Raw genomic sequence first — 72,089 nt, 5'->3', positions numbered from 1 at the left:
CCGCTACTATAGATGGGGCTGTTAAACTTTTTTCTAATGCCCACCTGCTCCCAGGACCACGCTCCCTCACAAATACTATGGTCACCCTATGGCTCTATTCTACACTCTTACTCTCTACAACATGCACTAGTCACCTCCACACTTAAAAAGCCCTCATTTGATCCACCAATTGTAACAACTTATGTTCCATCTCTTGCTCCCTTTTTCTTCCAAACTCCTTGACTGCCTTGTCTACAACCAACTGATCTACTACCTCACTGACAATAACCTTCTAAATCATCTTCAGTCTACATTTTATCCTCAACACTCCACAGTAACTGATCTCCGAAAACTCACAATGTACTCACAACTTAAATCGATGATCACTATTCTGTACTTCTACTCTTGGATCTCCCTGCTACCTTTGACATGGCCTCCTCTCCATGACTGTATTCCCCATTGGTTCTCATACTACCTATCCCACCGCATAGTGTCACTTACTATTCTACCTCCTCCTCTTCTCTTCCTTTTTTCATTAGGGTCCCCCAAGGGACCCTAATGGACCTCTCCTATTCTTGATCTATACCTTGCCAGGTCAGCTGATAGCCTTCTATACCTTTCAATGCTATTTCTACGCTGATGACCCCCAAATCTATTGCTCTACCCTCACTCCATCAGTCTCCTTACACATCACTAATTTACTAACAGACATATCAGTCTGGAAATACACCACTTCCTCAAAATCAATCGATCTAAAACAGAGCTTATTGCCTCCCCTATGTACCCCTTCCCCTGACTTCTCTGTCAGGATTGATGGCACAACTATCAACCCATCCTCACATGCCAAAGTGCTGGATGTAATCCTGGACTCTGAACTCTCCTTTCAGCCCCATATTCAATCACAGTCCAGTGCCTGCCACCTCTACCTCTTCAACATCTCCAAAATACTCCCCTTCCAAACCAATTAAAACCACAAAGCTTCTAATTCACTCCTTGGTTAACTTTTCCCTCGACTGCTGCTACATTTTCCCTATCAGAATACCTTTACATAGGCTTTCCCCTCTTTAGTCCATCTTAAGTGCAGCTGCTAGATTTATCCATATTACCAACCGTTCAGCATCTGCTACCCCTCTTCCAATACTTCCACTGGATTCTGATCACCCAACAAACTAAATTCAAGATACTAACAGCTACAAAGCCATCCAAACTCTGTTGCCAGTTACATCACTAACCTAGTCTCAAAATACCCCCCACTAAATCATTCTCTCTGTTCCTCCCAAGACCTCCTGCTCTCTAGCACACTAGCACACATTATCCCCTCCCATACTTGCCTCCATGTCTTCTCCTAAGCTTCTCCCATCCTCTGGAACTCCTTTCCCCATCCTGCCTCCACACTGTACTTTTATTTTATCATCATCATCATCATCCCCCACAGTTATTTCCTATTGTATCACTTGACCCTCCCTTTCTGATTATAATCTCTAATGAGCAGGGACCTCTGATTTCTCCTGTATTGAATTATATTGTAACGGTACTGTCTGCCTTCGTGTTGTAACTCCCCCCCCCCTCCCATTTAAACTGTTGGCACTAAATAAGTCATGTATAATAATAAATAGGGATTAGCTTAGAGTCGAATGTAAGATCCCTATAAAAGAGCTGTCAAACTCAAAACAGGTCATAGCTCAGGAAGCGTCCGGAGAAGCAAGAGGTTCTTTTTTTTTTTTTTTCTATTTTTCGGGCGTGCAGGACATTATTTTTTTTATTTTTTAATAAAGGACTTTTCCAAAACTGGCTTTTGTCTTTATTTTCTTAAACTTTTTTGGTGAATGGGTAGGGTTACAATGTACCCGATATCCATTCACATTGGGAAGCCGGGATCTGGGGGCCCACTTGTTAAAGGGGGCTTCCAGATTTTGATAAGCCTCCCCCCGCAGACCCCCCACAACCACAGCCCACAGTTGTCGGGAAGAGACCCCTATCCCCATCAACATAGGGGCAAGGTGCTTTGGGGTGGGGGGGCAGAGCTAAGTACGCATTGTTGAATTCGATATTAGTATCATGCAACAAAATGCAAACGATAAGTCGTACGATTGTCTGAACGTGTGTACGAGGCATTAGACCCTTCTCACTAATGAACAGCTGGGATTAGTTGCTGGAAGGCGCTGATTACAACCATTATTAAAAACTATATCCCCTTCTGCCACCAAACTTCATGCCTATTATTATCCTCCCCATCCACTGTGCTCTAACAGTCTGCTGCCCTCTGTGTCCTATGATCAGCCTGCTGGCTCCTGTGTGATCCCCAATCCACCTACTGCTCCCTCCATATGTAGTATAAGAGAGGGATTGTAGAGAAGGGAAGACTGCCAGTGCCCAGCCAAAGCAATTTCTGTTTGGTGTTATTGAGTGCAGCTATGCCCAATCTCTTCCTCTATCTCAAAAGATGATTATCTAATGTCTGTTCAGGTCCCTGAAATTTCACCTAAATTCCTCCTCTGGTAATAAATATATAAATTAAAAAAAAAAAATGAAAAGAAAAAAACAGGAAAAAGTACATCTTGCGAACGCACATTCGTTGCGCCAAGCCACAAAACAATGTAACTTATTACCATGCACTGTGGTGCAATGCATTTTTTAAAAAAAAGTTACTTGCACATTTTTGTTGCAAATTCTGTGCATTGACGAGTTCATATGCTGCAGTGAATTGCTGCATAACATTGTAGGTTTTGATTTTTTTCCTTTGTTAAAGCTTTTTATTACATTCATTCAATGTGCATGGCAGCACAATGTGATGAATTGTGGTGCAATTTAACTTTTTCTGGATAAATTTATCCCAATGCAGCCCACATATAGCATTGTGGATATGGTGTTATAACAAGGCACAGGCGTGAAGCCAAACTCCTGATTTTTAAGTAAGTTGCTTATTTACAGTTTTGCACACCTTTAAATTTCAATGTTTCACAAAAAGGCACACTTTTACAACTAGGAGTTAGGTTTTATAAACATTGGTGCAATTATCACAGGACCTACAAACTAAGTAGCACTATCTCTTTATTCTAGTTCTAAATTTTTTGAAACTGTATGGTTTGGGAAGTCTTTTACAAACTTTGAAAGCTGTAAGTAAAAAAAGATACACAACTAAAACTAAAAAAAAATTGCAAAAATGTTCTGACTACCTGAGATCAATAATGGTGAGCAGGTCTTGACAGGGAAAGTTTGAAGACAATATTCAGAAAGTACTGATTGACAACCATTATCTGGTCTAAGGCTGTTAGTGGTGAATCCTAAGGTATTATGGTCATGGCCTTATTTATGCAATTAAATCACTGTATATACCCTGCCACTTTGTATACATTCCAGATAAAAGCTTGAGAGCTGTTACTTGAGTCTAGTTAGTGATAAAATCAGATGTGTCAAGCAATCAGTGGGTTTTTTTCCTTTGACAAGTCAGTGAGAATCGTTCATCATGATTGATGAGGATCTGCATTGCCAGATGACATCATTAATGATGGATTTATACTATTGGACATTTTTGGGGGTTTCCTTTGTAAATCAAAAACTTGTCAAAAAAAGTCTTAAATGTCTTAATTTGCTATTTACATTTAGTTTGTGGATGAGCAGATGTACTATTTAGGCAGTATCTGGTGGCCCCCTGTTTTTTAAAGTGGCTTCCAAATTCTTTTTAGTTCTCCACCTACAGATCTCCGCTGAGTCAGGGGTTGTGTGGAAGAGGCTCTTGTCCTCATCAACATGGGGACTGGGTGCTTTGCCAGGAGAGTCCTTTCTGGCAAGGTACTCCCAATGTTGAGGGCATGTGGACTGGGATACATTAGAAGGGGGACACATGCCTCTCCCCCCTTTTCCTGACCTGCCAAGTTGCATGCTCTGATAAGGGTCTGCTTTTTTGTGTGGAGCTCCCTTTGACATCCGAACGAGCCATTTATCAAAGATAAGGATTTGCTATGTATTTTTTGGGTTAACCACACACTGTTTTTTTTTTTTTTTTGTCTGTGTGTAATCCTCAATTAACATCTTTAATAGACCCTCATCCATGATAGGGGTCTGTTATAAACAAAGTCTCCAATCACTTTGCTTATAAACAGAAGCAAGAGGCGGGGAGCTGTCATTTACTGGTAATTTAAACAGCCTTTTGTTTCTTTGTAAATGACAGTTTTGATGTAGTAGGTTGTATATAGGGATGGGCTGGATGGTCAGGGAACACACAAACACCTAGGTCGCTCGGCGGCCACCGATGAGTGCCCCATAATGCACTGCACGATTGGCCAAAGCATGCACCTGGCCTGTATGGGTGCCTTTAGCCAATTATGGCTCAGGGGCTAAGTCCATGCCCCACACTATATAATGCTTCTGCTTACACGGCAGTGTATAGTGTGGGATAATAGATGTTAGGCAGGTAGTTAGTGGATAGTGTGTTGAGTTTAGTGCAGTCAGTGTAGTGTTCAGGTTATACCCCATTTTTAAAATGTATATATATGTTGTAGTCCTGGGTCATCTCTCAGTGCTTCCCAAGTTTAGTGTCCCTGTCACTTATAGTTCATGAGTTGCTCCATGCCAAGCTGGCCAAGAGTTCCCATAGACACCATTGTTAAAGACAGGAAGCAGTACCATGTCAAGATGACCAATATTTTCGTTAGACCGGTTGGGAGCCAACAATACATTATAGCCTCGAGCAAGTTTAAATTACATTTTTTCGGGGGTCTGGCTTGCGTGCGCACGAGATGGCAGCCTGAGCTGAGAGCTCTCAGGGCCGGCCGGACAATCCACAAGCATTGGGGAAGCAGAGACACGTCTACCGCGACCATCCACCTCCATCTGCCTCTACCAAACCCCGGGCATGTCCTCCCGCAAGCAGAGAGTATCAGTTCCCCAAAAGACATACGCCCTTTTTCACCAGGCCAGCCTGGGGGATCCCAAGATGGTGCCGCCACGCCACAGAGCAGCGGTGGACTCATCGGCCTATACAGACCTCCCGGAGGCAGATCTCAGGGACAGGGAAGGAGGCTCATCTTCTCCTGTCACCACCTCTTCTGCTCCTTCATCCCCGGTATTAGGAAGCCCCGCGAAAGCCAGGATGAGAATGGATTCACCGGACCAGGCCGCGGAAGGTGTGAGTACAGACATATTCAATATGAACTCTATCTCCTCTCTACAATCTTCCATATCAGCATTTCCCACCACTGCCCAGCCTGTATTAGATACAACAATGAAAGAAATGTTGATCTCCCTGCAATCTTCCCTTATGGCTAATTTTACAACTATCATACATAAATTCTCCTGTGATGTGAAACAAATAGGAACTAGACCCTCATATGTAGAAAACAGGATGGAGGAATGTACTGACACGATCAATGATCTGATTGATGGGTATAATGACCAGCAAGCAGACTGTGACTGGATTAAGAATAAGCTTGCAGACTTAGAAGACTGCTCATGCCGCAATAATATCAAGAGGTGTCCCTGAGTCTGTGCAGCCCTCAGATCTCCTTACTTTTGCCTCCACTCTGTTTTCCTCACTAGTGCCTGAGCTCACCCCTATAGAACTGACTATAGACAGGATTCACAGAATTCCTAAAGCAAGACATCTGGAAGACTCTGTCCCAAGGGATTACGTATTCACTTCTACCCAGCCAAGGAAAAAAATTTAATGGCTTCCAGAAAACTGGGCACTTTGCCAGCTCCATATACTGATATCCACCTGTATGCGGACCTATCTCAACACACTCTGCAGCAAAGGAGACAACTAAAAACCCTCACCAAAGCTCTCAATAACCATAAGATTGTATATAAATGGCGGCCACCCTGCGACACTCCTGGTTACTCTCAATGAATCCCTCATGGAAGGGGGCATGAAACCTGACCCACCTAGAATCACTCCAGAATACCAGCGGGAATCCCCTACTAATCATATGGGGCAGCATCATGGGCCTCCTAAACATAAGTCTAAACCATGACAGAAACCTGCTTCCCATGATCAGCAACACACAGTTCGGCCGGACCACTTCTAATCTCGCTACCTTTGACAAATTGTGCAGTTGATTACTGCTATCTACTCACACTGACACCTCTTGAACTTTCCAACTTTCCCCCATTTATACCTGTTTCAGCAGACCTTCACTTGTAGCTGTTTGCCTCAGTACGCTGCTCTGCGAAATTTCACAGTAACTTATATCACTAACTGTTTTTTCTTTTCAGTGACTTTCTTCAGAGTCCTCTTCACTGCACAGTAACCTTCCAAGCTCCTGCCAACTAGAATAATATTCGTCAACTTTTTCACTGATATATCTCCATACCTGAAAAACAGCGGCCAACTCCAGGTATTACCTCCCAAAAGATCGACTTCTACTGTAAGTACTCTATCCTTGCCTTATTTGCACCACAACATCCGCTATGCCACTCAAGTTCATCTCTCTGAACCCTAGAGGGTTAAATCACCCAGCCAAGAGATCCTCAATGTGGAATACAGCTCTCTCCCTAAGAGGAGACATACTATGCGTCCAAGAAACACATTTTTCCACCAAGCACCACCTAACTGCACACATAAACAATTCCCCTTTATCTTCCAAGTATCTGGGATGAAAAAAAACGCAAGGGAGTTCCCGTTGCTATAAGGGACACTGTTGCTTTCCAATTACAGGAGGACATTATTGATCCCAACGGCCGATACATTATACTTAACTGTTCCATAGACAACACCAAGTACACCATTGTTAATCTAAAGGCGCCCAACCAACGTCAAATGACATTCATCAAGAAGGAAAGCGGAAAAATCACAATATGGTCAACTAATAATATTGGGAGACTTCAACCTTATATCGGACAACACTCTTGATTCAACGGCTTCTCCTAAGAGATTTGCTTCACCTCTGTCTATATTTTTACTGACGAATGACTTGTATGATGTGCGGAGGTGCTGTCATGCGCCGGAGAGGGATTATACTTTTCTTTCCTTGTGTCACGGCACCTACTCAAGTATTGAACTTTGCCTCTCTGACAACAGGATATTAGGGCGAGTTGAACAATCAGAAATCCACATGGCCACTTGGTCGGATCATTCCTCTATTAGTGTCACCATATCCACCAACCCCCACTATGTAACACCCTTCCTTTGGAGATTGCACAATCATCTTCTGATTAACCCACAACATGTTGAAACTATTCAAAAGCACTTAGATGAATTCTTCTCTATTAATGAGACACCAGAATCAGACCCATTGGTCGTGTGAAATGCTCATAAAATGGCCTTATGAGGTACATTTATACAACTAGAATCCAGGGATAGGAAAAGGAGGATGCAACGTATCCATGACATTACTAAATCCCTTTCTTACGCAGAAACCCAAAATAAACAAAACCCGACTCCACACCTCCGATCCCAAATTTTCTTGCTCCGTCAGGAACTCAGATGTATACTACTAGAAAGACACGCTGATAGTTATAAAAAATGGAAGGCAATCTTCTACTAAAAAAATAATAAAGCGGGCAAAGCAATGGCCCTTCTTATTAAGGGCCATCGCGTTAAAGCCAAAAACCCTCATATCTATCATCCCCGATCAAAAAAAACTCCTTAAACCCGATTCTATAGCGGACGCATTTAAATCTTTATGAATCACTGTACAACATTATGGAGGATCTTATGACCCACCAGCCCTCTCCCAATGAAATACAAATATTCTTAGACCAAATAAATCTCCTCCAGATATCCCACCACCAACTGGAGAACATTAACTCCCCCTTCACAACCCCCAAAATTAATTGAGCTATTAACCACCTTCTGAATCTTAAATCACCAGGCCCAGATGGCTTTACAGGTGAATATTATAAGAAATTCCAGGCGTCTCTATCACCTATATTATGTTGAGTCTTCAATTCTGCTGCCTCCTCCTCATCACTTCCCTCTGAACTGTTGAGTGCTATGATAGTGACTTTACCGAAACCAGGGAAAGAACCCACCCACCCTCAGAATTTCAGACCCATTTCTCTTAAGATCTTAGCAAACAGGCTCCTTGACATTCTTCCATCACTATTACACTCAGATCAATCTGGTTCCACGAAGGGCCGACAAACGTCAGATGCCACTAGACGCGTTATTGATGCCAATCACTATGTACACTCCAATAGAACGCCTTCTCTGCTCCTTTCCCTGGAGGCGTACATTGGGGTTTCCTCTCCTCAGTGCTTCAAAAATTTGGCCTAGAAGGGTCGATTTTTTAATGCTATAATGGCCCTATACTCAGCCCCTTCAGCAAGATTCCGCACGACAGAGGCAATTTCTTCCCCATTCACAATTTCCAACAGGACAAGACAAGGATGTCCCCTATCACCCATTATCTTTAACATGGTCATGGAACCCCTGGCGGAACACATTCGCTCTAATGCTAAAATATCAGGTATCAACGTAGCAGGCCACAATCACAAGAACAGTCTTTTTGCAGACGACATGATCCTTATGATTACAGATCCCTTACAATCACTCCCAGAAATTCAGAAGATGCTAAAATGGTATGGGGCAGTATCTTTTTATAAAGTCAATGAGACTAAATCAAACATACTGAACACTGGGTTAGAAGCCATAACCAGCAATCTTATACAGCAACAATTACCCTACAAGTGGGCAGAACACAACCTACCTTATCTTGGCATCCAATTGACTGCCTCCCCGACATAACTATGCCCCCATGCATGAACAAATGCAGTCAACATTTAAACAGTTTGCGTCCTTTGAGTTTTCATCGCTAGGGAGATTGGCAGCGTTCAAAATGATGTTCCTCCCACGACTTCTATACCTCTTCAGAACGCTTCAGATCCCCGTCCCCAGAAAATTTCTTAGGTCTCTGCAATCTATCCTCTCTAAATGTGTGGCAGGGCAAAAAGGCTACATGCGCACACAACAAACTAATCAAAAACAAAAAAATAGGGGGTCCTGGGTATGTAGATATATTTGATTATTATGTTGCCTCAATTCTCACCCAATTAAATGACTGGTTTGATACTAGCCATCATAAATTGTGGAGTCAGATTGAATCAGATTACTGTAATAGGAATACTTTATCCGCATGGCTATTAGCTACCAGCTTAGGAGCGAAACCCTCACATCACATCCCTCCAACTATGCAGGCTACAGTCTGGAACATACTGATAGAACAAAGCTCCCACTACCCGGACAAAACGACTATCAAAATCCCAATCACTGCACTACACACATTACTGGAGCCTTCATCCTTCACCAGGTGGCACTCCAGAAGTATAGATTCCATTAATGTACTAATACAGAACTCGTCACTTTTACCATTCCACAATTTACAAAATAAATTCAACTTGTCTAGTAGCGTTCACTTCACTTACCTAAGAATTAAACACTTTATCTCATCATTAACCAAATGGCCCATTACAATACAAACCACAGCATGGTCATACCTCCATTTACCGAATCCTCCTCAAAAGGGAATAACCCTTTTCTATAACCTCCTGCAAAAAAAATGCACCTTCTCCAAATCTCCATCTTATCTGATTTGGAAAAGTGATCTGGGAACTTCTTTCCCAGACAAGACATGGTTGCAAGCATTCCAGTCCATTTTCACATCAGCTAGTTGTTCATCACTTTGGGAGTTAATTCCACAAACCTACAGATGAGGCTTGTTGGAGAGAATGTGGACATAGATGGGATCTAATACACATAGTGTGGCAATGCCCCAAAATCCAACCCTTCTGGCAATCTGTTTTTCGCCTTCTATCTGAAGCCTTCAATATTTCTATTACACCTACACCAGGCTTAGCGATACTTTCATTAGGTATAGGGGATTTCCCCAGACACCTGAGATATATCATGACACATGTGCTACTAGCAGCTAGACTCACTATAACTAGACATTGGAGACAAGTATTTCCACCACTACTTCGGGAGGTAATAGATTTAACTAACACACATGCTTCATTTGAACGTACATTAGCACTTAACCACCGCAATCCAGTGCACACAACTGCACTATGGCAACCTTGGCTTAATTGGAATGCAAATCACCCCTGTTGACTAGACTCACCTGTGGAAACTCTGTAGGCTCTTTGTACAGGTCCCCACACCTGGGCACAGATTTGATCCTGTTAGGGTGCCCAGAGGTTGGGACGCATATGAGCACATGGGGGGATATACAAAATGGCAGACCATGTATATTCTGTAATATAGTGCAGTACTCGGGTCCCCCTACACTTTTATGGCAATAACTTGCATATAAGCCTTTAAAATTAGGACTTTGGCTTTTTAATGTTCCTATCCCATAGACTTTAATAGGGTTTGCATGTTCCCTAGCACTTTTTCCTTGTTCGAGATGTTCTGGTGCAAACCAAACAGGGGGTGTTTGGCCCATCACTAGTTGTATACATCATACAGCTTTAGTATTTCAAAGACAGATTCTAGCTATGTCTCAATGTAATTTAAAGAAGTTTAGCATTTTAAATTTTGCCCGTTCATTGCTTGTTAATGTTGCCTACAAATTTAACTTGGTGGTCCCTGACAATTAAAATAAAATGCCTATAAGCTTAGAAAACAGCCATTACTATTTTTAGCAATCAGCTCCTATTGACTTCAGTGCAGTTTGGATTTGGAATACGAACTGCACTAGTGTTCAAATCCACCCAAACACAGGTACCTGCATTTTCAGCTTACCCTGTTTACAAGATGTTGCCAACTTACACGAAGACCTGAATGCACTGTTTGATTTGTCATCTGTATGGCAAAGAGTTGTAATTTTAATAAAAATGGAAAGTTATGCATTTAGGGGCTAAAAACATGCATACATAAGTACTAACCGAAGTTCACCAGAGATGGTGGAGATGGGTTTTGCTGTGTGTTAGTTCCAGGTCATGGTCTTCAGGATCGCGTCACCAGGAGCTGAGCAAGCTGGGTTCCAGTAGCGAATATAGCAGGTAAGGATCAAACAGAATCAGGCAAAAGTGTAGTCGAGGAACAAGCCAAAGGTCGATAATGAGTGGTAGCCAAAATATGGATGACAGCAGGAAAGACAAGAGTGAGATATTGGCAGGAGAGAGCACAATAATCTGGCAAATAGTAAGTGCAGAGACATGGCTTAAATCAGGAAGTTCCAGGTTCAGCAAAGCTCAAGGCACAAGGCAGGGTTGTCCAAGCAATCAGACATGGTGCTGTCCAGCATCCCAGGTAGCTCCTCGAGAAGTGTCATTGCTAGACACAGTAAAGGTCCCAGGTTAAAGTCCAGGCCCTGACACTAGAGGAAGTAAAATTGTGAGAGTAAATAACTGGGAAGGATCTGTGTGATCTGGGAGATCTTAGACTTATGAATAACATGAAATGTCCAGCTACAGTTTCTAAAGCAAGCAAAATAGTTTATTGTATTAAAAGAATTATAGACTAGTGTTGAGCGAACACGGACTGTATTATTCGTGTTCGTACCGAATAATTGGATTTTTTGTACCCGAACACGGACACGGACACTTTACTGTATGTTCGGGTAAAAATCCGTGTTCGGTCGTTTTATTTCCGGGTTTTGCATGCTTTGGCGCTCTTTTCATGGCGGGCTTTCAACAGCCAATCAACAATCGTTTAACTGGTGTGCCTTAAGCCATCCCAGCCATGCCTGCAAATGTCTCAGTAGCTGTGATTGGCCGTCTGAAGCATGTGACCAAGTCTTTATAAGTTCGAGGCAGCCGCAGCGGCGTCATTATGCTGCTTAGATTCAGGGACAGAGCACACATCAACGTGCTGGCTGCTGATTAGGGAAAGATAGGCAGGAAAAAACCATTTGTGTCCGGATAGAATTGAGGGACAGGTCGGAGTGTTTAGGCAGGGCGAGTTGTAGGCATTTTAGGGATAGAGTCTGCTGAATTATATAGGGTCAGTGTCTTCTACAAACTACAATCGATATTGCTGTGTGGGGGGTGGGGTCTGCACTCAATCCTGATCTACGATCTCTTCTCAATCCTGTTAGGGACAGAGTCTGCTGAATTTTAGGGAAACTGTGTTCTACAAACTACAATCGATATTGCTGTGTGGTGTGGGATTGGAGATAGGCAGGTGTCAGTGATCCACATCCATTTTTCTGTGTGTGAGCTGCAGTGAACACAATCTTTTTGGGCTGCAGTGAACACAATCTTTTTGGGCTGCAGTGAACACAATCTTTTTGGGCTGCAGTGAACACAATCTTTTTGGGCTGCAGTGAACACAATCTTTTTGGGGTGCAGTGAACAAAATCTTTTTGGGGTGCAGTGAACACAATCCTTTTTGGTGTGCAGTGAACACAATCTTTGTGGGGTGCAGTGAACAAAATCCTTTGTGGGGTGCAGTGAACACAATCTTTTTGGGGTGCAGTGAACAAAATCCTTTTTGGGGTGCAGTGAACAACATCCTTTTTGGGGTGCAGTGAACACAATCTTTTTGGGGTGCAGTGAACAAAATCCTTTGTGGGGTGCAGTGAACACAATCTTTTTGGGGTGCAGTGAACACAATCTTTTTGGGGTGGAGTGAACAACATCCTTTTTGGGGTGCAGTGAACAAAATCCTTTTTGGGGTGCAGTGAACAAAATCATTTTTGGGGTGCAGTGAACACAATCTTTTTGGGGTGCAGTGAACACAATCTTTGTGGGGTGCAGTGAACACAATCTTTTTGGGGTGGAGTGAACAACATCCTTTTTGGGGTGCAGTGAACAACATCCTTTTTGGGGTGCAGTGAACACAATCTTTTTGGGGTGCAGTGAACACAATCTTTGTGGGGTACAGTGAACAGAATCTTTGTGGGGTGCAGTGAACACAATCTTTGGGGGGTACAGTGAACACAATCTTTGTGAGGTGCAGTGAACACAATCTTTGTGGGGTGCAGTGAACACAATCATTGTGGGGTGCAGTGAACTCAATCTTTGTGGGGTACAGTGAACACAATCTCATACTGAAGGTTTGAGGGTGCTGCCTGTTCCATACTCCCCCTACTCCTCATCTAGCCTTTTAGGGGTACAAACAATAGTAATTGGGGCCTAGTGTGGTTGTGTACGTGTGATATACATACACTTTTTTGGGATCATATTTTCTATTCCGCTATTTAATCAAAAACCTTTGGGGATCAGTTAAATTGGGGGATAGTCTGTGTTGGTACGTGTGAGAGAGATCCACCTTTCCAAGTTGTTGGGGTTCATCTCATACTTCTGAAGGTTTGAGGGTGCTGCCTGTTCCATACTCCCCCTACTCCTAGCCTTTTAGGGGTACAAACAATAGTAATTGGGGCCTAGTGTGGTTGTGTACGTGTGATATACATACACTTTTTTGGGATCATATTTTCTATTCCGCTATTTAATCAAAAACCTTTGGGGATCAGTTAAATTGGGGGATAGTCTGTGTTGGTACGTGTGAGAGAGATCCACCTTTCCAAGTTGTTGAGGTTCATCTCATACTTCTGAAGGTTTGAGGGTGCTGCCTGTTCCATACTCCCCCTACTCCTAGCCTTTTAGGGGTACAAACAATAGTAATTGGGGCCTAGTGTGGTTGTGTACGTGTGATATACATACACTTTTTTGGGATCATATTTTCTATTCCGCTATTTAATCAAAAACCTCTGGGGATCAGTTAAATTGGGGAATAGTCTGTGTTGGTACGTGTGAGAGAGATCCACCTTTCCAAGTTGTTGGGGTTCATCTCATACTTCTGAAGGTTTGAGGGTGCTGCCTGTTCCATACTCCCCCTACTCCTAGCCTTTTAGGGGTACAAACAATAGTAATTGGGGCCTAGTGTGGTTGTGTACGTGTGATATACATACACTTTTTTGGGATCATATTTTCTATTCCGCTATTTAATCAAAAACCTTTGGGGATCAGTTAAATTGGGGGATAGTCTGTGTTGGTACGTGTGAGAGAGATCCACCTTTCCAAGTTGTTGGGGTTCATCTCATACTTCTGAAGGTTTGAGGGTGCTGCCTGTTCCATACTCCCCCTACTCCTAGCCTTTTAGGGGTACAAACAATAGTAATTGGGGCCTAGTGTGGTTGTGTACGTGTGATATACATACACTTTTTTTGGATCATATTTTCTATTCCGCTATTTAATCAAAAACCTTTGGGGATCAGTTAAATTGGGGGATAGTCTGTGTTGGTACGTGTGAGAGAGATCCACCTTTCCAAGTTGTTGGGGTTCATCTCATACTTCTGAAGGTTTGAGGGTGCTGCCTGTTCCATACTCCCCCTACTCCTAGCCTTTTAGGGGTACAAACAATAGTAATTGGGGCCTAGTGTGGTTGTGTACGTGTGATATACATACACTTTTTTGGGATCATATTTTCTATTCCGCTATTTAATCAAAAACCTTTGGGGATCAGTTAAATTGGGGGATAGTCTGTGTTGGTACGTGTGAGAGAGATCCACCTTTCCAAGTTGTTGGGGTTCATCTCATACTTCTGAAGGTTTGAGGGTGCTGCCTGTTCCATACCCCCCCTACTCCTCATCTAGCCTTTTAGGGGTACAAACAATAGTAATTGGGGCCTAGTGTGGTTGTGTACGTGTGATATACATACACTTTTTTTGGATCATATTTTCTATTCCGCTATTTAATCAAAAACCTTTGGGGATCAGTTAAATTGGGGGATAGTCTGTGTCGGTACGTGTGAGAGAGATCCACCTTTCCAAGTTGTTGGGGTTCATCTCATACTTCTGAAGGTTTGAGGGTGCTGCCTGTTCCATACTCCCCCTACTCCTCATCTAGCCTTTTAGGGGTACAAACAATAGTAATTGGGGCCTAGTGTGGTTGTGTACGTGCGAGATACATACACTTTTTTTGGATCATATTTTCTATTCCGCTATTTAATCAAAAACCTTTGGGGATCAGTTAAATTGGGGGATAGTCTGTGTTGGTACGTGTGAGAGAGATCCACCTTTCCAAGTTGTTGGGGTTCATCTCATACTTCTGAAGGTTTGAGGGTGCTGCCTGTTCCATACTCCCCCTACTCCTCATCTAGCCTTTTAGGGGTACAAACAATAGTAATTGGGGCCCAGTGTGGTTGTGTACGTGTGATATACATACACTTTTTTGGGATCATATTTTCTATTCCGCTATTTAATCAAAAACCTTTGGGGATCAGTTAAATTGGGGGATAGTCTGTGTCGGTACGTGTGAGAGAGATCCACCTTTCCAAGTTGTTGGGGTTCATCTCATACTTCTGAAGGTTTGAGGGTGCTGCCTGTTCCATACCCCCCCTACTCCTCATCTAGCCTTTTAGGGGTACAAACAATAGTAATTGGGGCCTAGTGTGGTTGTGTACGTGCGAGATACATACACTTTTTTTGATCATATTTCCTACTCCGCTATTCAATAAAAACCTTTGAGGATCAATTGAATTGCGGGATAGTCTGTGTCGGTACGTGTGAGAGAGATCCACCTTTCCAAGTTGTTGGGGTTCATCTCATACTTCTGAAGGTTTGAGGGTGCTGCCTGTTCCATACTCCCCCTACTCCTCATCTAGCCTTTTAGGGGTACAAACAATAGTAATTGGGGCCCAGTGTGGTTGTGTACGTGTGATATACATACACTTTTTTGGGATCATATTTTCTATTCCGCTATTTAATCAAAAACCTTTGGGGATCAGTTAAATTGGGGGATAGTCTGTGTCGGTACGTGTGAGAGAGATCCACCTTTCCAAGTTGTTGGGGTTCATCTCATACTTCTGAAGGTTTGAGGGTGCTGCCTGTTCCATACCCCCCCTACTCCTCATCTAGCCTTTTAGGGGTACAAACAATAGTAATTGGGGCCTAGTGTGGTTGTGTACGTGCGAGATACATACACTTTTTTTGATCATATTTCCTATTCCGCTATTCAATAAAAACCTTTGAGGATCAATTGAATTGCGGGATAGTCTGTGTCGGTACGTGTGAGAGAGATCCACCTTTCCAAGTTGTTGGGGTTCATCTCATACTTCTGAAGGTTTGAGGGTGCTGCCTGTTCCATACTCCCCCTACTCCTCATCTAGCCTTTTAGGGGTACAAACAATAGTAATTGGGGCCCAGTGTGGTTGTGTACGTGTGATATACATACACTTTTTTTGGATCATATTTTCTATTCCGCTATTTAATTTAACTGGGCCTCCATGCGAGACCTGTGTGCCTTGTTGCGCTGTTTTGAGTACTCCACCAACATGGCCAGTGGCAATGACGCCGTTCTCAGCTTAACTATCCCACTTCCATGCCTCCTTGAAAAAACAATTCGGGCAATGATGGAAGAGGATGTGGCACAGGATGAGGAGGAGGAGGAGGATGAAGAGGTAACATTTCCAAGGCTTTCAGGGCAGTCATTCGCAAGGGGCTCCGAGGGTGGGTTCCTGCACACGCAAACGCCAGGGACGCAATTGTCCAGCAGGGGCACAGTTCTGGAGGATGAGGAGGATGAGGAGGAGGAGGAGCTGGAGGAGGAGATGGAACCATGTTCACAGCAGGGTGGCACCCAGGCCAGCTCATGGCCATCACTGGTGCGTGGCTGGGGGGATACAGAGGACACGGACGATACACCTCCCACAGAGGACAGCCTTTCGTTGCCTCTGGGCAGCCTGGCACACATGAGCGATTACATGCTGCAGTGTCTCCACAACGACCGCCGAGTTGCCCACATTCTAACTTGTGCTGATTACTGGGTGGCCACGCTGCTGGATCCCCGTTACAAGGACAACGTACCGTCCTTAATTCACTCACTGGAGCGCGATCGCAAGATGCGCGAGTACAAGCGCACGCTGGTAGACGCCATGCTGCTGGCATTCCCATCTGACAGCGGGGCCACAGTGGAAGCACAAGGCAGAGGAGGAGGAGGTCGCCAACGCAACCAGGGCACCGCCAGCACCTCAGAAGGCAGGGTTAGCATGGCCGAAATGTGGAAAAGCTTTGTCAGCACGCCACAACAAACAGCAGCACCAGCAGCTCAGATGGAACGTCTTAGCAGGAGGCAGCATTTTACCAACATGGTGGAGCAGTATGTGTGCACACGCCTACATGTAGTGAATGACGGGTCTGCCCCCTTCAACTTCTGGGTCTCCAAATTGGGCACATGGCTTGAGCTTGCCCTTTACGCCTTGGAGGTGCTGGCGTGCCCTGCAGCCAGTGTATTATCTGAACGGGTATTTAGCACGGCTGGGGGCGTTATAACAGACAAGCGCAGCCGCCTGTCCAGAGACAATGTGGACAAGCTCACGTTCATTAAAATGAACCAGGCATGGATCCCACGGGACTTTTCCGTACCTTATGCAGAATAGCAATGGATACCGACCTTACCCACCCATTGTTCCATTTTTGCTCTTTCTCACTCTTTTGGGGTGTACCCTCATTTAAAATTTTTGAAAAGAAGCAGTGTTGGCTACCTCGTCCTCCTCCTCAGGGCCAGATTAATGTAGGGGCTATTGGAGCTGCAGCTCCAGGCCCCTACCTTTTATATAGGCCCCGGGTTGGCCATATTCACTGTTACCGCTCTTCTGTCACTTGTAAACACAGAAGTCTGGCTTCTATGCTCGCTTCCCCAGGCAGCACCCTCAGAACCTCCCCACACAGCGTGAAGGCCGGACAAGGAGGGACAGTTGGCGATGCATGGATGTGTTTATGGGCTTCAGAGACAGCATCCCATGTTGAATTAGGCATGCATGGCTGCACCCTTCCTCCTCTGGGTGCATGGCAAGGCACGGCCCTTAAGGCCCTTCAAAATCCTCAGCACCAAGCCCATGATGCTGTTAATCCGGCCCTGGTCCTCCTCCACCGCCGCTTCCACCTACACCGCCCATAGGTGTGCGCAGCCTATTGCATTAAGGTGTGCACCCCAAAGTTGAAATACACATGCATGTGTTTGCCAGCAGGGAGAGTAATGTATCGGGGCCATGTACCTGTAGGCAAGGAGAAATAGAGCAGAGCAGGTCCCAGGGAGATCTTTCCCATCTCCTCACTGGCAATGCTATGTGCCCTAGGTGATTAGGGTGTGCCCAGGCACACCCAGCACACCCTGTGCGCACGCCTATGTCACCGCTAGGCTTGTGACGGTATCAGATTTTCATGCTGCGATTAATTGATTAAGGTTTTGCCACGGTATACGGTATTATCACGGTATTCTATTATTAAATTTAAATTATTAAATTTCCACCTCACTTTAATTTCATTGCTGAATTTAGGGGCTTTGGTTCACTTATGCACATTATTATATAGTCAGTCAGTACAGACTCTGTGAACCAGGCCTAAAATAGGTCATCAAGCAGTGTCTGGCCTAACTGGTGATAACTGGTTCTGGCGCTCGGCTCCGATCCGATGGCCTGGTCATTAAGAGGGCAAATCCTTGTGGTCAAGAAGTGGTTAAACCTGAAGGAGGTGTTGTTTATAAATTACTTTACTATTGCTTTAGGCCTGGTTCACATGTATGCGGGTTGGTGGTTCACATTTGCACAGGCATAGCAGCCCATTGATTTGAATGGGCTGCTATGCCCTCATTTTCCGCAGAAAAAAGGTGCATGCAGCATTTTTTTAAAATTCAGTGGCCTTGAAATCCATCCTGCTTTTGCACCATGCGACTAACCTGCAGTTCCTGCTCTGGCAAGCTTTCTGCATTTTTTGTATACGTGGGCACGGCATTTAAAAATAAACAGTTTGCGTGTGCAGCAACGGCAGGTAAGTCGCATGGTGCAAAAGAAGGATGGATTTCATGGCCACTGCATTTTTTTAAATTCTGCATGCACCTTTTTTCAGCTGAAAACGCAGGCATAGCAGCTCAAGCCCATTCACATCAATGGGCTGCTATGCCTGTGCAAATGTGGGCCCCCAACCCGCATACATGTGAACCAGGCCTAAAGCAATAGTAAAGTCATTAATTGGTTAAACCTGCAGGAGGACCGGTGTTTTTATCTATTAATGACTTTACTATTGCTTTAGGCCTGGTTCACATGTATGCGGGTTGGGGGCCCACATTTGCACAGGCATAGCAGCCCATTGATGTGAATGGGCTTGAGCTGCTATGCCTGCGTTTTCAGCTGAAAAAAGGTGCATGCAGAATTTAAAAAAATGCAGTGGCCATGAAATCCATCCTTCTTTTGCACCATGCGACTTACCTGCCGTTGCTGCACACGCAAACTGTTTATTTTTAAATGCCGTGCCCACGTATACAAAAAATGCAGAAAGCTTGCCAGAGCAGGAACTGCAGGTTAGTCGCATGGTGCAAAAGCAGGATGGATTTCAAGGCCACTGAATTTAAAAAAAATGCTGCATGCACCTTTTTTCTGCGGAAAATGAGGGCATAGCAGCCCGTTCAAATCAATGGGCTGCTATGCCTGTGCAAATGTGGGCCGCCAACCCGCATACATGTGAACCGCCAACCCGCATACATGTGAACCACCAACCCGCATACATGTGAACCAGGCCTAAAGCAATAGTAAAGTCATTAATAGATAAAAACACCGGTCCTCCTGCAGGTTTAACCACTTCTGGATCGCAAGGATTTGCCCCTTTAAAGACCAGGCCATCGGATCAGAGCGCCAGGACCAGTCATCACCAGGTAGGCCAGACACTGCTTGATGGCTATATAATAATGTAATGTGGGCTGCTAGGCGTGTGTGTGTGTATATATATATTTATTAGAGCTGCACGATTCTGGCCAAAATGAGAATCACGATTTTTTAGCTTGGAATAAAGATCACGATTCTCTCACGATTCTCTGTGTAACAAAAAAAAAAAAAATTGGGATAACTTTACTGTTACGTTTTTTTTTTTTTTTTTATTCATTAAAGTCTAATCATTGCGTTTGAAAGACTGCTGCGCAAATACAGTGTGACATAAAATATTACAACAATCGCCATTTTATTCTGTAGGGTCTCTGCTAAAAAAATATATAAAATGTTTGGGGGTTCTAAGTACTTTTCTAGCAAAAAAAAAACTGATTTTAACTTGCAAACAGCAAGTGTCAGAAAAAGATCCAGTCTTTAAGAGGTTAAACTTCTTTTCTCCCTGGCAGAGGGAAGGAAAAGATACAAATGTAATCATTTTTGTTTATAGTTAGGAGACTTAATGCTGAAAGGTGTTAGCTGAGTGAGTGAATGAGTCATCCAGCTCACTGAAATGTATCAATTCACAAGTCAGGCAGACTTGACAGAGAAACTCGGTATTTTAAAAATGCCACAATAACAATACCGTGGCTATGCAATACCGCGATATATCGAATTACCGAAAACCGGCATATGTCTAGTCACCGCCACATCCACCACCACCTCAACCTCCCTCCTACTCCATATGGGCCTCGTCCTTCAGAGATGAAGAAGAACATTGTTTTATTTTTCTGTTTTTTTTTGTTGTTTTAAGTTATTTCCCTATCCACATTTGTTTGCAGAGCACTTGCCATGCTCTTAATTACGTTTTGCTGCCATTTGCAGCACTCTAGCCCTTTCCTTTGGTGTTTTAGAGCCATTTTAGTGCCTTAAAGTTCGGGTCCCCATTGACTTCAATGGGGTTCGGTGTCCGGGAAAAGTTCGGTAAAAGTCCGGGACACGGACCCGGACTTTTTTTTAAAGTTCGGCCGAACCCGTCGAACACGGACATCTAGGTGTTCGCTCAACCCTATTATAGACACCAGATAGGGAGACGTAATTGGTCTGGTCACAAGCTATGTGACTTTGTAGTATGGTATATATCTAAATATAATAGTGAAATCATACAGAATTGAAATGACCTACTGCTGGAAATCATTAGGGGTTAGAATAAAGCCTTTATAATGCTTCAACTAATTGTTCAACTAAGAACAATTAAAACCTTAAAGCAACCTGTTGTTATGTTAAAAATGTGGAAAGGAAAAGGAAGCTAGCTGTCCTTCAAATAGTAAAATTACGATAAGGGATTTCAAGCATGCATAAATTCAGTACTGAGAGCTGATTCGGCAATACATAAATAGTCTATGGATTAATCACTGTCAGTTCTCAAGAATTTTAAACCTCAGTGGGTGGCAAGTATTTCCTGGTTACGCAACCTTTTGTCATATAATTGTGAAAGAAATGAACCTAAAAAATAAGAAACAAATGACATGCTTATAAATGTCAAGTGACACATTACATATATGATGGTTAATACATTAATATTTGAAGTTTCTAACATTAATAACAGCAAGTAAAAATGACAAGGAATTATATATATATATATGTGTGTATGTGTGTATATATATATATATATATATATATATATATATATATTGCTTGAATATTTCTATGTGTTATATAATTATAACTATCTTACAAAAAAAAAAATTTCAAACTTTTACAATATGTAATGATTATTATATTACTGCAATCTCTGCAATGTTGACGATTTGCATGTGTCCACATTAATCTATCACATGTAACTGTCAACAGTGTTATTTTTATTAACTTCTCAATAAACCTTTGTAAAAGAAAAAAAAATACACTTCTTTTATACAGGTTATTAGTAGAAATGTCTCCAAACAAATCACCTTTAAATGAATAGTTAATCATTAAAAAGACTCCCTAACATCCAGTTTATATTGTAGTTACTTTAACCACTTGCTGACCAGCCACCACAGATATACGGCGAAATATCGGCAGGTCCCCGTGAATCGTCGTACCTGTACGGCGGTTCGCCGGAGCCTCCAGTGGCACATGCGCATCCATTCGCCAGCGGGGAAGCTGATCCATGGGGTCGGCAGACATGATTGCCACTGGACATCGGCGATCGCTCCTCGTGGAGTGAGAACAGCAGTCTGCTGTTGTAGACACAGCAGACCGTTGTTCTCTCAGCACTCAACACAGAGCCCCTGTGGTCCTTCCATTTAGGAACACAGGTCTCTGTTTTGATTCCATAAGCCCATTCCCCCACACAGTTAGAAAACACCCCCTAGGGCCTAGGTGTACATTTAACCCTTTGATCGCCCCTGGGTTAACCCCTTCCCTTTCAGTGTCATTAGAACAGTAACAGTGCATATTTTTAGCACTGATTACTGTGGTAATGTCACTGATCCCCCAAAAGTGTCAATCATCCGATCTGTCTACCACAATGTCGCAGTCCCGCTAAAAATCGCTAATCGCTGCTATTACTAGTAAAAAAAATAAAATAAAAAAATGACATAAATATTTCCCCTAGTTTGTAGACGCGATAACTTTTGCGCAAACTAATCAGAATACGCTTACTGTGATTTTTTACCAAAAATATATAGCAGAATGCAAATTGGCCTAAAATTATGAAAAAAAATGTATTTTTTATTTTTTGTTATTGGGAATATTTTATAGCAGAAAGTAAAAAAAAAATTTTTTTTTCCAGAATTGTCGCTATTTGTTTGTTAATAGCGTAAAAAATAAAAATTGCAGAGGTAAACAAATACCACCAAAAGAAAGCTCTATTTGTGGATAAGAATAAATTTAGCAAACGTCAGTTAAAGTAACACAGTGCCAAATCTCAAAAAATGGCCTGGTCATTAAGGGGGAAAATCTACTGGTCCAGACGTGGTTAATAAAATTATCCCTTGGCATTGGTGGTCATCCAGTAAAAGAAATGCCCTAAAGCTTATTTTACTGGTGGTCAGTGGCATTATATTCGTATTGTCGCCCGCTTCCTGAGATCATGTCAAGCTGGCATAGCAGCTCCCAGAAAATTCTGAAGCTGCTATGCAGAGCCCACACTTGTGACATCACCAGGTATTACAAAATCTGGAAGCGATCTGTGTATTCCCCTGGAGAGTTTATTTGTACAGGCCTGTCCATGTTTTCTTTATGTGAATAGTACGTTTTTTTTTTTTTTTTAGTAAATTTATAATACCAATGATTTTTAGATTTTCCATGTGCATTCCTTTTAGTGGCTGACGATATGTAATATGGAGTGAAGTGATGACATCATATAGCCAGGATTTGAGCTAATCAGTTTCAAGTGCTATATGACTTCATTTGGAGGATCATACTGTTCTGGTAAGTGTCTGATTTGTGCACTGTTGTGGGAGCACTGAGTGTGTTTTATTCATCTGGAGGATCTTTCCGTATTATTCTGCAGAGATTTACATGAAGATTATCTCACCTAGAATTCACAGTGGCCTTCTTTTGTTTGAATGGACATTTTATGATAGATACACAAGCTGGAATATTAATAATTGTATTTTGATTTTGTTTTATAAGTGCTGCACTTCAGTTTGGTTTGTGAACTAGTAAATCATGATTTGTGCTTTATTAGCTTCAGTGGAAGGCAGAGGTGACGCTGGGGGGTCTAATTTACCTCTGATGTCTCTATAAAGAGAACAAGTCAACTGTTGGCCCCCTTGTAAGAGCAATAAATAAAGCAAAGCAAATAAAAATAAGCATTAAAAAATAAATAAAATTACTAAAAAAAATGAAAAAGCAGTCTTGCCCCCCCCCCTGCACATACATATGAATGCAAATGCACAGATTGGGTGTTTATGTGTATGTAAACAGCAAATGCACCACGCATGTACAATATTGCCATGTACACTGGGGTGAGAGCAATAATTGTAGGACCATAATTCTTGGGCAGCTCCAAACTGATAACCTGTGAAGACTTTTACAGTGTTACCTATTTATGATTTTGGGTATCATGATTTTTACCATTTCATGGGTGCATGCAATTTTAAGGTTTAACATACTTGGTATCTATGCAACCGAATATTTTTATTCTAGCAAAAATGGTTATGTATTATGATTGTGTGTACCAAAATGTATTTTAGTGTATTTTTACCTAAAAATGTGTGTTTATTAAATAGTTGCACAAATATTTAGCTACATAAAAAATTGTACTGATACCATTTTATTCTATAGGGCCTCTGCCTCAAAAACAATATAATAGGGGATTTTAAGTAATTTCCTACCAAAAAAATACAGATTTCAGCATGTGCATGAATTTTTTTTTTTTTTTAAATGCCCCAGTAAAATAGTTATTAAACAGTCAATTTCCAAATGCAGTGTACTAAAGTTGAACTATCTGGGGAAAAATAGTGGCCGCATTTAATAAACTTCACTTCCGGTCAGCAACTTCCTGCCCGTGGAAAGCACGCCGAGCGGTGCGTTCACGAGGCCTGCTGTATATGCCCGTATGATATTTTCTTGTTGTAAGTATGTTTTTGGCTATGAGGCTTGATTAAACAACCTTTACATACTTCACTATGTATGGCTTTTTTTCCATTTAAATGGTGGATGCGCAAGCGGACCCATGTATGTATACTGAAAGCCGTATGGAGAATTTTTCCTAAGGATCCTGGTGCCAAGGGCTTTTGTGCAATAATACTAAGGCTTCCAAATATTGGCGAGTTGGTGAGTGGGGAACCGAGAGGGGCACCTATCACTTTGGAGCACTATATTGTCTATCAGCACTACAGCACTTTATCTTTGGATCACTATAAGGACTATATAATAATTATTCACGTGGCATTATTTATTCTATGGACTTTTTTGCAATATTTAAGCACTTTAATCACTATTAGATTGTTATTTATATTTTTGGAGATTCCACAGTGGTACTTAATTTAATTAACACGATTTATTATAAGGATTTTTTTTAACATATATTCGAACACATTTTTATCACTATTAGAGTGTCATTTATTTTCTGAAGATTACACAGTGTTATTCATTATTTATTTTTTTATTATTGTTACTGAGTGCTAGCGCTGCCTAAATTTGTGTTCAACTTTTCTCTCTAAGATTTACTTAGTGTTGCAGCAGCTGAGCTCCACATATACTCTTATATTTTTTACAATTGATCATCGATAAGCGCGGGTTATAAATTAGTTTTTTCGCATTTAATAAAAAGACAAATTACCTGTACTCAGTCAGAGGAGCTGACAATGTTTTCCAGAGTCAGTGTATTAAAAAAAAAAAAACATGCTTTTCTTGGGAAAAAGTAGGGGCCTCTTTTGACAAAATACCCTGTTGCTTTATTTTCAACAGTAGACTAGCTATATCCTCAGTCATTGTAGTAAAAGCTGCATTTTTGCGAAGACACCGGTTTTGATAAAATACACTATTTACATGCTGTGTATGTGCACTATGATGACTACCGTATTTAAATACTATGTCAGTCTACTGCACTTATTCTGGAAAAAATAGGTTTGTTTTTAAAAATACAGTATGTTGCCTTTTTAGGCACAGGGACTGACATTGTATTTTGAAAATCAGTGTAGTAAGTGTGCATTTTGTTGAAAGAAATAATCCTAGATTTTTCTAAAGACCTTCTTGTTCTAGTCCCAGGAGCGGACTTTCTATTTCCAGAGTCACTGTTTTCTTTCTCTTTTCCTCCCAAGAGTTGGCAGTCAAGATCCAGAATATGAAAAAAATACCTTAGGGATGTATACAGAGACAGGTAGAACATTTGAAACTTGTGAATTTTATAGTATAGGGTTGATTGACAATGTACCTATGGTGGATTGCCTGAGCATTGTTTTGTTTTTACATCTCAAAAACCCATTTTTAAATATTTGAAATTTCTTGCAGAATCCTCGTAGCTGCTTGTGGTGTTGCAACAAATTGTCAGTGAGTAGTCAAAGGTCCTGAACACTTTATGAATTTTTTTTGTAATCATCATATGCAGTCATTTTAAATAAAGAATATACAGTCTTTCCGCTTCTATATTTTGACCATGGGTTTTTTCAACTCATCTCATATTTCTTGTGAAAATGCTTCACATTTAGATGATCAAAGTAGCAAAGAGAAATGTTAAACCCACTCTCACTAGAAAAAAATATAACATGCAAAAGCATCTGACGTTATTTTTTATTTTTTTTTTATGCAGTGTGAAAAGACTAGATATATAGAAATGATCAGATTTTATCCTTAAAAAAAAATATAGCTACCAAATCACTGCAACTAAATAAATTGACTGGATGTTATGTGCTATTTTTAAAATTAAATTTAAATTAATTAAAATTAAAATTCAGGAAAACCTCATTTCAGTCTATGAATTTTTAGAGAAAACATTCATATTTATATAGATTTATGGTCTATGCTTTTTTTTTCTTTATACATTTTTTTTTTCCAAATTCAATTCATTCAGAAAAAAAGGGGTGATCACAATTTCATCTAGGCATCAGCTTATGCACCTGCCTTTTAAAATTTAGAGGCAACGCTTTTTGTGGGTGGAATTATCCTTACAGCAATGACAAAAGAGGTAAATATAATAAACAATTACATTTAGGTAATATACTAGTTGATGCTGTGGTTAGAGCTGTAGTTGCATTATTAAATCCAGTAGTGAGGAAAAGACATGAGGACATAATCAACATCATGCTGCACCAGAATACATTTAAAAGAATTTACAAAAAGAAAGTAGTAGTGATTTTGTTTTTTGTTTTTTAAAGAAAGATTCTAAAGAAAATATGACAGAAAAAAAGTATCTGATACAGAAGGTACAGCGCCTCCTGACCCTTTAAGAGGTTTCTTATGACTCTTTCTATAGCCACTGGTAACTGTGCCGGGAGTGCGCAAGGTGCGCACGTTTGGCACAGCTTTGTTTACATTCTGGTACGCATATTTACGACTGCTCAGCATTAAGGCCCACCCACAAAAAGACCGCATATATGCTTACGGTCGGCGCAAAGAGGTTAAGCAATGCATGGCTACTGGAAAACAAATGCAAATACAGGATTTTTACCAGCATATTGAAGGAAACAATAATGAGACTTTAAAGCTACCACTACTGGCTCTCATCAAATATAACAATATTTATTTTAAAAGAGAATCAAGGCTTTTATTTTTAACTCATTTTTAAAATGTAACAATAAAACAGGTTAATATACATACCAAATGGTCATTTTAGTTGTATAACAATTACAAATTCTTCCTCAAACCCCTACAACCTGCTCTAACAATATAACAATATAAATCCATTGTTATAGTACATCCATTACATGACAGATATTTAAGCTGACTCTTGCAGAGGACTAAGGATAATTCTCAATGTGTTTGCCATATTTTCATTCTGCTTCATCAGGAGATGTTCAGGAGGTAGTTAGAATTATAATATCATAACAAAAATAACTATAATAACATACATATAATGACTATATACTGTATATTGTGACATGTCAAGGTTTCTTAGTCAATAGTAGTGCCAAAACAGTGAGTTTACTCCACGCCAGATATTGTTTTCAGGGCTTTCCTGCCCACTTTTATGTAAACTAACATAAAAACTTCACACAGGTATGTCTTACCATGCAGAGGGTTCTCACCATCACTACAAAAACATAACATTCAGCCTTCTGGCTCTCTTATGGCAGCTTTACTGCTCCAAGTATCTCTTCAGGGTCTCTCCTGAGATTCAGTAGACTTTTTTTCCTCTTGACCATAAAACACTTCCCAGTATTTATGCACAGATGCTGCACTAATGTTCAAGTACAGCACCACCTGAAGAGAAACCCTAAATCTAAAGGAAAATAAACAGAGTCCATAAAGTCCGTCTGAGGCTGATTATTCAGGTGTAGAGAGATATACTCGTATGTTCCAACACCAATCGTGCAAATATATTCCTGACGATCACCACGTGCAAAAAAATTAATGGTTGTCTCCTTACCAGAAATTTAGACCCCCTGTTAAAGAGGTTGTAAACCCCCAACATTTTTTTTTTGCCACCTGCAAGAGAAACACATAATGAGCTAGTATGCATCGCATACTAGCTTATTATGCAATACTTACCTTAGAACGAGCCCCCGCCGTGCTGTCCGCTTACCTGCATGACGGGTGACATGTCCAGTCGCCCGTCTTCTGGGATCGCGGCATCCGGCCATCTGATTGGCCGGAGCCGTGGTGACGTCACTCCCGCGCACGCGCGGGAGCCTACGGTCACGGCACGGGGCTCTGAAGGAACGGCACCAGCGGCCGTTCCTGCCGAGCGCATGCGCCAGTGACGTCACTGGATGCATCTAAGGTAAATATCTCCTAAACGGTGCATGTTTAGGAGATATTTACAGTACCTATAGGTAAGCCTTATTATAGGCTTACCTATAGGTATAAGTGTCAGAGGAGGGTTTACTTCCTCTTTAAGGAAGGTCCACCAAGCGTGAAGTGTAAATGGTCATCAGGAAAACCCGCACCAAATCTTCCTCCAATGCTCCACGGAATATCCAGACAGGACCATGGACTCGGACAACTTCATATGCCCCAAGTATTAGACATTGGTGTTCCTCCTTCCTCTTCCTGCACACACACACACAGACTCTTGACTTGACTTAACAGGGGGTCTAAATTTCTGGTAAGGAGACAACCATTATTTTTTTTGCACGTGGTGATTGTCAGGAATATATTTGCACGATTGGTGTTGGAACATACGAGTATATCTCTCTACACCTGAATAATCAGCCTCAGACGGACTTTATGGACTCTGTTTATTTTCCTTTAGATTTAGGGTTTCTCTTCAGGTGGCGCTGTACTTGAACATTATTGCTTTATGGTCTGATATACTACTGTACCGGCAGCCTATAATTTAGTTTATGCATTGAGCGCAGCTTTCTTCCCCTTATTTTTGTACAGATGCTGCACTGCTCTGCGTCTTCTTTACAACTTCCTAGCTGCTCTTGTCCCTCACAAACTTTCTTTCAGGCTCTGACCTTGCTCTTTACCAACCTGGACACCATGGTGTACACATGCACCCTTGTCTTCCTTACAAATACTGATCCCTTTGGGAGGGTGGGGCTCTGAACTCTATTTCTGGCTGTCAAACAAATGCATCACACACTTGAGCCATTAGTGTGCTTGCTACCCAGAAAACCTGATTAAACCACCATCTTACACAGTGACACGGGATCATTTTTCTATATATATATATATATATATATATATATATATATATATATATATATATATATATATATATATACATACATACACACTTACAACAGTAATGTATACATCCATTCAACAAATTGTGTAATGAACTGCAATGTATTCCTTATATAGCTGTTGGTTGTGGGTTGCAGGATACATATGGATTTCAGAGAAGCAGTATTCAAAAGTGATTCCTCATCTAAACCAGCTTATATCAATGCATATATATCCATATAGTTCCTATCAGTTATCAGACCAAAATCGTACCGGTCTAGGATATATAGGCTGAAACACCTTGCTCATACGATATATAGGATGAAACACCTTGCACATACAATGACAGACTTGCTGTTACATTTTGCCAAAATAGAACATACCCCAGCTACAATGCAATAAATATATGTCTGTGATTTGGCAGTCATCATAGCACCTATGTGAAGATCTTTCCGCATTAGTGCGTAGGTTTATTTCACTTTTGTTCATCCAAGGACATTAATTACAGAAATTTAAATAAAATGTGCTCTTTTTTTCATGGGGTCCTCATTATATTCAGCAGTATTATTGACTCTCAATGAGTCCATCTTGAACATCTAAACATTAGTTCTAATTTTCTTTTATATATTTCAGGGCTACTGTATGGTTTGTTACTAGGTACCAATATGTATTTACAAACATGTATTTAGAAAACTTCAATCTTATGATGGTGACAAATGTGGATAATAATAATAATGTTAGTAGTTGTCAGGGAACTAGCCCGCAGATCTAGCACATTAGCCAATCTCAATATGGCTGTGCCCACACGAATACATGCACATGTATTGCGAACACACTTCTGCAATGGCAAAGACATGTGCATGCTGGGGCATGCAATGCACATCAGATCCTGGCACCCTCAGGCCTTTAAAAGGATGACTGTGGCACATTGACATTGCTGACTGGTCTTCCGCTTCCTGTTCCTTTGTTTGTTGTTGTTTCTGATCACCTGTTATGGACCCAGCTTGCCCTTGGATACCTATTGTCTTGCTCCCATTTCTGACCTCGGCTTGCCCATGGATCTTCTTTTGTCTCCTGTCCTGTGTATGACCCTTGCTTGCCTAACCATGATTCTGATATCTGATCTGCTGACCACTGGCTTCCTGACCACTACTACCATCCCTGACTACACCTTATGCTGCGCCCCATCTGCTGTGATCCACCCTGGTGCCTACCTGCTGTATTCAGCCTGCAGTACCTATCTACAGTACTCACCTGCTGCTTTATACTGCAGTACTTACCTGCTGTATCCAGCCTGCTGCACTTACTATTGCAACCTGTTTCCTGCTATGTGCAGCCTGCACCACCTTCAGCTCTCCTGGGTCCTACTGTACACTTCATCTGGTATCCACTTGCAGAGAGATCTCCACACCGCCATCCCTCATCTGTTGCACAGCTGGCAATCCCTGCTTATTTGGGCTTTGTGTTCCCTGTTATCACCAAGTGTTTTGGCTTCAGAACCAGGTATATAACAGTAGTACTTTTTGTTTTACTAATCCTAGGGGGGGTTCTTAACCACTTGCCGACTGCGCACAGTATATTTACTGCGGCAGTCAGCCCCTCACAGGCAGAGCGATGTTGGTCTACGTTGCTAGCCTGTGAGACTCTGGGGAGCGAGCGCGCGCCGCTGGAGGTGCGCTCCCGCGCGGTCATGGACCCCCCCGCGCGTGTGACCAGCGGACCCGAAGTCCACCGGTCACTCGGCGATCGTCGGGGGAGAGGGAGAAAGGCAGGCGGCTAGTGTAAACAAGCCGCCTGTCATTCTCCCCTGTGTAGAAACAATGATCATACGGTTCTACTATGTAGGACCGTTGATCATTGTTCCTACACCTCAAGCCACAGCCAATCACAGTTAGAATCACGCCCCTAGGGACACACACAGCCCCTCCCTCTCAAATAAAGTTAACCCCTTCACTGCCAGTGTAATTTTACAGTAACAGTGCATATGTATAGCACTGATTACTGTAGAAATGTCACTGGTAACCCCAAAAGTGTCAAAAATGTCAGTCAAGGGTCCGATCTGTCCGCCGCAATGTCGCAGTACCGCAAAAAAATCGCAGATCGCCGCCATTACGCGTTAAAAAAAAAACAACAAAAATGACAAAAATCTTTCCCTTTGTTAGTATACACGATAACTTTTGCGCAAACCAATCAAAATACACTTTTTGCGATTTTTTTTAATGTTAAAAAATTTTGATTTTTACTTTTTTTTGGGGGGAATTTCATATAAAAAAAATGTGAAAAATATTGTTATTTTTGCAAAATTGATGCTCTTTTTTTGTTTATAGCGCATGATCAAAAAATCGCACAGGTGATCAAATACCACCAAAAGAAAGCTCTGTCTGTGGGAAAAAAAGGACGTCAAATTCGTTTAGGTACAGCGTCGCACGACCGCGCAATTGTCCGTTAAAGTCACGCAGTGCCGAATCCCAAAATACCCCCTGGTCGGGAAGGGGGTAAAATCTTCCGGGGCTTAAGTGGTTAATACCTTTTAAGGATTTATTTGACTTTAATGCATTTATAACAGCATAATTGTTTCCAAGTCAATCTATTTCTCCTTATTCTTGTGTAATTTTTTAAAATTTAAACAAGATACATACACTGGTTCCAATGCAGTCATTGACCACATAAACAATACATTAATGCAATGCTGTGAACTTTTCACTGTTGTGGTTCAGACTTTCACATGGAAATTTAACTTTTGAATACCAACATTGGCTGATGGTATTGCCAAACAGATATACAGAAAGACAGAGACTTAAAAAAAAATGGTTTGGTCTGCTGCAAACATGCTGAAAATGGTCCATACAGGTATGCTTTAGGGAGTAGAGTGGGGGACAACAGTGCCCTGAACCCGTTGAGCTCAGCCATCCAATTAAACAGATCAGCTGCTCCCTTGACTTCTCCACTAGCTGCCCCCAGATGACATCCTGACTCACTGGGGTTGTGCCTCACACTCACTTTCCTCCTCTGCTATATCGGGCACCCAGGTACAGTCAGAGAACTCATCATTCCCTCTCTTCATCGCTGAAGCCAACTTGGCAGTATGCTGTGACTGCAGGAATATCACTGTCAGTTTGTGCACCTTGCCTGGTTTTCCCTCCCTTTAGACTCCAATTACTTTCCTTCTCAACCATGGAGCCCTCTAATTGTTACATATTTACTTGCAAAAAGTGTTCCCTGCTGTGCTCAAATCATTCGGCTGACTTCTCTGTGACAGTTGGCAGGGCAACAGTAGCTTTGGATGAGGAGACAGAATAGGGCACTTTGGCAGCTCTAGAAGACTGCAAGCAATTCTGCATATGGTAGACAGAAGAAGAAGATGAAGGCTGGGTTAGCAACTCCACCACCTTCTCCGTGTACTCTGGCTAAATAGCATGCCCAGCACACAAAAAAGGCAAAATATGCCTATCCTAAAGATGATTCATTACCTCCACAACCACTGGTTTGGTCTTTTGGAGGCTTTTAATGTGGGGCTTATTTGGAGGAGCTGTACTGAGGAATTTGTGCTAGGGTGCACAGTAATCTGTGATTCTTGGTTGCATTGTAAACTGTGGTGTTTGGGTGCACTGTAAACTCCTATTAAAGAAAACAGAGAAACAGCTCAAAATAAAAAATTGGAAAACAAAAGCAACACGGCAACATAACCTGCCCCTGACACACATACAACAGTAGTCCTAAAAATGACTTTGGGTCTCAGGAAATCACAGCCTAGCCACACAAACTTATGTACAGACCAAACATTCAGTTTATCCCTAGTTCCTACTACTGAATCCCACAATGTAAATCTCGAATTCTATAGGAAGGGGGTTGGAACCTAAAAATACCCCCACGAGACAATTATTTAGAGCTACAGTAAATGTGGGTAAAATTAAAGAAATAATTGTAGGTTTTAGGAGAAGATTAGTTATGAGCCAGTTGTGATTGATGGGGTAGAGGTTGAGAGGGTATAGGGATGTTTTTTTTAAAAACAATAATTAGAGAGGATCTCTCATGGACAGGGCACATATCTCATCTGGTGAGAATATGGATGGGGACAAGGGCCTCTTCCCGACAACCCTGGGCTGTGGTTGTTGAGGTCTATTGGAGGGAGGCTTATCAGACTCTGGAAACCCCTTTTAATAAGGGGGCCCCCAAATTCCCCCCCCCCATGAGTGGATATTGGTTACATAGTACCCCTACCCATTCACCAAAAAACTTTTAAAAAGTACTAAACGTAAGAGACAGTTTTTGACAAATCCTTTATTAAAAAATAAAATAGTAGTGTCCCTCGATGTAAATCCATCGTCAATGGAAGCCTCCCGCCATATGTCCACCCTGCGCTTTGACATTTCTTATATAGGCAAGGGGCGAGGCCACCTGGCTATGTCACCCGATGGCACCACCCCTTCTGACATCACAGACTGGTGCATGCTGGCTCCTTCCTCCTGTTAAATAAACCAAACATCAGCAGTGGATCTGGATGGATAAAGTCCCCACCCAGTGTGGCAGATTGATATGTAAATGAAATAAAAAACTTCCTGTGAGTGGAATTTTAAATAAAGATTGATGTGGATTTTTACATATTACACAAGAAGTGTCCTTTTTTTTTCTTGTGAGCATATAGACTCTGGAGGAGTGTTGGAGACCCAGATATACAAAAGCAGACAGAAAACCAATCTGTAAAGAGTGGATGCACCTGCATGGAAGAATAATAAACACTAAGTGCCGGTTCACACTTATGCGCTTGTACTGCGAAAGCGATGCATTCTAAAAAGTCTAAAATCGCATGTATTTACAAAATACATTGTATTCATGACGGTCGTTCACATCTATGCGTTGTGATTCAGATGTGAATGTGATGCGATGATAAAAAGGGTCTTGTGCGAGTTTACAGCGCTGCATTGTGAATTTAGTCTCCATAGACATCAATGTAAATCGGTCTGAACTCGCATATACAGTTCAGATATGTGCAAATTATGTGTACAGTTTTTCCCTTCAGCCCCACCCCTCCTTACTTCCTATTTCCTGCCCATGTGCCATCCACAAACATCTTGGAAACATGGCACCCAGACGTATTGGCATTGATAATGAGGAGCTGATCAGGCTTGTCCCTGCCAGGCCGTATATATGGGACAGCCGTATAGCAGAGTACAAAAACAATGCCCTGAAGAAAAGAGGGTGGGAAGAGATCTGTACAAGCCTGTATGAAGACTGGAATGGATTCACAACCCAAGTGCGGAAACATAAAGGTAAGAAGATATGTTCTATGGTACCTGCGTGTATATATTCATCCCAGACCAGAAATGTTTCATCCCACTGACCACCAATGTAAGTGGCATTCTTCCCATTGACCATGTAATGCATGCTCACATGGGCATCTGCAAAGGGGGGGGGATTCCCTGGCCTGCTCAGATCTATGGGCCCTGGTGGATCTATGGGGTCCCTAAAGGGGGATCTATGGGGGCCCTTGTCTAAAGGGCGATCTGTGGGGAACCTGGTGTAAAGGGGGATCTATGGGGGCCCTGGTCCAAAGGGGGATCTATGGTGGGCCCTAGTGTGAAGGGGGTTCTATGGTGGGCCCTGGTGTGAAGGGGGATCTATGGGGGCCCTGGTGTGAAGGGGGATCTTTGGTGGGCCCTGGTGTGAAGGGGGATCTATGGGGGCCCTGGTGTGAAGGGGGATTGATGGGGGGCCTGGTGTGAAGGGGGATTTATGGGGACCCTGGTCTAAAGGGGGATCTATGGTGGGCCCTGGTGTGAAGGGGGGTCTATGGGGCACTGGTCTAAAGGGGGATCTATGGTGGGCCCTAGTGTTAAGGGGGATCTATGGGGCCCTGGTCTAAAGGGGATCTATGGTGGGCCCTGGTGTGAAGGGGGATCTATGGGGGCCCTGGTGTGAAGGGGGATATATGGGGGCCCTGGTCTAAAGGGGGATCTATGGTGGGCACTGGTGTGAAGGGGGATCTATAGGGGCCCTGGTGTGAAGGGGGATCTATGGGGCCCCGGGAAAATGGGGATCTATGGTGGGCCCTGGTGTGAAGGGGGATCTATGGGGCCCTGGTCTAAATGGGGATCTATGGGGGCCCTGGTCATAAGGGGGATCTATGGGGGCTCTTTTCTAAAGGGGGATCTATGGGAAGACCATGCATGCTCAGTATGTAACCACAGACATTAAAAAAAATGAATTGCGCAATGTTGAACAATTGAACTATAGTGTATTTATTTAAACAAAGTATAGAGAATGAGTGAACCCTCTTTATTGAATGGCCTCAAGCTGCCATGACACTTGACCGGCAGGACTCATAAAGAAGTCTCTAAAATCCTCCCTGATGTTGGCCCCTCTATAGTTGCACCTGGTGTGGATCCACTCTGCGCCTTCCATATCATCCATCAACGAGTCCTCGAAGAGGTATCCATCTCTTGACCTAACAAAATTGTGGAGTTCACAGGCAGCTTTGACGGCAATTATGGCGTTATCCGTGGTTAGAGTAATTGGGGTGTGAAGATGAAGAAATCACCATTTATTTGCTAGGATTCCAAAACTATACTCCATAACTCTTGTGAGCATGTAGCTGAAAACTGTATTTTCGATAGTCAGTGAGCGATTTGCATACGGGCGGTGCAGGTGTTCTGAAAGTGCAAAAATCTCATCCCCAACAAAAATAAATGGGAGACTGGATTGAGATGTTCCAGGGAGTGGTCGTTCATGTGGGAGGTTCAGGCTTTTGTCACGTAGCATTTTCCCAAAACTGGAGTGGGAAAAAATGCTGGAGTCGGAACTGCTCCCATACGAACCAACATCTATGTAGGTGAATGAGTAATTTGCATCCGCTACTGCAAGCAAAACAAATGAAAAATATTCTTTGTAATTAAAATATTTGGTACCGCTAACAACTGATCTCACAATCCTGATGTGCTTGCCATCTATAGCACCGACACAGTTAGGGAAGTTGCACCGCTCCAAAAAAAGATCAGCTACAGAGATCCACTCCTCTTCGGGCTGGTTTTCTCATCACCACATCTCTTAGGACCTCCTAGATGGCAATACAGGTATCGCGCACAATTGTGTTTACAGTGGATTTCCCCAATTTGAATTCATAATGCAAGCTGGCAAATTAATTTCCAGTTCCAAGGTACCTGAAATAAAAAATAGAAAATTATTATTAGTCATGTTTTTCTCTTACAGAATTACTGATACGAACCAGGTGGCGTAGCCTGAAGGACATGTGCTCCCATTGTGGAGACACTCAAATTAAGTGTTAGGACTGCAGGTAAAACGGGGTGCCATGTAGTGGCCCTGCAGCTTACACATGCGTTTGCAAATGCGTGTCAACTAAACCCCTGTTCTTTATTTATATCATGAGACAGGTCTACTTGGTTAGTGGCAGACTGGAGGGTGAGTACATCAGACTGGGGGATGGCTGGCTTCCATGCACCTCTTTTAATCCTTTTCAACCTTCGTTTTTTCTGATACAGGGATGGAGACGCTGGGCATTACCTGCTGGTGTCTCACCTAAAGTCCCACATAGCCTACATTGTTTAAGTTTGATACCTCTTCTCAAAGAGGTTTTGCCCGAACGGTATTTTGAAATGCGAATGGCGGTGCAAAACTGTATCCACTCTTTCACTCTACCACGACAGTTCCCGCAAGAGAATCCTTGGACCCCAAATTACACACCCATTTATTCAGCCACAAGCATTCCACCAAAACCTTATCCATCGAGTTTTGATGAATACCTGAGCATTCATGAGACCCCTAGATCCCAAATCCCATATCCTTTTCATTCCCCAATTCCCTCTGTAATCCTCCCCCACACTAGAACATCGGATGTCTCCGTTACTTCTTCCTATTTCCCCCCCTCCAGCAGACCACCACCACAGTACTACGACAAACAACTACCTACGACTCCATCCATGCAAAAACAATATCAACCTGAAACAAGACCTCAGCCCAAAACAAGAAGTCACTATCCATACCAACAGGAATCAAGTGCATTTACCTCAACCGTGCCTCCACCCTATCCACAATATAGGCCCCCAAGTGGACTATCACATACAGAGTCATCCCCGCTTGGGCCATTCAGGCTATATCCCTCAACCCAAAATAAATCCTTGGATCATACACCCCCAAGCTCTGCAACACCACTACAACATGATTGCTCTAACCCGGATCAGAGTTCACCAATTTTTTAGAATCTATAAGACACTGCCACTGTCAAGTTTATCGCCATGTTGAATTTTTTGACCTATGTTGTATTTTTTGACCTAATGTTTATGTTTTTTCCAAAAAGGACATTATGTTTGTTCATTTGTTCATTAGGGGAAATGGAGGATGAGCATATGGGGGGGGGGGGGGAGTCGAGAGGGAAAGAAAGCAAGCAAATTGTGTCTCCTATTGTTCTTGTTATAAAATTGTTCTTGTTATAAGCAACATAATAACAAAAAATAAAGAAAAACTTTTTTTGAAGTTCACTTTGGCTTGATATCTGTCTGCATTCACTGTATTGCTTACTATGGAGAAAAAAATAAATGACATTTCACAAAGTATATTACACTTACCGTAATGTAACAAGCAATCTTTCAGCAGGGACAACACTGTTCTGGAAGGTGCTGTTCTGACGCTCCAAACGGGAAAAGAGTAGTCCAAGTAATTTGTCAAAACTAAGAAATAAAAAACACAACACATGTAAGTGGCAAGCAAAAGAGGGCATGAGAAGGTTCTGGAATGATTAATGAAAGGTAAGAGCGCAAGATGGGGGGAGATATAGGAGAAAAGAGAGAGGGGAAAAGAGAGAAATAGAGGGAAGCAGCATGAAAAAGAGAGAAGGAGAAGGAGAGGTTCCCTCTCACATACTAACCTATTAACTGACATCCGAGGATAGTTGAAGAACTTCTCTTCATGTCGACAGAGATCATTATAGAGGACACTGAACTGACCTCTCTCTTCCCTATTTGAAATTATGGGATGAACCCAATATCTTCGTCTTCTCATCATCCTCATCCTCCTCCTCCTCTTTGTCCTTATCGATCAAGACTGCAGCAGTGACAGTAACAACTGCTGCCATGACCAAGGGCAAATGAAACATACTGCCAAAAACAATGACCAAAAATACACCACGCCACACAACACAAAACAAACACTCCACAACAGTACTCCCCACAAAAAACAGAAAGTCCACAAGAAGTTTACACCCATTTTATTTGGATTGGCCAGAGCAGAAATCGCATCGGAGCTTAATTAACATGATCAACGCAATACAATTCGCATTACAATCGCGCTGTACTATTGAAAAACTCAAGGTAAACTCCAAATATTATAGTTTCCCTTCACATTTTAATTTCTCCAGATATTTTTACCCCATATATAAAAAAGTAATTAAAAGTAATTATAAAAAAGTAAAAACAAGTAATTTTAAAGTCTAAATTCCAGTATCCCCTCAATGATCATGCCTAGTTGCTTTTTTTGTTTGTTATACTATAATATAATCATTATAGCTTTGATTTATAAATGAAATGTGATTTTAATTTGCTTTGCCAATTAGAAAAATACAAAGAATCGAGAACAAGTGTTTGACTTTTTATATAACCCATGACCTTTCAGACAATATCCTGACCCATCCTTACACCATTGAATAATTACCTATGTTATCTGTGGTTTTCTTTGTGTTTTTCACTTGTAGGATGTTGTATTTATTTCCAATGCTCAGCACAGTTACGGTCACAACCAATGTTATGTTGACCTTGATCATGCTGCTTCAATAGCACTAACAAGATAACCAAATAATGACTTATTTGTTTTATCTCTGTGACAAGTCATTGTTAAACCTTCTCTTATGTCTTTTTACATTTGACTTTGTGTTAATTAACTTAGATAACTTTGTCTTTTATTTTATGCAGTTATTATTTTGAAGCTTGAGTGGTTGTATTCATTTCATCCAGCTTCAAAGTATTTACAAAATTCATTTAAGTTAGTTTAAAGTCAAATTAAATTTAGATGGTTTTGTAATTATCTTTGGATTATCTATTCAAATGGCATAGCATATTTTATTCATAGGGAAAAATGCAAGTCATACTTTAGGAGTTACTCTACTTTGGTTGAGAAGAAATAGAACATTATCCTAATCAGTCACAAGAATTTCTGGACACTTAATTGCAGACTCTCACCTACTGCTGTTTCCAGCCATGGGGTTGTTTTACTAATTGATTGTTCATTTTGCAAAGAAATTTCACTTTGCAAGGCAAAAAGTTCTGTTGACTTTCATGAATTCATTTGCAAGCAAAGATACAGTTTTTCCCTTGCACTTTAGGCATTAGCAAAGTGATTTTTTAACACATCCAATAAGTTAAGAAAAAAATCCTTTTCAGAAAATAGTTATTTGCCTTTAGTAGATCCTATGAAGACCAATCATTTCTTAACTCTTACGGTCACTTTCTTCTTCTTGACTGATGAGTGGTTGAGTGTGTCTACTATAGTCACATGACCAGTTCCATAATTAAATAAAAAAAATGTTGTGCAAAGCAGTCAGCCAATCACATTGTCAGATAACTCTTCTATATTTGTTTTATCACTTTTTTTTACCAAAGTGGACATACCCTTCTACACGTAATCCATTTACAGACACAGAAAACAAATGTAAAATAAAATTATTCTACTAATAAACTAACATCACCCTTTAGGCTGAATTCACATATGTGCAAATTGGATGCAGTTTTTATTGTATTTAATTCGCATGACAGGCGAGTGTGACCGGCTCTCAATAGAGCTGGTTCACATTGGTTGGGGGGCCGCAGTGGAGCAGATTGCAAATTCAGGTGGGAATTTAGGCAAAAATTTTAGCATAATTCACACCTGAACCAGTGAACAGGAATGCACCAGACCCCAGGCATGAAACCATGGCTGCACATATGGGAACCTGGCCTTCACATATCTACTTGCATAAAGCTCTGGAGGCTGATGGTATCTGAAGTTTTCAGGTGTCCAAGTCCTCTGCTGGACACTGTAGTTCCTGTTGCCAATTCCTGTTGATTCCTGTTACATAAGAATCAGCAGAAGATCCCAGGGCAACTAGCAGAGATATACTATATGACACACCCTGAAGTAGAGCTCCACATGAGAGCTAGGATTTAACACACTGCCTGCCAGAAAGGTATTAAGCTTTTTACTATGCTGACTGGATTTCTTTAAAGTAATTTTTGGATTTAACTTACCCTAAAAAACAGAAACACTTTTCCCTCCAACCCTAACATATAACCAAACCCCTAAGTAGGCCTAACACTAAATAGGCAAACCAGTAAGGTGGCCCTAAGTGTGACTTATACTGTGGAGACATTTTAATTGTGACAGCAGAATGGATTTTGGAATAATAAAAATATTTTTAAGCAGGGCACCTAAAAAATTTGAAGCAACAAATTTAAAACAAAGTCATAAAAATACCAACATTTTTTTTCTTGCCATATTGTTACATCACTATTGATTCCTTTGATGACCTAGGGGCTAGCAGGACAATGCTGGTTTTGGACACACCTGGAAGTGAGTTAAATATAAATGTTAGAGAGAGAAAGGAGAGAGTTCCCGGAGCCTCATAACCATACGTGTAGTGTGATGGCGGAAGAGACAACCTCAGCCTGTAGATCTGGGAGTATGGCCTGGTGGGAGCCTAGGCTAAGGCTGTCCCTTCCACCATCACACTACACGCATAGATATGTGGCACTGGGGAATCTTTAATTTCTCTCTCCAGTGGTTACAGGAGCTGGGACTGGCTCCACTCCCTTGCTGGCACTCCTGCAGCAGCGGATTACATGGCTCCGCTAATTACTACACGAGCCTGAGTAGCACACCAATCTTCCATAGGTCACAAATATAAATGTTCCATGGGTCAATTTGCAACAGAGCATAGATTCTAATAACGAGGACCGAGGCAGGTACTGTAAGCATTGAGTGTAATATTTTCAGATACTGTTTATAACTGAAGTGTTTTAAAAGCACATATTAGTAAAGTAAATCAATGCATATGTCAATTCACGATAAACTTTATTCTCAAAAAGCATGTTAAATATACGTGGTTAAAAATGGTAAAGCTCCTTAGAAAAGTAACATTGGCTAAACTGATATCTGATCATGTGATATAGATCTGTAGAGAAAACTTTTAGCTGACTTTTCAGTTAGCTTTTCCTAATTCATAAATCACATAATTAAGCTGATACAACTTCTTAGAAGGTAATCATTTAATGTATTGTATTTCATTTCCCCCATGTTTGTCTTGTGATCTTGCTTGCATAGGATAGGGTGTTTCATGTAAATATGCTTTTAGTGAAAAGTGACGCATGAGTGGTTGGCGTTGTTTTAAAGTAAAATTAAACACATTGTGAGTTTGTTAGAAAAGTAAATGAAGTGCAAGGTGTAAAGATTATCTACCATGAGTGTATTTATAGGGATACAAAACACATTAAAATGACTAGGACACAGTTTGACATTACACAGCTAATATATCAATTTCATTTACATTTTCCATGACTTAAGATGACTTAAATTGCCATGGGGAAGTGAAAATATATTTTCAGTAAAACATGAACTTGAAAGGAATGCACTGTTTTGAAGTTACTTTTAGTATTAGAACTAGAAGTAATAGTTGTATTAGCAGTAACTGCAATACTTGTAGCACAGTATCAGCTGCAGTAGTTGTGTAATATTTGGTCTGCCATGGTGTGCTTCGATTACCATTCCATGTATCCACATGACCAGAACAGGAATAGGAAAACTTACAATAGTGTACTAAACATAATAAAGCTCCATTCTTAAGACAATCCATAAACCAGCAGGTATCATAAAACTGAATCAAACACTGCAGTGCACTACTAGATTACATGGTGTTTTACTACATGTGCTTAAACTATAAATACATATATTAGTATCTTATATATTCATTTAGGTGTTTGCTAATATCATACATCATTACTCATCGAGACAAACAGAATACTAAATGATGTGTTTATTATTACAACTGTCATGCTTAGCATAGAAAAACCTCAAAAACCACAGACATAATAAAGATGAATCACAGCAACCCACTATGAGCCTGAGTTCTGTTCTGGTAGAAAGGATTGAGGTCGCAGGCCATGTTTGGTACATCTATAAACACAATACCCAGGAACAAGGCTTTAGCAAGGACTATAAAGACAGGTTAGGATAGGTTAGCTTAGGTTAGGAAAAAGAAACAGAAAGAACCTTTCATGCTGTCTTCTTCGCTATAGGCAAGGTAAAGCACCAGGTCACAGATTCAGCTCCTTACACAAAGATAGGTAGCCAATTGGAACATGGACATTGAAATGTACAGAAAAGAGATTGCAAAACAGATGTTGATGTCAGATGTAGTTTAATATTCACTATAGTCAACAAATTGTGGGGGTCCTGAAGGGGTCTCCTTCATCAGGGCTACAAAATGACTTACAAAAACTAAAATTACAATTTATTTTAAATGTGTATGCTTTGCTGTATCCATGGAAAATATGTTCCCCAGGGACATACCCCCAGATTGTGCTAGATATCAAGAATTACTTGAATAGTAAAATGTATCTAGACTTCAATACTTTTTGGTATCCTCTTTCCAGTATTTATGCTTATCCAAAAAATGTAAAGCTGCCCTTGTGTGCTAGAGAACTGCATCTGGAAAGTCTATTTCACAGGTTTACAAATGGGCATTCTTGTCAAACCAATCTCTTAACATTCTACAAGGAGGTGAGCTGTGAGCTAGATAGGGGGAGACCAGTGGATGTGGTGTACCTGGATTTCGCTAAGGCGTTTGATACAGTTCCCCACAAACGCTTAATTTATAAAATAAGGTCTGCAGGCATCGACCACAAGGTTTGCTCTTGGATACAGAACTGACTAAAAGGGCGTGTCCAGAGGGTGGTAATAAATAACGCATACTCAGACTGGTCTGGGGTGGTAAGTGGGGTCCCCCAAGGCTCAGTCCTGGGACCAACCTTGTTCAATTTATTCATAAACAGCATTGGGGACGGGATCATTAGTTCTATATCAGTTTTTGCAGATGACACAAAATTGAGCAGGGCAATAACTGCACAGCATGAGGCAGAAATCTTACAGAATGACCTGAACAAAATAACAGAGTGGGCAAAGACATGGCAAATGAGGTTTAATGTGGAGAAGTGTAAGGTTTTGCACTTGGGGACTAAAAACATAAAAGCACAATACACTTTAGGGGGGGGAACCTTTAGGGGAATCAAAAATGGAGAAAGATCTGGGAGTCTTGGTAGAGGAGAGACTAAGCAATAGCATGCAATGTCAAGCGGCAGCTGCCAAAGCCGGCAGAATATTAGCATGCATAAAGCAAGGGATGTATTCCAGAGATAAAACTGTAATCCTTCCACTTTAAAAAAAACTCTAGTCCGACCGCATCAGGAGTATTCTGTCCAGTTCTGGTCGCCAGTCCTCAGGAGGGATGTTATGGTTAAAATGCAGTGTTTGATAAAGTCCACAACATATGGTAAGTCCACACTTAGATGATATGTGATGAATCCACAATCACGGAAACACCTCGGTATGTGAAGATAAAAACATCAATAGTGGATAGGATTGGGACAGCAAGCACCTCCACCACACAAAAAACAATTGGCCTCTTACCAGATCCTAATGATCACTGCTCTCACAGTGATCATAAATGCCTTGAGATCCTTATGGAGATCAGACTGGAGCACACTGTGTTGGGTCTCAAATCGTCCAAGGCAAGGTAGTGTAGGGGTAACAGCTCACAAATCAACATGTGTATTACTACACGCCAGATAGCCACTGGAAAAGGCGTCCAAGGGGCTTTTTTGTGGGCCTGGTTTCAAATCGGTTTATCAAAGAGTATTTTTTGGAAAAACCAAACCCCCATAGGAGTACAGCTGGCTGGGGGAAGAAAAGGAAAATATGGGAGACACCAGGGCCCTTATGCGCCAACATTCACCTCCAGATAATGGGACCCCGATAAGGCTCAAAAGGAGCACAGCAAACGCAAGGGATCAGTACCCAATAGGAGTTTTTGGTTTGTATGGTGACAGCAAGAAGGAGAAAGCCTCTCAGGGGTAAGTAGTGCTACTTGCAATATACAAATATCTCAATGGTAATCCCTGTGAATAGGAAACTATTCAGTCTTAGGGAGTGCAAGAGGACACAGGGCCACACAATGAGATTGGAAAAGAAGCAGCTTAACTTTAAGCTGTGTAGGGAGTTTTTCACTGTATGGGCTGTAATGATCTGGAACTCTCTTTCACAATCAGTGGTGTCAACAGGAAGTAGTAATAGTTTCAAAAGTCTCTTGGATGCGCATCTTAGTGAACACAATATACGGGGATATGGGACATGATTATCTACACAAACACACACCCACACAGGTTGAACTGGTTGGACTATTGTTTTTATTCAACCTTACCAGCAATGTAACTATATGTAAATAAGTTCTAAATTATGTTTTAATTTTTTTTTTTTTTAAAAAGTCAGATAATAAAGAGTTACAAAAACGTGAGTGTCAGAATACAAGCCAAGTTGAAAAGACAAACCAATTACATAACAGAATATGTTATATGAGAGAAGAAGCATTTTTTAAGGCGACAGAGCCTAATGGAGTTGAATACAACATACTGTGGGCAAGTCAAAGACAGGACCTCCGAACCATCAACATTACACCTTTGGGAACAGTTGCCGATATGTCTAGGCTTAAGTAATGACAAACCCCTTATTAAGGGATGGGGAAGGTGGCTCCGAGCTATATTCACAGCTCGACAAAGACATTTTCACATAAGAACTCCATAGTGGAGAAGTCAGGACCACTGTACAGGAGATTAAAAAGTGATGAAAAAGTAAAATGAAGGGGATATAACTTGAAGGTACATCAAAGAAAAAAACAAAAACTGAAAATCATAATCAGAAGTATGTAAATACAAGGTTTCCATGGGATGATATTGTCCCTCTGAGCTTTGGTATCAGAGCGTGGGATAAATTGTCCCCCAGGGGGGAATCCCATGACAAAAAAAAGAGTCTTTACCCCTATATGTGACTATATATGTCTAAATGCCTGGGGTATCTGAAGTAACAATCCTAACAACCCAGAAAAGGGGAAGAGGGGTAGGGGATCTGAGGAGGGATAAGGAACAGAACGGAAGGATACAGGGAAGGAAAAAAGAGTTATAGAAAAGAGGGGAGACACCTCATGCGGACATACAACTCATAGTATGCTAGGTGGATGGAGAATGCCAATACATTAAGACTTGTAAGGTACCTTCAAATAGTTAGCCCATGGTTCCCAAATTATATCGAATTTCTTCTCACTAGTGTTCTCAAATATGCTAGCAATCTTTTCTTGGGACATAATCCAAGATATTTTGTGTTTGGCCGAATCAAAGGGGTCTTCCAAGCTCGGGCAATCATGATTTTAGCTCCTAGTAGAATGAAGAAGACCAAGGCTTGAGTAGATTTGGGAATCTTAGGTACAAGTTGATTCAGGAGGGCAATCTCAGGAGTCTTGGAAAGTGAAATACCAGTAATTTTCAGGATCATGTGGAAAATTTGCTTCCAAAACCCTCTAATTCTGGGACATTCCCAAAAATTATGAAGCATCTAACCAATATGGACACAGCCTCTGAAGCATAAGGGGGAGGATTCTGGGAATAATTTGGCGAGACAGGTTGGGACCAAGTTAGCCTCAATCAATGAGACTTTATTCCCTTGAAAGTTTGTTTGAAGTGATGATGGTATCAAGGTCCCACTCCATCTCGAGGTCTTGTCCCCAGCCTAGCATGTAGGAAGTCTTCTCCTTGGACTCGGTCAGAGCTGAGTAGATTAAAGAAATACCACCTTTCAAATCCATGACTTTAGAACACCAATGCTCATACGGTGTAACCGTTGGAGGGTTTGGTTTGGTGACCCAAATAGAATGCAAGTGAGAGATTTGGGCAAAGCGAAACCTCTCTGAGAGGGGCATCTCCAAATTGCTAACAAAATAACTAAAGGAAAGGAGACCATTAGAATTAAAAAAAGTGTCCTATCTGGAAAAGTCCCTTGTTTAGCCACCATCTAAAAGCTTTTGTTTTCTTTCCCAGGAGGGAAGAGAGGATTGTGGAATATATGAAACAGCGGGAGCCATGAAGAGACAATTTTTAGGGATTTGTGAACTGAGTGTCAAAAAAAGTGAGACAGGGTAGGGGAAAGTATGGGAGGGTGGGATTTAGAGGCACTCCAGATAAGAAAATCTAATGTGAAGTGTGGGACTGATTGTCTTTCCATTGCAACCCAGTCTGGTTTAGATGCCCTAGAGTATATGATGGAAATCTGGGTGAGTTGGGCAGCCTGATAATACCACCAAAGATTAGGAAATCCCAAACCTCCTTGGTGCTTAGATCTGTACAGGATATTCTTTGAAAAATGATGCCCAGTCTTACCCCATACAAAGCGGATGATGGATGATTGTAGCTTAGAGATATGTGACTTGACCACAGGGATAGACAAAAAGTTAAAAAAGTAGAGAAGTTGGGGTAAAAGCATAATTTTCACTGCATTTACCTAGCCAGGAGAGCCCAAGGCTGGATCATTGTGATAAGTAAGGTGTTAATTTCTTAATAAAGTAAAGTAAAGTTGGTCAATTGATGAAGCTAGGTTAATACACAGATAGGGGATGGATGATTGATGCCATGTGAAAGAAAAATGTTCCTGAAGGTTTTCTACTAAGGCAGGGGAGGTCAACACATTGAGGACCATGGATTTGGACATATTAACTTGGAGGCCAGAAACTTGGCCAAATTTACTCAGCAACTGGAAACTTTTAGTGGTAGATATAAAGAGGAGTATATCATCAGATAAAAGTGCGCATTTGTGAGTGGATGGGTCGCATCGAACTCAGTGAATGTCTGGGTATTGTCTGATACCAATAGCAAGGGTTTCTATACCTTTAGCAAAGACTAAAGGGCAGAGGGGGCATCCCTGTCTCAGCCTGCATCGGAACCTGAGTGGTAGGGGAAGAATAGAATGCTAGAATGCTTCTAGATTCCCTAGAAAATTAGAGCCAAATGATCCATCTTTTAAGGATAGAAAAAAAGTATTGCCAGGAGACCATATCGAAGGCCTTTTGGAGGTCTATAGAGAGGATGTAATCCTCCTGGGGGGCCCCCATCCCAACTTCATAAGGGAAATCGCATCAATTGCCCTCCTTATCTGGTCTGGTCCCTGCCTACCCAGGATGAAGCCAACCTGGTCTGTGTGAACGTAGGATCCCATTAAAGAGGCTAAATGGTTAGATAATATTTTGGACATGATTTTCAAATTGTTATTGATCAGGGAAATAGGTCTGTAATTTCCGACGTTGCTAGGGTCTTTCACTGGTTTGGGCAAAACTGAAATTTGAGCGAGATTAGAAGTCGGTTCTAGGGGTTTACCAGTCCTGAGAGAGTTAAAGAAACGGGCCATGTAAGGAGAGAGAATGGTGACAAATGTCTTATAGTAACAAGCTGAGAACCCATCAGGACCCTGAGCCTATCCATTTTGGAGTCCTTTAATTACATTCAGGATCTCCACCTCTGAGATAGGAGCGTCAAGGACAGCTTTATGACTGTCTTTTAGGGAGTGGGATCCCCTCAAAAAAGGCCCCCAGGCTATGATGGCTCTCAGAATCTTAATTACTATACAATTTAGAGAAAAAAGAGTGAAATTATTCCATAATCCATACGGGTTTTTGAGTGTGGATATCTGTCGCTGACCTAATTTTATAATAAAGGATTTAACTCATAATTTAGGAGACAGTTTGGTTGCTAGTTTAGACCCAATTCTATCTTTCTGAAGATAAAATTGTGCCCCCCTCCACCTAAGGCTTTTTTCAGCTGCGGAGGTTAAAGCTAAATTCAACGTTAGTCTAACGGAGTTTGGATAACAAATCAGGTGTAGGATTGCGTTTGTGAGCTTTGCTGAGAGGATTAAATGCCTTTTCAAGCTTGTCTATATCTATCTGGCATTCGCGCTTCATGGCGGGTACCCTAAACCTATCTGGGACAGACTCTAACTGTATATAGTGTACACTGTGACAGGGAGTGAAAGGGTTAACTGGGGGGGGGGGGTGATCAGGGGGTTAAATATGTCCCTATGTGTACTGGTGTCAGTGTAGTGCTTGTGTACTCATGGTTGATGTTCTCTTCTCTCACGGTGGAACCAAAAAGGGCACCACGAGAGAAGATTGCATCATTTCCTGTGTATATGTTTACATTTCACAGGCAAAGGATGTTCTGCAATTGGTCAGAACTGATCACCAGTGATCACCACAGATTTTTGGCCTGGACCTGATGACTGATCAGTTGTGAACTGAATCAGAACATTGGGGGGACGGAGGGTACACGCTCGCCCCTAGCTCCGCGCACGATCGTCGTACAGTTTTGTTGGTTCGTGCAGCCAAGCCACCTTGCCGCAGTAAAACTGCCATGGGTGGTTGGCAACTGATTAAATAAGACAGCATCTACTTCTGGTGAGTAGCCATTTAATTTATTTGCACATTTAAAGGAGCACCCCACTTTTTATGGACTTTTATGTTTGGACTATTTCTTTTATTATAAGTGCTGGAATTTTGTTTTGTTTTTTTATTTAAAAATGTAGGACATTTTAGTTGACTAAAATGTATGACATTTTAGTTGACTAAAATATACTGCAGATTTTAGTCTACTAAATACGACTAAAACTAAAACAATTGCAGATGACTAAAATGGGACAAAAAACTAAAATGTCATGACTCAGCTTCCTTTCTCCTCCATTCCTTAGATTTTGATCCTAATGATCGATTTCTCATTATTAGATAACCTAAGCTTGTTTAAACAGGCTTTAGCAAAAAAATCTGAAAGGTTGGTGACTAATTTTGACCTCTCTAGCTTTATATATATATATATGTACAGTGGATATAAAAAGTCTACACACCCCTGTTAAAAATGTCAGGTTTCTGTTTTTTATATATATATATATATATATATATATATATATATATATATTTTACATAATTTTATAGCAAAAAAAAAAAAAAATGATTTTTTTTTTACATATATGAAAAATGCCCCAGTAGGCAAGTGGTTAATGTACTTAAAAGCTAATTTACTGTTTCTAAAAAAATATATGTGTTGATAGTTAATCTTTAATAATTTAGCATTTTTTTATGTAGGCTATGCAATGCAATGTAGCCATACATTATTTTCTGAACACTGAGATAATAAATGCAGACTACTTTTCTATACAACTTTTTTTAATGTAAAGAGGAAAACTGCGAATACTCTTTGATGCAAAGGGTCAAAGAAAATAAAAATATTTTGCTGCCACTAAGATAGGGTCATCTGAGAAATGAAGGTTACTTTGTCTCTACTTAAGAATAGCCTTGTGTGACTGAAGTAATATTTGTCATTTCATTAACGTTATGTAATACTTAAGTGACTTTTTTTTTTTTTTTTAATTTAAAGATTTTTATTGAATTATTTCAAGAACATACAAAAGAAAATAAGTGCTATGCAAACGTAATACAGCAGTTCAGAAGACCACAAAGTGGCCACATTGGCAATATAAACTTTATGGAATTGACAAACGTTCCATCAGTACACTCAGAAGCATCTACAATGAAGTAGGTCATACATGTAACACATGTGCACAATAAACCCAAAGCAAATGAAAACAGAAACACAGCAATGCGATATACAATTAGAAACCACAGTACCTGACCACCGATTAATATATGGAGGCTAGTAACCCCACCCCCGTCTCCCACTGACTATGTTGGAAGAGTAAATATGCGGGCTCACCCCGTAACCTCTGCTCCCGAGCACCCCTAAGGGGATCAAAACTGTGCCCGAGAACACAGACCACGAGGAGGAGCTGTTCCCCTCCTACATATGTTCCTTCTTATGAAGCATTTCAAGATAGTAAAATGAGCTAAGTGGAGGGCACATGTACCATCCTGTTCTTGGACCATGTTATCCATTGCAAACTCGTGTCTCGCGCTGATTTATGTTTAAGGGAGAGAGTACGCTCAAACATGTAGTGTGTGTTTACCAGGTCAACAACCTCTGCAGCGGTTGGTGGAAGCTCTCGTTTCCATGCTCGTGCAATAATAAGTCTCGCTGCTAACAGGACATGAAGTGTGGTATGTCTCAAGTCCTTAGGAACTTCTTCTATCCCAAGGGATAATAGTGCTAAACTCGGATTGCTTAAGACAGGCCTCTGTGCTACCTCCGAGATGACCGTAAATACATCACTCCAATAAAGGTGTAATTTTGGACATTGCCACAGTGTGTGGAAAAGAGTACCCTCTTCCCCACACAACCTCCAGCAGGTATTAGCATATTTACTGTCAAATCTGTGTAGTCTCGAGGGGGTCAAATACCATTTCAAGGAAATTTTTAAGGACAGCTCCCATAGACTGGAGCAGCTAGTAACTTTATGTACTGATTGGAGTGCCCGGGTCCATTGACGTTCTGAGTAGGTTATTCCCAAGTCCCTTTCCCATTGCATAAAAGGAGTAGTTTTGGTGAAATGCATTTTATGTTGAAGGTAGTTATAGAAAAGGGTAATTCCCTTTTGTCTATTGTGCCCCTGAGCCGAAAGATATTTCCAGACTGATATAGAAATGAATTTCGGCCATGGTGGGATCGAGCGCAGAAAATGGACTAATCTGGTATAAGTGAAGAAAAACGATTGGGGAAGTTGGAATTTAGTTTGAAGGTCAGTGAAGGATAGTAACTCGGAGCCCTGATACATATCATCTAAATATTCGATACCTTTCCTTTTCCAATCCACAAAATATGCACAGTCCATGAGGGAATGAAGTGCTGTAATGGGGATCCGAAGAGGGGATCGTGCGGTGGCTAATGGATTTTGCGCTAGTAAAGTTCTCCAGGCCGTAGCCGCAGCTTTCATAAAGGGTGGGAAGTGTGAGGGTATCTTAGCTCCTAAGGTAGTAGCCATAAGCCAGGCCTGTAAGTCCTTTCTGATGCAGTAGGATGCCTCGACTGAACCCCATATGGTCGTGGGGATCGGTCGAAACCAGTCCTGCATTTGGGTGAGAATGGACGCGGTGTGGTAGTCTTGAACATCCACATAGCCCGCTCCCCCCACTGATCTATGTTTTATAAGTTTGTAGTGCGCGCATCTAGGTTTTTTACCCTGCCAGACAAATTTAGAAAGCATTGATTGGAGGGATTTAAAAAAGTATTTCGGTACGGGAATGGGTATAGTACGGAACAAGTAAAGCAGTTGGGGTAGATACATCATTTTGAAGGCCGCCAACCTCCCCAGCCAGGAGAACCCAGAGGACTCTAAATGCTTTAGGTTATTTTGTAGAGTGGAGCGGGCTGGGATATAATTGTGCTTAAATAACGTTTTAGTGGAAGCTGTTAGATGAACTCCAAGGTAAGAAATGCATTTGTCTTCCCATACATAAGGAAATTGCTGTTGAAGAAGATTACTCGTAATAGGATCTATCCCTATGCCCAAGATATGAGACTTTGATTCATTCACTTTGTAAAATGAAACATCGCCAAACCACCTGAGAGTCCTCTGAATTTCCGGTAGGGAGGCTGAGGGATTGGTTACCATAAGGATAACGTCGTCTGCAAACAGACTGATTTTGTGGTGTTGGTCCGCTATACGAATCCCTGATATTTTGGGATTAGAACGTATATGTTCGGCAAGTGTTTCCATAATCATGTTAAAGATCAGTGGGGAGAGAGGGCATCCCTGTCTAGTACCGTTAGTTATGTTAAATGGGACAGATATAGCTTCAGTAGTGCGTACTATGGCCGAGGGAGCGGAATACAGTGCCATGATGGCTCTATGCATAAACCCGTGTATACCGAACTTATGTAGGACAGCTGAAAGGAATCCCCAATGGACCCTGTCGAACGCCTTCTCTGCGTCTAAGGAGAGTAGCAGAGAAGGCGTTCCAGAGGTGTCCGCTTGATGGACAATATTGATAACGCGTCGTGTGGCGTCTGACGCTTGGCGGCCTTTGGTGAATCCAGATTGGTCCTTATGGATAATGGAGGGAAGGAGGTCCACTAACCTAGTAGCTATCAATTTGGCATATATTTTCACGTCCATATTTAGAAGGGAGATAGGCCTAAAGTTCTGAGGTTGATTGGGTTCCTTGCCGGGTTTGGGAAGAGTCACAACCATAGCCTTTAACATTTCACCGGGGAAGGAAGAGGAAGAAGCTGCATTATTAAATACACTTCGCAACAGAGGAATTAAGGAGGATTGAAATGTTTTATAATATTCGGCCGAATAACCGTCTGGGCCGGGGGACTTCAAGGTGGGTAGGGCCGATATTGCTACCGCAATTTCCTGATCGGAAAAGGGACGATTGAGGGACTCCAAATCATTAGAGGTAATGGATGGCAGTTTAATGTGGTCAAGGAAGGAAGCAATGTCCTGTGGTGAGGGTTGGTGTGTCATTGGGTCATCTCTAAGATTATACAATGATGCATAGTAGGAGCTGAAAGCATTAGCTATGAGATTTGGCTTAAGCAATTTCGTCTTACAATCGGGATAAAGCATGTAGGGAATCTTGGATTTGAGTCTTTGCCCTTTAATGCGCAGGGCCATTGCTTTGGTGGCTTTATTGCTAGTGGAGTAAGCAGTGGCTTTCCACTTTTTGAGAGTAGTACTAAATTTTTCCAGCAGGAAGGCTCTAAGTTCCTGCCTCAAGGCAAAGATCTGTGACTGCAGGGCAGGAGAAGGTGTTTGTTTGTGTTGCGAGTCCAGGGAAGAAAGTTTGCGGGTAATCTCATCAATTTGCTGCGTTCTTCTCTTCCTGTCCCTGGCTCCTAATTGCATGAACACCCCTCTCAGTACCGCTTTGTGAGCGTTCCACACGACCAACGGATCAGAGTCAGGTTGTGAATTTTCAGAGATATAGTTGTTAAGATGCATTTGGACTTCCTCAACATATGACGGGTTAGAGAGTAGGTGATTGTGCAACCTCCACACAAAGGTAGAGTATGCTGGTGGACCATGGGAAATCGTAATGCTTAGTGGAGAATGATCCGACCAGGTGGCCGTGTGGAGCTCAGCAGCCGAAACACATTCTAACAAACGTTTATCAGAGATACACAGATCTATGCGCGAGTAGGTGCCGTGACGCGGGGAGAGGAAGGAGTAGTCCCTCTCCGACGCATGACAGCACCTCCACACGTCATAGAGATCATTGGCCCAAAGAAATTTAGACAAAGAGGAGTTGTGTCGTTTAGACACTGCAGAAGAGTCTAAGGCACTGTCCGGAACCAGATTGAAATCTCCACATACCAGGAGGTTACCAAATTGAAGTGCTTTCGCTTTACTTATCACAGAGCGTATGAAAGGTAGTTGATGGCTATTTGGTGCATACAAATTAACAATAGTATATTGTCTATTATCAATAGAGCATCTGAGTATGATGTAACGCCCCTTGGGGTCCAGTATGGCTTCGTGGTGCTGGAACACCAGGGAGTGCTTGACGGCCAGCAGAACCCCTTTACGTTTCTTTTTCCCAGATGCCATATAGATGATAGGGAAGTTCTTATGGCTACAATGTGGAGTAGCAGAGCTAGCGAAGTGCGTTTCTTGTACACAGATGATATCACCCTTAAGCGAGCATGCCGTGGACCACATAGAGGCCCGCTTGGCGGGGTGGTTCAAGCCCCTGGCATTAATGGAAACAACTGAAAACGACATTGCTCAAAGATTGCGGGAGGCCGAACCAGTGACAGGAAATGTAGGTACACACACCAGTCGACAGTTACAGATACGTTACCGATATGGGTGATGCTTGGCGGGAACAATAATGTTATTATAGGTAGATGTGCAGGACTAGAGGAGACGGTGAGCACTCAGCTGGAGTAGGACGGTGGTCACTCCTAGATCAACACACTGGGTATTAAGAGGTAGTCGCTGAAATACTGCGGTGAAGCAGAACGTACAACACAACGAAGTTCGCTTCTGGTGGCAGAGATAAATAAAAAAGTAAAGAAAAAGTTATAACAAGAGAAAACTTGCACAACAGTGCACCGGCACTGAAACTGAGTACAATACTTTGCGGTGAAGAACAAAAAGTGCCAATACTCAGCAAGTGTAACCCTGTGTCAGGCTTGCTGAAAACAAAATGGGGGTTTTCCACACACAGGTGGAGGAACAGAACGTGAGGTAAATCAGGTAATCACATATTTGTAGCCCGGCCGGACTAAGTGAAGCTATGGAGGGGTAGCTCTGAACTCACATTTAAAACCTGAAGTTTGGGGACCCCTGATGTGGCCTGGATCTAGGCGGAGGGGGTAGTCTTGCACCCTCTGGGGAACCTTTAGGAAGCTCTGGAATGATACCCCAAGAGTGAAGTAGCTTTATTCCACCTTCAATAGTGGAAATAGTGTGGGGAATGCCGTTGTGTGTGACCATAAGCGTGGCAGGATGACGCCATTTGTAGACGATTTTATGGTTAAAGAGAGCCTTGGTCAGAGTCTTCAGTTGCCGCCGCTGCTGGAGAGTATGTTGAGACAGATCTGCATATAGTTGGATAGCTTCATATGGAGCTGGCAATGTGCCCATTTTCCTAGACACTTGAAGAATCTGTTCTTTAGCCGGGTAAAAATGTATACGTAAAAGTACATCCCTGGGAACAGAGTCTTCTAGGTGGCGAGGCCTAGGGAGCCTGTGGATCCAATCAATAGTCAACTCTATAGGTGACAGCCCAGGAACCATAGCTGAGAACATTGTAGTTGCATACTGTTGCAGGTCAGCAGGTTGCACAGACTCAGGGATGCCTCTAATTTTAATATTATTGCGGCGAGATCGGTCTTCAAGATCTGCCAATTTATGCTTAATCCAGTCAGTATCCTCTCTCTGTTCATTGTAAGCATCAATGAGATCGTTTACTGTGTCAGTGCATTCCTCCATTTTATCTTCTATATGTGTCACCCTCCTGCCCACCTGCAACATCTCACTAGAAAACTGCATGATGGTCGATAAGTTCGCCATTAGAGACGATTGAAATGTCATCAACATATTTTTCATAGTGGTGTCTAGCACCGGTTGTCCCGTAGTAGGGAACGCACCTATGGAGGATTGTAGTGCTGCCATGGCACACAGTTCTGGGAGCGGTGTACTCACTGCGGGATCAGACATGTCCTCCGGTTCCATTCTCATGCGGGTCTTAGCGGGGCTGCCCGTGACAGGGGTCGCTGGAGAAGAAGAAGCAGTCACTCTGTCATCCGTGAGCAGCGGCAACGCGTCAGGTAGATCAGTGTAGGCCGCGGCTTCCCCTCCCTCAGCAGGCGCGGCGGCGCCATCTTGGGATTTCCCGGGCCTCGCTGGCGGCCGAGAGAAGAAGGCCGTAAGCTTAGTAGGTCCCCTCTCGTCTTTTCGTTTGCGGGACGACATCTTCCTAAGGGGTCAGGAGTGCCAGTAGACCGATTCTGGAGCGTCGCTGTCTGTTTGCTGCCCCGATGCTGGTGGATTGTCCGGCCGGCTACAGGGAGCTCTCAGCTCAAGCAGCCATTCAGCTTGCGCGCAAGCCACGCCCCCCCCTTAAGTGACGTTTTAATAGAATTTAAAACATAGCATGAAATAGTGAAGAAATATTAAAAAAATGGTGCTGCACTGTTAGCAATTATATATATATCAGTATTTGACGGCTGTTAGGTGATCTTCACAGTTAAAGTGTTAGCGCTCACTACACATAGCATGAAATAGGCCTCAGAAAGAGTTAATACAGGGATTACTACAATGCCTGTTATTTAGTACTGCCTTTGTCTTTTACGTTTTATCAGGTTATCATATGTTTCTTCCCAGACAAATGTAGTCATGTGCCAAGGGACATTACCACTTTTGAAATGATTAGCTGCCAACAGATATGTGAGAAGGGCACAGGATAATCCAAAGAAAAAATACTTTAATCTCTGGGAGGTTCCCAGAACTATCATTTGTATCAAAATGCAAATATTGCCATAAAAATGTAGTATGCATAATCTAACTCCGAAAAAGTAATGTATTTGTCAAACAGAATTTACATTTTTTTATTAGCCTTAAGAAAGAAGGTATGGTTGCTCAAAAATAATTTAGTGGTTATGTTATCCTGGATTACCATAACAGAAATATATGTTGTAAGCTTTTTTAGTTTGAATGAGTTTCAGAGCTGTTACTGCCTTGCAGAAATCCTAGGAGTCTAAAGTAAACTGAAAATACTTCCAGACTTTATATCACTTATATAACTTCAATGCTTGCACCCCCCTTACCAGATCTAGAATTGTGGTCAGGCAGCTATGGCATTTGACAAATAGGCGGGTCTGTCTAAAAAAGTTTTTGATAGTGTGATTTCCTTTAAGCTATAATGTCAATGCACATTAAAATAATTATATTCTCTTTTGATTTCATCTGATATTACGATAGCTCAGCGGTGGAACATATTTGTATTTTGCAAACTTTGGTCACTAAAGCCAGCCATAGATGGATCAAATCTCTGCCAGTTTAGTAGGGACTGAGAGATCCATCTATGGGCAGGCTGGTTGTGCTAAAGTCAATCCATAGATCCACTTTAGTACAACCAACCTGTCAGATCTATTGCATATGATCACTGCCGGTGGCTATACCCGCCAATAGTGACCATTGTGTTCTGATGGCAGGGAGGTCTCCCCACGCTCGCCACTGGTAGAACACAAAAGTGCTGTGGGAAGGGTTTCCCCATCAACACTAACTGTGTTGATGGGAGAATCCAGCAATTTTCTTTCCTTCCACCTGTAGTGGAAGGAAAGAAAACTGCATAATATGTGGGCTACTTTACATTGATGGGACTATTGTGCTTATGCTAGGGTGCCTCCCCATACAGTTCTACCTTTGTTTTTTTATTTAGTATTGTGAAGAAATAATTATTTAGTAACAAATCATTGCATATGTTTTTATTTTATTTTGTGTATGTTTTTATGCCATGCCAAATGTTTTAACATGGAAGAGATTGGTTTATTAAAGTAAAATGTCCATTTTTACAATCTTTTAAAAAGACACAATTTGCTTTCTATGTTTCCCTTTATATGCATACTGTATCAAGTGTACACAGAAATAACACATATTCACCCTTTTGGAGAGGTTCCGCTATTTGTGGTTGAGTGTGAAACTAATCAATCCTCATACATTTTTTAGAAGGGTTCAGTAAGTAGTTCTCCAAATACTTTCTGATGAAAGAATAACACTAATGACATTAAGCTAAGGTAATGCACATTTCTTTGCAAGCAACCACTACCAGAAGTATGTCAAAGTCCCTGAGCTTCAGATCCACAATGGTAAGACCAATTCCCACCATTACAGGAAGTACACTTGTTGTAAGGGGGGATGGGTGCGCTGATAGTGCGTTGAAGCTGCTCCCGGTATTCAGTGCTTTTGAATATAGATAAATGTATATGTGGTGTGGGGTGCGCTAAACAACAAATAAATAATGAATATATAACATATATCTATGTGTGAACCAAATCAGCAAAAGTAAATATATATAACATATATCAATCTGCGAAGCCAATTAATAATGCAAATCCACCATATGCACCAATGGATTTGCATTATTAATTGGCTTCGCAGATTGATATATGTTATATATATTTACTTTTGTTGATTTGGTTCACACATAGATATATGTTATATATTCATTATTTATTTGTTGTTTAGCGCACCCCACACCACATATACAGGAAGTACACTTGGCAAGATAACATTATGTCTTGTCCCACATTCCGACACCAAGCAGTGGTGGTCATTTGCAAGGGAGGTTTTAGTTTCAATTGTTTCTGCAGTTGCAGAGGAGGAAGTGGTGTGTTTGGTGTATCTGCATGTGTGTGAATGCACTTCTGTGCAAATATGAACATGCACTGGGTAACAGTGTGCTTGTGCATATGCACAGGCATGTACTACGAGTGAGAGATATAGGTAATTATATTCATTAATAGATTCTGTACATATAGACATTGAAAATACATACATTATACAGGACACTGTGATTCAGCCCTAAATTAAAGGTATGTTTCCCCATTATTTGGGTTGTGGACCCTATAAGGGGGATGATATGATACGTTTTTAGTACTGAAGGGTTTTTATCCATGCAGGGTGAGGGGTTCAGGTGTAGTACACTCAGAGAAGAGAGAACTGATTTACAGTACTCTCCAGATGGGTAGGTCCTCATTTGAGACCCAGAATTTGGAGGCTTGGGGAGACTTTGTGGTGGGAACAAGCCTCCAAACCCTCATTACAAGGAGTTCTGGTCCTGAAATGGTTAAACCACCAGCAAGGGAGCAGCAGGAAGCAGCCAACAGGTGTTTATGAAGTGGAGTATGAAGCAAAACACATTTAGGAGCAACAGTGGTGGGATGCTTGTGACTGAGTCATGACTTAGCTGCTGAAGACCGGCCTTTGGGACCCCTGAGGCAAGTGGGGATGCAAACCTGTTAAGGGACAAGTTTTTTGTGGATGGAGAGCTGAGAAGTTTGATTTATACCAGGAGTGTGGAATGTTTTGTTTATTTTATGCTGCAAGTAAGCTTTTTTGTTTTGCTTTCAAGCAAAAAAAAAAAAAAACCAAAAAAAACAATTTTGCTTTGACCAATGTGCTTGACCGATGATCTTGGATTCCTCAAGAATTAGAATAATATATACACAAACACATATAGAGAGAGAAGGGGGGGGGGTGAGAGAGAAAGAGAGATTTATTTTTGTTTGTAAACAGAGTTTTGTTTCACAAGCGAAGCTTCTCTTCAGATAAGGAGAAATAGGAGGAGGAGGAAGAGGAGGAAATGGTTCCCCACCTCAGAAAGCCACAATTTATTTTTCAGATAAGGAGGAGAGAGTGTTCCCCACCTTTCTCCACCATGTGCATAGCACTCAAGCCCACCAAATGAAAGTGAGGCTGAGAATGAAGCAGAAGCTGAGCATGAGTTAAGCTGTGTACACACAGGCTAAAAACTGTCCACAATGGCTTCTGTCCAACGGCATGCTAGAAAACCAGTATCCGATCAGTTCTGGCACAACAGGGGGAGATCGCCGCACTAACATTGCATGTGTTGGTATGGCAATCTCTAATTTTTTGTGGGTTTTTTTCAGCCTGCTGGGATGATAGAAAAGAAAACTTTTGGTATGTATCCATCTTTAGAGCCAGCACAACTGACAATTGGCAGAAAAGAAGGAGGACATTGAAGATAAGCTGTATTTGGATATTGTCATCTAATATTTGTGGCTTTATTGAATGTGTATTTAGAGCTCTCACTTTGATCCTTTTTTTAGTTATCCAGTGTCATATAGCAGTGAAAACAACTGATATTATTACCTTGCATTATTCTGGAACAATTTTAATAGGGCTGTTTATAGAATTTAATGTTTATCAATGCTTTGCCTTGTGACAGGATTAATAAATGTCCCCCTTTAGAGCACTTATGTAATCTCATGTTTCACCAATCTGATCAGGAAAGAGGTCGAAGAACAGTGATATTAGGCTTTTCTAAGCACTGATGAGAGGGCATTGTTGTGTTTTGCTTTATGGATATTAACCTGGACTGTAAACTATAACTAAAAGCAAGTATTTGAGTCATTTTGAATAGAGAAAGGGTGAGTTAGAAACCATACCATTTTGTTGTGGTTTTGTGCACATCCACATTGTGGAGATTTCACTTCACTTCCTGAACCTTAGCCTGAAATGGAAGAGTGAGGAAATATCTCCAAAGAGTCGGAAATCAAAATTGTCAGCAGTCACTCCTTTTTTTTCTGTTAATTCTTTAAAATTAGTCATTTTCTTTCACTTTCACTCTCTTTGAATAAAAACCTGATAGAGATTTGAATCATTTTAAAATCTATAAAAATGTATTTAGTTATACTGTACTATTAAGGAAAAGTCAATTATAGTATTCTTTGTTATAACATAGTATGCAGCGCTTGATACAGTGATCATAAAAATCAATCAATGTTACTACTGATGATATTGCATAATTATAGAGAGTCCATAGAAGAAAGGAGTCCAATAAGAGGTCCAAGATGCGGGTGAGAAGATCAGAATGGATAGCCTTCACCAAACACCAGTAACAGTGGCCTCTTACCAGAAATGTGTGATCCCCATTACAGGGATCTCAGTACACATTGACAGGAAGTCACCTCCTTTCACACTAGGTCAGACCAAATATCACCTCCACAGGAAATGCCTCTAGGTGTATAAAGCCAATCCTCTCATGGACATATTAATAACACCATCGACACATGTAAGAAGAAAAAACTCCTCATGGTGCAGTATAGCTTAACACAGGTAATATTTAATGGAAAAAGCCAATAAAACACTCACATTTAAGGTAAATAAGCCAGGCATCAAGGTAAATATCCTGAGGGGATCTTGCAAGTAGAATGTGTGATAGCTATAGCCAGATGTAATCCTAGTCTCCCAGCAAAGGAAGGAGGACGCTGCAAGGATGTTACAGGGCAAACGAGGCCAGTCCCCAACCAGTTTCAACAGAGCGTGACATCATCAGGGGGCGTGGACGAAACTGACAAAACTGGTTGGGGACTGGCCTTGTTTGCCCTGTAACATCCTTGCAGTGTCCTCCTTCCTTTGCTGGGAGACTAGGATTACATCTGGCTATAGCTATCACACATTCTACTTGCAAGATCCCCTCAGGATATTTACCTTGATGCCTGGCTTATATACCTTAAATGTGAGTGTTTTATTGGCTTTTTCCATTAAATATTACCTGTGTTAAGCTATACTGCACCATGAGGAGTTTTTTCTTCTTACATGTGTCGATGGTGTTATTAATTTGTCCATGAGAGGATTGGCTTTATACACCTAGAGGCATTTCCTGTGGAGGTGATATTTGGTCTGACCTAGTGTGAAAGGAGTTGACTTCCTGTCAATGTGTACTGAGATCCCTGTAATGGGGATCACACATTTCTGGTAAGAGGCCACTGTTACTGGCGTTTGGTGGAGGCTATCCATTCTGATCTTCTCACCCGCATCTTGGACCTCCTATTGGACTCCTTTCTTCTATGGACTCTCTATAATTATGCAATATCATCAGTAGTAACATTGATTGATTTTTATGATCACTGTATCAAGCGCTGCATACTTTGTTTTAATTCTGTCTGAGGTTGGGGTACAACAACTTTTTTATGCTGGCAGCTGTTATCGTGGTCTGATTTTGTTCGTCTGATTAAGCGCAGTATATTCTGTTTTTTATTAGTATTCTTTGTGTACTTACTGAGGAGGCACTGCATGCACTAAGGGGGCTGGGTGAGTATTGAGCAGGCACAGTGAGTATTGAGTGGGAACCATGAGTTCTGTGGGGGGGGGGGGGGGTGCTGCAAGTGCTGAGTGCTGAGGGGGTCATTCTGAGTAATGAGGGGCCCACTGTGTGTGACAGAGGGACAATATGAGTACTGAAGGACACTATAAGTGTCCTTCCAGGACACTATAAGTGTCCTTGGTGTCCTTCCAATCTCAAACATTTAGGTCAAACAAATAGTTCTAAAAATGTAAAATATATTTGATTGTCCAAAATGAGTTGTGATGGGACTCAATATGTGTTATTCAAGATATGAGAAAGTTATTTGTTTGAAATCCCAGATCCTGGATCTATAGAATCAGCTGCCAACACTGTGAAGTATCTACAACCTGGATTGGAGTGTGGACCTTACCTGTCAGGTGCTGCTAACAGGGGCCAGTATTGAAGAGGGTGGTGATATGGAAGTGAAATTGCCAGAGGCAGGTAGCTGGGTTGCAGTTTTAAGGCTGGGTAGAGGAGAAAGTGTTAGAGAGGATAATCCTGAGTTGATACATCCCAAAATACAAGCCAAGTTGTAGGATGTTGGGAATATCAGCTCAGGAAGAGCATTTCTGTAGCAGACTACCTCCCCTAACTGCCAGGAAATAACAAAAAAATAAGAATGGAAAGAAGGTTACAAGCAAGGATAGATACTGGTGGTAGAGGTCTCAATTATTAGAAGCACAGGTATGGCAATCTATCACAAAGACCATGATTGCCGAACAGTATGTTGTTTACCAGGCTTTTTGGTTTGGCACATTGTGCATCGCATGTACAGATTGTTGGGGGAAGCTGGGGAGGACTCAGCTGTCATGGTACATAATGATACAAATTACAAAGTAGATGGAGCACCCTTTAAAATTATTTCAGGGACTATAGTATAGAAAAGGACCTCCTAAGTGGTATTCTCATAAATACTGCGTGTACTATGAGCCACACCAGAGAGGATGCAGGACCTTAGAGAGCTAAACAATGGACCGAGGAACTGGTGCAAGAAGAGGAGTTTGGGGTTTATGGAGAACTAGGCTGAATTTGCGGTCAGTTACTAGCTCTACAGCGGAGACAAACTGCAGCTAAATGGGGAGGATGCAGCTCTGTTGGGGGAGAAAATGCCTAGAAGGTTGGAGGAACTTTAAACTAGGAATTTGGGGGAGGGATCAGAGAAAGGCATACTGTGTAGTGAGTCTGCATGTACAGATGTGGGCAAAGTCAGGGGGAAGGGTGTATCAAATGATAGAAAAATGTCCAAGGCCAAGGCTAGCAGATGTTCTGAACATTAAGGTACTCCAAAGGTGTGTACAGAGAAATTATATATGCTTGTATGAAAACAAAAGGCATGTACACAAATGTTACTTGATAAAATGGAAGAACTAGAACCTCTGATACAGAAGCAGGATTTTAACTTGATGAGAATATCAAAAACCTTGTTTGACAGTAGGGATGATCGAACTTTTGAAAAGTTCCTTTTCGACCAGAACACCCGAACTTCACGAAAGTTCGGCCCGGATTTCAGAACCCCATTGAAATCAATGGGACCCGAACTTCTGTAATCAAAAAACACCATTTTTAAGCCCTAAAACCCAATAAATGCCCCTAAAAAGTGCCTAGGGTTCTGGGTCATGCCCCATTAACTATTAATCACACAAAAAAAAGTTCTTAAAAATTGTCATTTTTTGATAAAAAAGCCAATTATTGAAAAATTAAAAAAAAAAAAAAAAAGAGATTTTTTTGATTTTTACTTTGGATTTAGTATCTGGGGGGTCTAAAAGGTGTGCATGTGAAGTTTCAGCTCTGTAGCATGTCCAGAACCATGAAAAAAAAAAAAGATAATTTTTCGGTAGAACAGGGATGTGGGTCGGGACCCTCCTTTAACTTTAACACCTATATGATCTTTTTTTCTGGTTCTGGACATGCTACAGAGCTGAAACTTCACAGGTACACCTTTTAGACCCCCCAGACACAAAATCACACAAAAAAAAGTTCTTAAAAATTGTCATTTTTGATAAAAAAAGCCAATTATTGAAAAATTAAAAAAAAAAAAAAGAGAGATTTTTTGATTTTTACTTTGGATTTAGTATCTGGGGGGTCTAAAAAGTGTACATGTGAAGTTTCAGGTCTGTAGCATGTCCAGAACCAGAAAAAAAAAGATCGTTTGTATTAGAAAACTTTAAGCACAGGAATATGGCTTCTCTGCTGTAACACCTTGCCGGTTTAATAGCAGGCATTTTTTTGGGTTCTTTGCAGTCAGGAAAAACATCTGAACTTGTGTATAGTGGTACTGTGCACAAGTTCTGATGTTTTGCCTGCCTCCAAAACCCTCCAAAAAATGCCAGCAAAAACACACCTGGGCATTTTTTTTTTTGACGCTAGCGTTTTTTTGGCATTTTTTGGGGTTCTTTTGAGGCAGGCAAAACATCTGAACATGTGTATAGGGGGGATATATAGACATATATGTCTGAATATATACCCCTAGACATATATAGGTGTGATAGTAGCAGAAATAAATGCTTGCGCTAATGAAATCATTTACAGTAATATATTTCTGCTACTATCACACCTATATATGTCTAGGGGTATATATTCAGACATATATGCCTATATATACACCCTATACACATGTTCAGATGTTTTGCCTGCCTCAAAAGAACCCCCAAAAAATGCCAAAAAAACGCTAGCGTCAAAAAAAAAAAAATGCCCAGGTGTGTTTTTGCTGGCATTTTTTGGGGGGTTTTGGAGGCAGGCAAAACATCAGAACTTGTGCACAGTACCACTATACACAAGTTCAGATGTTTTGCCTGCCTCAAAAGAACCCCAAAAAATGCCAAAAAAAACGCTAGCGTCAAAAAAAAAATGCCCAGGTGTGTTTTTGCTGGCATTTTTTGGGGAATTTTGGAGGCAGGCAAAACATCAGAACTTGTGCACAGTACTACTATACACAAGTTCAGATGTTTTTCCTGACTGCAAAGAACCCAAAAAAATGCCTGCTATTAAACCGGCAAGGTGTTACAGCAGAGAAGCCATATTCCTGTGCTTAAAGTTTTCTAATACAAACGATCTTTTTTTTTTATGGTTCTGGACATGCTACAGAGCTGAAACTTCACATGTACACTTTTTAGACCCCCCAGATACTAAATCCAAAGTAAAAATCAAAACATCTCTTTTTGTTTTTTTTTTTTTTTTAATTTTTCAATAATTGGCTTTTTTATCAAAAATGACAATTTTTAAGAACTTTTTTTGTGTGATTTTGTGTCTGGGGGGTCTAAAAGGTGTACCTGTGAAGTTTCAGCTCTGTAGCATGTCCAGAACCCCAAAAAAAGATCATATAAGTGTAAAAGAGGGGTCCCACCATCCCTGCTCTACTGAAAAATTATCTTTTTTCTGGTTCTGGACATGCTACAGAGCTGAAACTTCACAGGTACACTTTTTAGACCCCCCAGACACTAAATCCAAAAAAAGTCATGCCTGCCTCCAAAAATGCCCGATAAATGCAAGAAAAAGCACCGTAGAGAAGCCGCATTCCTGTTCTAATAAAAATTATAAGAAAATGCTAATTTTTGGGGGGTTCTGGACATGCTACAGAGCTGAGACTTCACATGTACACTTTTTAGACCCCCCAGATACTAAATCCAAAGTAAAAATCAAAAAATCTCTTTTTTTCTTTTTTTTTTTATTTTTTTTTTAATTTTTCAATTATTGGCTTTTTTTATCAAAAATGACAATTTTTAAGAACTTTTTTTTGTGTGATTTTGTGTCTGGGGGGTCTAAAAGGTGTACCTGTGAAGTTTCAGCTCTGTAGCATGTCCAGAACCATAAAAAAAAAGATTGTTTGTATTAGAAAACTTTAAGCACAGGAATATGGCTTCTCTGCTGTAACACCTTGCCGGTTTAATAGCAGGCATTTTTTTGGGTTCTTTGCAGTCAGGAAAAACATCTGAACTTGTGTATGGTGGTACTGTGCACAAGTTCTGATGTTTTGCCTGCCTCCAAAACCCCCCAAAAAATGCCAGCAAAAACACACCTGGGCATTTTTTTTTTGACGCTAGCGTTTTTTTTGGCATTTTTTGGGGTTCTTTTGAGGCAGGCAAAACATCTGAACTTGTGTATAGTGGTACTGTGCACAAGTTCTGATGTTTTGCCTGCCTCCAAAACCCCCCAAAAAATGCCAGCAAAAACACACCTGGGCATTTTTTTTTTTGACGCTAGCGTTTTTTTGGCATTTTTTGGGGTTCTTTTGAGGCAGGCAAAACATCTGAACTTGTGTATAGTGGTACTGTGCACAAGTTCTGATGTTTTGCCTGCCTCCAAAACCCCCCAAAAAATGCCAGCAAAAACACACCTGGGCATCTTTTTTTTTTGACGCTAGCGTTTTTTTGGCATTTTTTGGGGTTCTTTTGAGGCAGGCAAAACATCTGAACATGTGTATAGGGGGTATATATAGGCATATATGTCTGAATATATACCCCTAGACATATATAGGTGTGATAGTAGCAGAAATATATTACTGTAAATGATTTCATTAGCGCAAGCATTTATTTCTGCTACTATCACACCTATATATGTCTAGGGGTATATATTCAGACATATATGTCTATATATTCCCCCTATACACATATTCAGATGTCATGTCTGACATCAAACATGTCCTCAAAAAAGCACTGGCAGTGGCAGCCCCTGCAGCATTAAAAAATGCTTGCTGGTGAGAAGCCACATGCCTGTCCCGAAGCAACACAGAGAAATGATCATTTCTCTATAGCGGTCACCCTGCTATGGAAGGGTTTTGTCACCCTGCCATAGCAGTCACTGTCAGTTAACCCTACACTACACTACGGTCCCCTGACACTTAACACTTTCCCTACAGAAACTAAATTTTTGAAGCTAACTTAAGTGTAAAGGAGCACTCTAACTACACTAGATATCCCTTTCCTCACACTAAAAATAGCTAAATGACACTTTTAAAGTAAAATTAACAGAACTGCTTCCACTCTCTTCCATGTCCAGTATAACAATGCTGGGAATATGGCGGGGGCGATCTTATATACTGGGGGGCGTATTCACTAATGATTGGTCTAGGGACCCCCTAGTCACTCCAATCACATTCCTAGCATTCTCCTGCCCCCTCAATTGGCTTTTGCTAATGGTTCTGGTCCAATCACGGGCTTTTAAAGCCCATTTCCTGAAGCATTGCATTTTGGGCGGTTCTGGTTGCCGAATTCCGAACTTTTTGGGCAAAAAGTTCTAAATTCGGCCGAACCTCGAACACCCAATGTTCGGGCCGAACCGATGGTGGACCCGAACCGTTCGATCATCCCTATTTGACAGCTCACATGACTGGCTTGTGACTGTCTAGGGGTACTCCCTGCATAGGAAGAACAGGGTGGGTGGATGAGGGGGAGAGATGTGTAGATATGTGAAGACCAATTTGATCATGAATACTGTATGAGAAAATATGACATTGCTAATGGGGCTGGTAATGAGATGATTTTTTTGTGCGGAGCTTCAGAAGAACAAAACATATGGAAAGACAAGTAATGTGTCAGTGAGTGCAGGAAATGCGAAAGTTGATGAGAGTGCCATTGGTTAAGGAAAGAAGGGGGGCTGGCCAGGAGGCAGAATATGATCTACGCGCCACCCCCCGGGACTCAGTAGTCGGGAAGCGTGAACCAACCCAGTGGCAGATAAAAGACTAAAATGCGCATCCCCAAGCCCAGGCTGGAAGCCCAGATGTCCAATAATAGGTGACCTAGGAGAAGGATGACCCTCCAAGGAGGCCATTCGGTAGAATCTATCCATCTCGGCCAGCGTGGCACTTATCAAGGGGTGCCCCGAGATGGTGGCCAAATGATGACGCCCCGTCCAGGGCAATCCCGCGAGCGGTGCATCACATGCCTCCTGTTCCAACTGGACCCACAGCTTAAGGGACTTGTGTCTGCACCAGTTCACGACCCTCGTCATATGGGCAGCCGTACAGTATAAGGCAGGGTCCGGAAAGCCTATACCCCCCCTGTCCTTGGAACGTAACAACAAGTCGACTCCAAGACGGGGATGCCGACCATGCCAAACAAATTTGATAAATGCTGAGCGGACCGAATGTAAAAAGATATGAGGCAGTCGTCCCCTGCCTCTTAAAACAAGAGCCAATCTGTATTAATATACCACGTACAAAAGCATTGTGGGCACACCAAAGGGTAGAGGAAACAGAGTATTTACATCAAAAAAGTCATCCAGCTGTTTTGCAATGACAGTCGCAGTCTTCTGCTGAAAGGTTAGAGTTGCCACCTGCAGCCGATGGCCATCAATCTTTCACCTCACCCCTTGCAAATCAGCCAAGTAGTCTGAGCCCCAAGTCATGCAGCAGTCTCTTCTTCTTTTTGATGACTCCGTTAGCATGGTTTCCCAGGACCATCCACCTAGCCCTGCCCCAGAAGTGGAAGAGATTGAGTGCACCGATGCCCAACCACTTATGTCTCAAGATGAGTACATAGGAGGACCATCGCAGCACATCTCGGATGATGACGAAACACAGGTGCCAACTGCTGCGCAATTCCGAATTGTGGAGACCGACAAGGGTTGCAGGGGTGAAAAAAAACTGCGTGGAAGATGATGTGGAGGACGATGAGGTCCTTGACCCCACATAGAATGAACGTCATGCAGGTGACCTTAGTAGTTTGGAGGAAGAGGCGGTGGTCGCACAGAGCCACCAGCACAGCAGAAGAGGGAGCAGGGTGCAAAAGCGGAGCAGCCGTGCCCTAGACACTACGCCTGCTACTGCCCAACGCAGCAAGGAACCGAGCACACCAAAGACAGCTCACAGGAGTTCCCTAGTGTGGCAGTTCTTCAAACAATGTGCTGATGACAGGACACAAGTGGTTTGCATGCTGTGCAATCAGAGCCGGAAGCGAGGCATAAACCTTCTGAACCAGAAAGCACGAGCTGCAGTGGAGTAGACACCTCAAAAAATAAGAAAGGTCTCTGGCTCCTCCTGCTTCCTCTTCTGCTGCAGTCTCGGCCTCTTCATCCACCACTGTGGTGACAGTGGCACCTGCCACCCCGCAAACAGAGGATCTTCCAGCAACACCACCACCTGGGTCACCAACAACCATATCCACAATGTCCCATGGAAGCGTTCAGCTTTCTATTTCCCAAGCACTGGAGCAGAAGAGGAAGTACCCCCCTACCCACCAGCGATCCCTGGCCCTGAATGCCAGCATTTCAAAATTCCTGGCCTTTGAAATGCTGTCATTCTGTCTGCTGGAGACGCAGAGTTTTAAAAGCCTTATGGCGGTGGCTGTCCCACAGTACATCGTGCCCAGCCGCCACTACTTTTCAAGGCAAGCCATCCCTTCCCTGCACAAAATCAGGTGTGCACTGCGCAACGCCATCTGTGGCAAGGTCCACCTAACTACGGATACGTGGACCAGTAAGCATTAGGGACGTTATATCTCCCTAACAGCACACTGGGTAAATGCAGTGGCGGCTGGGCCTGAGGCAGATGGCAGTTTGGCGCATGTCCTTCCACGACCGAGGATTGCAGTGCGCTTCAGTTTGCCTCCTGTTCCTAACTCCTCCTCATCCGGTCAGCGTAACACTTTCACCACCAACTTCAGCATAGCAGGTAGTTTTAAAAGTCGCCTGTTTTGGGGGAAAAACCACACACCACGCAGGAGTTGTGGAGGGGCATTGAACAGCAGACCGATGAGTGGTTGGTGCCAGTGAGCCTCAAGCCCGGCAAGGTGGTGTGTGATAATGGGCGAAATCTCTTGCAGCTCTGGGCCTAGCCGGTTTGACACACATCCCTTGCTTGGTGCATGTGCTGAGTTTGGTGGTGCAGAAGTTCCTTAGAAATTACCCTGATATGTCAGAGCTGCTGCAGAAAGTGCGAGCCATCTGTGTGCACTTTCGGCGTTCTCACCCTGCTGCTGCTCGCCTGTCAGCGCTGCAGCGTAACTTAGGCCTTCCCGCTCACTGCCTCATATGCGACGTGCCCACAAGGTGGAACTCCACCTTGCACATGCTGGCTGTGCGAGCAGCAGCAGGCCATAGTGGAGTTTCAGCTGCAGCACGCACGCATGAGTCGCTCTGCGGAACAGTACCACTTCACCACCAGTAACTGGGCCTCCATGCCAGACCTGTGTGCTTTGTTGCGCAGTAACATATGCAGACTAGGCCACAATTTAATATTTTTTCCCTAAATGGGTGTTTATTGAATACCGGACTAGAACAACAGTATTCAATGAGTGTATCTCACAGTAAAATATGCAGACTAAGCCGCAATGTAATATTTTTTCCCGAAATGGGTGTTTATTGAATAGCGGACTAGAACAACAGTATCCAACAAGTGTATCTCACACCTACAGATACAGACTAAGCCGCAATTTAATATCTTTCTGTTCCCTAAATTGTTTTTTTTTATTGCAAGGCGCAATACAACAGTATGCAATGGGTGTATCTCACTGTAACATACGCGGACAGGGCTGCGATCAATGTTTTTTGCCCCTAAATGTTTTTTTTTATTGCACGACGCAATACAACAGTATGCAATGGGTGTATCTCACTGTAACATATGCAGACAGGGCTGCAATCAACATTTTTTGTCCCCTAAATAGTTTTTTTTTATTGCAAGGAGCAAATCAACAATATGCAATGGGTGTATCTCACTGTAACATATGCGCACAGGGCAGCAATAAACTCTTTTCTCCCCTAAATAGTTTTTTTTTTTTATTGCAAGGCGCAATTCAGCAGTATGCAATGGGTGTATCTCACTGTAACATATGCAGAAAGGGCTGCAATCAACTTTTTTTGTCCCCTAAATGTTTTTTTTATTGCAAGGCGCAATACAACAGTATGCAATGGGTGTATCTCACTGTAACATATGCAGACAGGGCAGCAATCAACTTTTTTTGTCCCCAAAATGTTTTTTTTTTATTGCAAGGCACAATACAACAGTATGCAATGGGTGTATCTCACTGTAACGTATGCGGACAGGGCCGCAATCAACTTTTTTTGTCCCCTAAATAGTTTTTTTTATTGCAAGGTGCAATACAACAGTATGCAATGGGTGTATCTCACTGTAACATACGCGGACAGGGCCGCAATCAACTTTTTTTGCCCATAAATCTTTTTTTTTTATTGCAAGTAGCAATTCAACAGTATGCAATGGGTGTATCTCACTGTAACATACGCAGACAACTTTTTCCGGTATTCAATAAACACCCATTTAGGGAAAAAACATTAAATTGAGGCCTAGTCCGCGTATGTTACAGTGAGATACACCTATTGCATACTGTTGTATTGTGCCTTGCAATAAAAAAAACATTTAGGGGACAAAACAATTTGATTGCTGCCCTGTCTGCATATGTTACAGTGAGATACACCCATTGCATACTGTTGAATTGCGCCGTGCAAAAAAAAAAAACTATTTAGGGGACAAACATACGCGGACAGGGCAGCAATAAACTCTTTTGTCCCCTAAATAGTTTTTTTTTTAATGCAAGGCGCAATTCAACAGTATGCAATGGGTGTATCTCACTGTAACATATGCGGACAGGGCAGCAATAAACTCTTTTTTCCCCTAAATAGTTTTTTTTATTGCAAGGCGCAATTCAACAGTATGCAATGGGTGTATCTCACTGTAACATATGCAGACAGGGCCGCAATCAACTTTTTTTGTCCCCTAAATAGTTTTTTTTTATTGCAAGGCGTAATTCAACAGTATGCAATGGGTGTATCTCACTGTAACATATGCGGACAGGACAGCAATAAACTCTTTTGTCCCCTAAATAGTTTTTTTTATTGCAAGGTGCAATTCAACGGTATGCGATGGGTGTATCTCACTGTAACATACGCGGACAGGGCAGCAATAAACTCTTTTGTCCTGTAAATATTTTTTTTCATTGCAAGGCGCAATTCAACAGTATGCAATCAGTGTATCTCACTGTAACATATGCAGACAGGGCCGCAATCAACTTTTTTTGTCCCCTAGTTTTTTTTATTGCAAGGCGCAATACAACAGTATGCAATGGGTGTTTCCTGACAGACTCCATGGCAGCCTACGTGTGGGTTAGTCCCGCCTCCTCCTACCTCATAGGACCCCACTCCCATAAATTTCACTCTGCCCTAGAGACCATGTTCCTTTTTTGCCCTCCTCCTGTTGGATGGATATCAAGTCTTACCTCATGAAGATTTTCGGTCTATTTCCTGGTGATTTACACGATTGATTCCAGGCTGAATTCCTGAAGAGTCCAGTATGCCCTAGCTACTAGCGGGGTAGGACACGGGTGTGCAATCCCATGCATTGGAGAAGCATAAAGCCTGGCCACTGGTGGGCAAGCCGAATATGGCCAATCGTCCTAGCTACTAGCGGGAGGCCCATTAATACACCGCGAATCGATGCGCTGGAGGTTTTCGTGTCCCAGGTCTGACCGTGGTTTGGAGCGTGATTGGTAACGTATGGCAGCCATTTTTTGTATTTGTATTTTGTCTTGCGGTGTTTTGGAACACAGGTGCGTTTCATCTTTCGGCCCCGGCTCTTCCTGTGTCCCAGCGCAGCTTCCGGGTCACCACTGGGTGTCTGGGGGCAGCGCCGGCACAGTGGAGTGGCTGTTCGTGCTTGCACATGCGCACGGATGCTGTCTGTCACGGGGGGAGGGGGGGCGGTGACGTCATCATCTGGCGGCAGATTTAAACTGCTGTCACAGTGGATCACATTGGGATTGTACTGCGGGCATGTGCGGCGGCTTCCCTGTGTTTGATCGGTCTCTGCTAGTGGTAAGCTTAATCCTGCTGGATGTCTGTGTGCAGTCTGGTGTATGCAGCACTTCCGTATTCTTGTGTTTATTACAGTCTTCCTGTTAAGAGCAGTATGGATACTTCACCGCCCCCCAGTGGCCAACCCTTACTCTACAGGTAAGAGCGGTTCTTTTTACCTATCCCTGTACGGTTCGGATTTAGGGCAGTATGGGTAATTCTTCCCTTTTTCTTAGCCCTTCTAGGTCTGATAAA

This window comes from Pelophylax lessonae (genome assembly GCF_965119305.1).
Source record: "Pelophylax lessonae genome assembly, chromosome: 4".
In the NCBI taxonomy this organism is placed as follows: domain Eukaryota; kingdom Metazoa; phylum Chordata; class Amphibia; order Anura; family Ranidae; genus Pelophylax; species Pelophylax lessonae.
The sequence above is the reverse complement of the archived record's forward strand: the minus strand, read 5'-3'. Positions refer to the sequence as shown.